Genomic DNA, 72,089 nt, shown 5'->3' with positions numbered 1-72,089 from the left:
AGCAAGCCATTCCACTGGTTAATTATTCTCACTGTCAGAAAATTTGGTTTACTTCTATGTTGGTTCTCTCCTTGGTTAGTTTCCATCCATTGCTTCTTGTCCTGCCTTCAGGTGCTTTGGAGAACAGCTTGACTCCCTGTTCTTTGGGGCAACTCCTGAGATATTGGAACACTGCTATCATGTCCCCCCCCTGTCCTTCTCTTCATTAGATTAGACATACCCAAGTCCTCTAGCGTTCTTCATATGTTTTAGTCTCCAGGCCTCTAATCATGTTGTTGCTCTTTTCTGCACTGTTTCTAGAGACTCAACATCATTTTTATAATATGGGGATGGTCATCATATTATGGCTGTTCTATGTGTGGTCTCACTAAGACTTTATATGCTTCATCTGATCTGGATTGATCTTGATGATAGGAAGGCCCAAATGTTTAAAGGGTTCCAAGCTGAAAATAGAATAGAATAGAATAGAATAGAATAGAATAGAATAGAATAGAATAGAATAGAATAGAATAGAATAGAATAGAATAGAATAGAATAGAATAGAATAGAATAGATCTGGAAGGGACCTTGGCGGTCTTCTAGTCGAGCCCACTGCTCAAGGAGGAGAACCTATACCATCTTAGACAAGCGACTGTCTAGTGCCTCTTCTTAAAAATCTCCAGTGATGGAGCGCCCACGATTTCTGGGGGTAAGCTATTCCACTGGTTGATTGTCTTCACTGTCAGGAAGTTTCTCCTTAATTCCAGGTTGCTTCTCTCTTGATCAGCTTCCAACCATTCCTTCTCATCCTTCCCTCTGGTGCTTTGGTGAACAACCTGCCCCCCCCTCTGCCTCAGGGCAGCCCCTCAGATACTGGAACACCACTATCATGTCTCCCCTATTTCTTCTTTTCTTTAGACTAGCCAAACCCAAGTTCCGTAGCTGTTCCTCATATGTTTTAGTCTCTTTTTAGTCTTGTATGTTTTAGCAGCTCTGTATTAATACCAAGCTTCATGAAGCTTCTTCTACCCTTCCTTGGTGGTGATGGGAGGTTCGGTTCTCGTTTTGCAGGTTGCTTTTCCCAATTGTTCTCAACAGATTTCAAATATACTTTGTTTTGTTTTGTTTTCTGCTTGTCAAGGTTCCGACCGAGGAACTTTTCTCACCATCAAAAACAGACCTAGTTTGGGAAACAAGTTCTCTTACATCCTATCTCTCTCAAGGTGCCTTTTCAAAAAAACGTGGATTTCCTATCCTTTCAAAACTTGCATCCTTGACTTTTCAAGGCATCTACAGATAAACAAAGGGGAACCTTCACACGTCTCTTGAGTTTGCCTCACTGTCTGATGATAGTCATGAGAATAGAGGCTACACCAAATGGGTTCCATGCATCAGAGAGAAATCATTAATCAAGAAGGGGACAATGTGTCCCCCAGTAGTCATAGCTGCTTAAGAAAGGGTGAATAAATGAATCCCTGTTGTGATAAATATGCACAGTTGCCACAAGAGGGTGCACCCATGAGGAACACTGCGCTTATACTGTACAAAAATGGATTGAATACAATCTGCCTTCATCCCACCAAATTTGATTTTTCCCCAATCTCTACTACTTCCCTTAATCTCTCCCATATGTGAATATCCTTTCCAATTTTAAAAAAAATACGATAACAGTAATTGAGCCGAGTTCAAGGTTTCTTTTTTTGTGCTTTGTTTATTGTTCACAGCTTGATCTCTTGCTGTTTTGGGCCACACAGGGAAGGAACTTCTTCCTCCAATCTTTCTGGAAAGGGATGGTAAGGTTAACAAGTTTGTTTTCACATTCAGATGTATTTTATGGAGACTGATCATCTCCGGGGTGTGCTGATGTTAAAGAACAGCTCTTCTTCCCTCACTAAGATCTTGGTGGGGACCACCAGAACAGATTTTCTTGTGTGGGCTTTTTCTGGCTATAATTACTTCAAAAAACCCAGGAAAAGGCAGTGTCCTGGGTCTGCACACTGGAAACCAAAAATCAAATTCAAAGGGATCATGTCACAATCCTTCTCTCCCCCACCCTCCGCATTATGGGTTGGGGAGTGACGTTTCATGAAGACAATTATTTTGTAAGCAATTTCATAGACAGACAAGGCCATTAAAAAACAAAAAAACAAACTTCTTTTGCACACCCTTATCTTAAAGCTGGTAAATTTTCTGTTTCTGCTGTTCTTCTTGTTCTAGTTCTTTTAAAGAACAGGGGGAGAAATCGGATGTGATTCCTCCCTTCTTTAAACGAGACAAATGATCTGATGCTGGCCATGGTGATTAAAACATCTGGCTCCTATTTCTGTAGTAATAATGGATGCTTTGTGTGAATGTTGTGTTTATAGTGTGCCTGTGACTGACTTTACAGCACTTTGAGTTGGACAGGGTTGTTAATATAAGTGTGTGAGAGTGTGTGCATGTCCATGTGTGAAAGAAACAATCTGTGTCATCCTTCTCTAGAGCATGACTAGTTCCATCAATAGCACTAAGCTCTGGAGGAAACGGAAGAAGAGAAAAATAATTGCTTCTCAATATGGTCCATAAAGCAGTATCAGAAAGCAGCAATGGAACTTTGGCTCAGTAGAAGATTTGACCATCTAATTATGGTCAACAGCAAACACTGTTGTTATAAATATTAGAACACAGAATAACAGGGTTGTTAGGGATCTTGGAGGTCTTCTAGTCCAACCCCTGCTCAAACAGAAGGTCCTATACTATTCTGGACAAATGGTTGTCTAATCTCTTCTTGAAAACCTCTAATGATGGAGCACCTACAATTCCTGGAGACCAGCCATTCCACTGATTACTTGTTCTCCCTATCTGAAAATAGTTCTAACCTTAGTTCTAGGTTGGATCTCCCTTTAATGATCTTCCACCCATTACTTCTTGTCCTGCCCCTTGGAGAGCAGGTCGATCTCCTCTTCTCTGTGACAGACTCTCAAGTACCGCAAGATACTTCCTATCCCCACTTTCAATAACTGTGTTCCCACTGGACATGCAATTAGTATTAGAGAATATTGCAAATGCATTCCAGGGCACAACTGGAGGTATACAACATGTTGTTGTTGTTGTTAGCTGTGAAGTCATGTCCAACCCACTGCGACCACATGGACAATGTTCCTCCAGGCCTTCCTGTTTTCTACCATCTTCTGGAGTCCCTTTAGGCTCATGCCTACTGCTTCTGTGACTCCATCCAGCCACCTCATTCTCTGTCATCCCCTTCTTCTCTTGCCCTCAACCTTTCCCAGCGTTAGGCTGTTCTTCAGCAAGTCCTTCCTTCTCGTTAGGTGGCCAACGTATTTGAGTTTCAACTTCAGGATCTGGCCTTCTAAAGAACAGTCAGGGTTGATCTCCTCTAGGACTGACCGGTTTGATCACCTTGCAGTCCAAAGGACTCACAGGAGTCTTCTCCAGCACCATGGTTCAAAGACCTTGATTCTTTGATGCTCAGCCTTTCTTATGGTCCAACTTTCACAGCCATACATTGCAACTGGGAAGACCATAGCCTTGACTATACGCACTTATGTTGACAGGGTGATGTCTCTGCTTTTTAGCGTGCTGTCTAGATTTTCCATGGCTTTCCTCCCCAGGAACAAGCGTCTTTTAATTTCTTGGCTACAGTCCCCATCTGCAGTGATCTTGGAGCCCAGGAAAATAAAATCTGTCACTACCTCCATTTCTTCCCTATGGTATACAACATTGTTGTTGTTAGCTGCGAAGTCGTGTCCGACCCATCGCGACCCTATGGACAACATTCCTCCAGGCCTTCCTGTCCTCTACCATCTTCTGGAGTCCATTTAAGCTCACGCCTACTGCTTCAGTGACTCCATCCAGCCACCTCATTCTCTGTCGTCCCCTTCTTCTATTGCCCTCGATCTTTCCCAGCATTAGGCTCTTCTCCAGTGAGTCCTTCCTTCTCATTAGGTGGCCAAAGTACTTGAGTTTTAGCTTCAGGATCTGGCCTTCTAAAGAGCAGTCAGGATTGATCTCCTCTAGGACTGACCGGTTTGATGGTATACAACATAGTACATCGTAATTACCCTTACTTACTTTCCCTGCTCATTGAGAGAGAAAATAGTGTACACACTACTAAAGCAAGGATAATTCTTCATCAGTTAAAAACAAGGCCCAGTAAATTTTGCAGGTGCTTCCTACCACCACAATATTCCAAAGAACTGTCTCTTCTAACTAAGCAATCCAATACACCAGAATTCTCAGCATTTTGATGAAGAAAAGGTAGAAGGGAAAGCAACTCTGAATGCATGATGGCTGGAAAATGGTAAGAAGAGATTGAGAAAGTTTTGCCAAATCTTACGGAGGTTTCAAGACTGTTCAACCTACTTCTGTTGGCAGCCTGTATTAGTGCCTTCATTAGATAATGGCTAATGACTTCCTTCTTGGGCTCTAAGATCACTGCAGATGGTAATTACTGCCATGAAATTAAAACATGCTTGTTCCTTGGGAGGAAAGTTATGGCAAACCTAGATAGCATATTAAAAAGAAGATATTACTTTGCCGACAAAGGTCCATATAGTCAATGCTATGGTTTTCCTAGTAATAATGTATATCTGGGAGGGCTGGACCATGAGGAAGGCAGAGCATCGAAGAACTGATGCTTTCACATTGTGATGTTAGAGAAGACTCTTGAAATTTCCTTGGACTGCAAGGAGATCCCATCAGTCAATCCTAAAGGTAAGCAACTTTGACTATTCTTTGGAAGGACAGATACCAAAGGTGAAGCTCAAAATACTTCGGCCACCAAGTAAGATGAGAGGACTTACTGGAAAAGGACCTGATGTTGGGAAAGATGGAAGGCGAAAGGAGATGTGGTGGCAGAGGAGGAGATGCTTAGATAGTGTCATCGGTGCAATGAAAATGAATTTGGGCAAACTCAGGCGGGACAGTAGAGGATTGAGTAGCTTGGTGTGCTATGGTCCATGGGGTTGCAAAGAGTAGGATATGACTTAGCAACTGAACAACAACAATGACTTCATTCAACATTAATTATCATTTACTTTTCATCCTTCTTTGCCAGCACTCCAATGCAGTATGGACCTCTACATTTCTTGAATCTCTTTTGGTGATGACTTTTGTTGCAGAAACTGCGAAGCTTTGGGGATTTGATTGGTTGATTATGTGTCATCAATAGCAACCACATATCTTGTAGATAAATTTCCTCTAGGATGATCTGTCTCAAACCCAGTCCTTCAGGTCCTTCAGTGAGATACCCATCACTTGCTGTTGGTTGTCCTTGTCTTTCCTTCCACCTTTCTGACCATTACAGCCTTTTCCAGATCTTCTTACAATGTGTCCGAAATCTCTATGGAGATTCTCAATCATCCAAGCCATGGTTGTCGCAAAGGTGCTTTTCAAAAAGCAACTGGACTTTCTTAGGGGTTTTTTTTCCCCTTGAAAACATTTTGCTTCTCATCCAAGAAGCTTATTCAATTCTGAACTGAGGTTCTTGGATGAGAAGCAAAACATTTTCAAGGAAAAAAACAAACAAGAAAGTCAGTTTGCCTTTTGGAAAAGCAACTTTGGATGTCTGAAGTAGGGTAATTTAAACCTGGTCATTTGAGTGAGAACTCTGATCTAATGGATTGTGCCTTTCTTCAAAATGTGCCTGTCTTCAAATTTGGGATCATTAAATACTTCCACACAAAAGCAATGTGAATGAGATATTTATTGCAGAAAAGCATGCCCGATGCTGCAAGTTCTCAGCAATAGCAACCCACAAATGTGAACCGTTTATTTGGTTCCCAGGGTTTCCTTTTGGTATAACGGGTTTTAGAACAGATTTTTTTGTCACTTTGCACCCTGTTGAGTATATTTATATCCATAATACGTATCACAAAATCTGTGAGAACAGTTACAGCTTGTTCCAAGAGAATCTTTATGAAATTCAGCTGAGTAATGTCTCCAGATACAACGTTCCAAGCTCTTGAGGTCTCCTTCAAATCATCCAGGATCACTGTGAAACTTGTAAAATTCTGTAGTGACATGTATAAACTCATTTAAATAGGACACTCTTCTGTCACGTATATTGTGGTAAAATCTGGGCCATTTTATGACCTTACCTTCTCTGGATCAAAGGGGAAAAATGCTAAAAAATAACACCTTAATCACATAACATACTGAACCATTAGGCCAGGTCCTTCCATAGGAACCTAATTTTCATGCTTAAACTTGAAGATCAGCTGTATCATATTTTAAATGGGATGAATTCTAGCTGTAGGGTATGTGAATTCTCTCACCTTGATCATTTATTATAAATTCTGCTAAAACAGATTAATATTCTAGGATCTGAAACTGGCTATATTTTCCAGTGGGAAAATGCATTGTAAAATCTCTCCTGTGAAATAATAAAACACATTTTCATTTAAGTGGGGGGGGGGGAAAGAAAGAGAGAGAGAGAGAGAGAGAGAGAGAATCATTATATCAGAATAGTAATTTACTTTATATGACCTTCAATTGATTACCCTGTGCCTGCTACACAAATATTACTGGTGCCATTGATTGTAAAACCAACCAAATAGATCTCTAATAGCTTTTACGGAGAGGGGAAAAATAATTATTCTAGCACAGTGGTCAAACATACATAAACCAGTGTGGAAGTATTAATGTGTTGTATGATTACTTATCTGTCTGAAAGACTAAGGCACTCGAAGGCAACATAGCATCTAAAGGTGCATTTGTGGGAGATTGTTCTTAAGAATGCATTGTTGTAAGTAAGAGCACTATTGAAGGGTTGCTTAATAAAAGAGAAGTCCTAGGAGCTTGGTATGATATCAACAATGTCAAACCCATGAGTGGCCTTCAACAGATTTTGAATCATCCCATCCTCCTGGATTAAGAGAAGTCCATTTTTCTCGGAGTGACCTGATTCTTAATGGAACTGATGGAAAGCAAGAAAGAGAGAAAAAGAGATTAAAAGAGAGCCATCAGTAATGGAGAAATTTTAACCTTATCTAGTGTAGTGCTTCCAATGATGGCTTAATCTGCATATGTTGACTTCTCGGTCTACTTCATTTGTGATAGACATTGTATAGTCTCTCTTTTGTTTCCTGAATTGCTATTGAAAGCTTCGGAATTAAAGAATGTAGTGATTAAACAATGGACTTTCAAGAGGGAAGCAAGTGCTCCTGGATTAGTTATGGTTTATCCACTGTTGGCTAATATATGTACTTTACAGACCTAAAGTATGAGACTTGGAACAGAAACGTGGGTCACACCACTTTACAAATAAAGCTGAACTGAATGGCATTGGGTTTCCTGCTCGGGGGTGGGGGGTGGGAGGTTTGGAGAATAACTTGGCCATTGAAGATAACTGAAGAATAAAATTGAAGCCCAGGAGAAATAAAATAATAATAATAATAATAATAATAATAATAATAATAATAATAATAATAATAATAACAACAACAACAACAACAACAACAACAACAACAACAACAACAACAGGTCAATCAATCAATCAGAATAGAGCTGGAAGGGACCTTGGAGGTCTTCTAGTCCAACCCCCCACTCAAGCAAGAGACCCTATATAATTTCAGACTAGTGGCTGTCCAGTGTCTTCTTAAAAACCTCCAGTGATGGAGCGCCCACAGCGTCTGAAGGCAAGCTGTTCCACTTGCTAATTGTTCTCACTGTCAAGAAATTTCTGCTTAGTTCTATGTTGGTTCTCTCCTAAATTAGTTTCCATCCATAGCTTCTTGTCTTGCCTTCTGGTGCTTTGGAAAATAAGCTGACCCCCTCTTCTTTATGGCAACCCTTCAAACATTGAAGCACTGCTATTATGTCCCCCCTAGTCCTTCTTTCCTTTAGGCTAGCCATACCCAATTTCTGCAACTATCCTTCATACATTTTAGTCTCCAGGTCCTAAATTGTTTTAATTGCTCTTCTTTGCACTTTTTCCAAAGTCTCAACATCTTTTTTGTAACGTAGTCACCAAAACTGGATGCAGTCTTTCAGGTGTGGTCTTACTAAGGTTTTATAAAGTGGTACTAATCCTTCACTTGATTTTTGATTCTATGGCTCTGTTTATACAACCAAGGATTTTATGTGTTTATACATCCCAGGGTCCTAGGGATGGAGTTGATAGGTGGATAAAAATGACAAATGCAGTCTAAACATCTGGCTGATCGTATGACCAACCATAATAATAATGCAAGATCTGAATTAGAGAGTTATATTAGTCAGACAGCAGGCCTGGAAGTGCCAAATTTCTCCCAGCCTTTCAGGAACAATAGGGTTCAAATGTTAATTTTTTTTCCTTCCCCTTTGGTTTTAACAGTTGAGGTTGTTAAGAGTGTAACACTCAAAAGTCAGAGTCACTGCTATCTTACAGCTTGATTTATGATTTGCAGGCAAGAGATAAGCATTTTTCTTGCTAAAAAGGGAGAGCTTTTTCTTGCCTCCAACTTCTTAAAGAAACAGACCCAGAATTGCTGTCTAAAAAAGAGAAAGGAGTACCAGAATGCAAGCACCGACTCTTAGCAGCTGAAATTTTAGCTTTCAGTCCATCGGGGAGAAAGGAGCAATAGAATGACAAAATAACAATATAATGTCAGTAGTCCTCTTCTCAGTGGGAATCTCTAGCACCAACAGCATCTTTAAAAGGTATCTAGATGAAAGCCTAATAGGTGATCCAAGCTCACCATGGAACTGCCATGGAAGCTCCCTGTTCTTCCTTTTCTCCTGCCCCATATTTTTCACGTAGAGAATAGAATAGAATAGAATAGAATAGAATAGAATAGAATAGAATAGAATAGAATAGAATAGAATAGAATAGAATAGAATAGAATAGAATAGAATAGAATAGGAATATCTTTATTGTCATTGTGTAATTCACAACGAATAGAATAGAATAGAGTAGAGTAGAGTAGAGTAGAGTAGAGTAGAGTAGAGTAGAGTAGAGTAGAGTAGAGTAGAGTAGAGTAGAATAGAATAGGAATATCTTTATTGTCATTGTGTAATTCACAATGAATAGAATAGAAATATCTTTATTGTCATTGTGTAATTCACAATGAATAGAATAGAATAGAATAGAATAGAATAGAATAGAATAGAATAGAATAGAATAGAATAGAATAGAATAGAATAGAATAGAATAGAATAGAATAGAATAGAATAGAATAGAATATATAGGATGGAATGGAATGGAATGGAATGGAATGGAAGGGAAGGGAAGAGAAGAGAAGAGAAGAGAAGAGAAGAGAAGAGAAGAGAAGAGAAGAGAAGAGAAGAGAAGAGAAGAGAAGAGAAGAGAAGAGAAGAGAAGAGAAGAGAAGAGAAGAGAAGAGAAGAGAATTCTTTATTGGACACACAAGGAATTTGTCTCTGGTGCATAAGCTCCCAGTGTACATACAAACAACAAAGTAATAGGTCCTTAGTAATAGGTCTTCCCAGCCTTTCAGGAACAATAGGGTTCAAACCATCATTGATCATGGTTACAATCATTAATCATAAGATCCAACAACAAGTGATAAATCATAGTTACCAATAGGAGAAGGTATTAGGAACAATAGGGTTCAAACCATCATTGATCATGGTTACAATCATTAATCATAAGATCCAACAACAAGTGATAAATCATAGTTACCAATAGGAGAAGGTATTAGGAACAATAGGGTTCAAACCATCATTGATCATGGTTACAATCATTAATCATAAGATCCAACAACAAGTGATAAATCATAGTTACCAATAGGAGAAGGTATTAGGAAAGATGAGAAGAGGAGAAAGATGAGAAGAGGAGAAGGATAATATCAATACAGTCTGCTATATGGGTAAATATATGTAGGCCTAAGATAGGGTTGTGGGAAATAGGTGTTGAGCACAGTGATGTCATAGGGGAAAAAACTTTGTGTCTAATTGTTTTGACATGCAGTGTCCTATAGCGGTGTCCAGAGGGGAAAAGCTGAAACAGAAATATTGTACTGTAGAAGAGAATATATGTAGTTGAGGGTTGAACTTTGAGATTGTTTTTTTTTTCTTGCAGATATTTCATTACCCAACTAGGTAACATCATCTGTGCTAGAAAGGAGTGGGTTTTGCTTCTTTACATATTGCACTGCCATTGTTAGTGGGAGTGTACTTGGTGGTTCCTTGATTAGGCTGTAACTCTTTGATTGTCTGAGTTGGTAGTTCCTTGTAGTGTTGTTTACTGTTTGATTGTTGGTCTAGCATTAATCATGGTGTTAATCTCTGCTGATCTGGATGTTGATTGGTGAGAGGTGTTTGGATATTTTTGTTTCTTTTTTTAACTTTGTGACTGTCTCTTTTGAATGGCATGAAGTTGTTGCTTATCTCTATGTGCTTGTTGATGGCTGATTTGTTTGATTGTCAGGCTTTTCTTTCTAGCACTGATGATGTTTATCTAGTTGTGTAATAAAGTGTCTGCAAAAACAAACAAACAACCAAGGTCAGAGAGCCCCAAGGACCACACACTCCACGCTATCTTGAGCTCCTGAAAGAAAAGTGAGATAGAAGTATGATAAATAAATATATGCTTCTTTGGCAGAAAATTCCACAATCTTCTCCTTTCTTGAAACCCGTTTTTTTTCTAACTTTGGTGATCTGACACGCTTGAAGCAAGAACACATTTATTTTTTTTAAAAAAAAAAGGTTCAGGAAGGTCCATATTGGGGGAAAAAAGTTTTTCCTTAAATAGTTGGAGACTCCAGGCATTGAACAATTGTACGCAGGAAATAACCAGGAGTCTCTGTAGGCCGTGTAGAATGAGGATATGATGTTTTCAGTCGTTCGTACAAATTAGCAATGGCTATCAGTAAACATCTATCCCCGGATCTGAAATATTTAGACTGCAAGTCACAGCTATAGCCTACTCATTTTGGAGCATTCAGGCTGCTGAAGCGTATTCACAGCAGCTTCATCTGTTTGCAAGGGCACCGTGACATAAATGGTGTTATTCTTCCAGTGCTATGCAATTGGAAAGGAAGGGAGCACAGTGGTATTGGGGTCAAGGGGCAGGGCTTTGCCAGCAGGTTGGAATCCCACCTGTGCTCACTGATTGGCTGAGCCAGCTGTCAGAGTCATTGAGCACTCGGCAGGAGGATAGGGGAATGATTAATTACCCTGTCTGGTGAGTGGAGAGTTCCGAGCAGCAGGATACTCCCGCATATGTAAATATAAGTGGTCTCTGTGCTATAATGGGGACCAAATGAAATGAATAAAGAGACTTGACAAAAGGACTTGACTTGGAATGTTTAGGTTTTGAAGATTAGTTTCTATTATGTCCCAGTGGGGGCAAAGAATATCCAATGTGGGAAAGAGATATAGCTTAGTGTTCCTCAAAATGGAATTGTCCTGCTTCAACAAATCAGAGGAGAGAGAGAGAGAGAGAGAGAGAGAGAGAGAGAGAGAGAGAGAGAGAGAGAGAGAGAGAGAGAGAGAGAGAGAGAGAGAGAGAGAGAGAGAGAGAGAGAGAGAGAGAGAGAGAGAGAGAGAGAGAGAGAGTCTTTTCACCACCGGAATGATGGCGAATAAGCCCCAAATCTCATCCTCCAATTAGTTTTGATTCAAAACAGAACTAAGTTGATTCTTAATGGTTATTTGAGTTATAAGGTATAAGAAGGTGCTGAGATGAAGAACTGAGAATGCAGTTAAGCTGTTAGATTCAATCCAGAGTGATCGGGGGGGGGGGGGGTTCCATTGTTTCCCTGAAAATAAGACCTAGCATGTTTTTTCCCCAGGATGCTCATAATATAAGCCCTACTCCAAAAATAAGCCCCAGTAAAGATCAACAGCCAGATGGATGGATTTAGTAGTGTATTTTCCCCAAAATAAGAAGACCTAACTGGAAAATAAGCCGTAACACATCTTTTGGAGCAAAAATTATTATAAGACCCGGTCTTATTTTCGGGGAAACATGGTAGAATTATGGTATGTGTTTTTGTAATTGGGCATGAATGAAAGATTTGGGAGAGCAGTGAGAAACTATCCATTTATCACTAGATGAATTTGGACTGTGAATTTGATAAGTTGGTGCAAATCGCCACCTACTACAGCTAGCAATTCATGATAATTTTTTTGATATTTTTAAATGGAGGAATCTGACTTTGGAGTTTGTTAACATGTGGTAATTAGAATCCTGTTCTACATTGATCTTATAGATTGAAAGACAATTCTTTTGGATATTTAATTTGAGGGACATTTTACCTTTATTTTATTACAATCCTTTCAAATTACAGTTATTTGACTTGCAAGATAACTAATAATAATAATAATAATAATAATAATAATAATAATAATAATAATAATAATAATAATAATTTGGAAGGGACCTTGGAGGTCATCTAGTCCAACCCCCTGCTCAGGCAGGAAACCTTATACCATTTCAGGCAAATGGCTGTCCAGTCTCTTCTTAAAAACTTCCAGTGTTGGAGCATTCACCACCTCTGGAGGCAGGTTGTTCCACTGGTTAATTGTTCTAACTGTCAGGAAGTTTCTCCTTAGTTCTAGGTTGCTTTTCTCCTTGACTAGTTTCCATCCGTTGCTTCTTGTCCTGCCTTCAGGTGCTTCGGAGAATAGCTTGACTCCCTCTTCTTTGTGGCAGCCCCTTAGATATTGGAACACTGCTATCGTGTCCCCCCCCATCTTTCTCTTCATTAAACTACACATACCCAATTCCAGCAACCGTTCCCTATATGTTTTAGCCTCCAGCCCCCTAATCATCTTTGTTGCTCTTCTCTGTACCCTTTCTAGAGTCTCGACATCTTTTTTACATCATGGTGACCAAAACTGGACGCAGTATTCCAGGATGTGGCATTACCAAGGCATTGTAAAGTGGTATTAGTACTTCACTTGATCTTGATTCTATCCCTCTGTTAATGCAGCCTAGCACTGTGTTGGCTTTTTTGGCAGCTGCAGCACACTGCTGGCTCATATTGAAGTGATTGTCTACTAGGACTCCGAGATCCCTGTCACAGTTATTACTATCGAGCAAGGTACCACCTATACTATACCTGTGCATTTGGTTTTTCCTGCCTAAATGTAGAACCTTACTTTTTTCACCATTGAATTTCATTTTGTTAGATAGTGCCCAGTGTTCGAGTCTGTCCAGATCCTTCTGTATCTTAAGCCTATCTTCTGGAGTATTGGCTATTCCTGCCAGCTTGGTGTCGTCTGCAAATTTGATGAGTTCCCCATCTATCCCCTCATCCAAATCGTTAATGATTACCAACTATATTGTAAACCCTTATTACAACATTTAGAGAAATGCAAAATCTCATGGCCAGCTTGGTTCTGATTGGTGCATTATTGCAAGATTTGCAGATTTAGTTCATTTTACATGGAGGTTTGCAAAGCTTAAATGCATCAAGCTTTATTTACATTAGGATTGTGTGTTACAAAGCTCTTGAGAAATTTCACGAGCCTTCACGAACCTCTCTTATTTTTCCTTGAACTCCTCAGTCACTATTTCCCAAGTAGAACTAAAGAATTCTTTCCAGTGTTTTCTCAACATTATTTAGTCTTCAAAAAAAATAATGATGTATCGACTTCTTACAAATGCTTTTAAAATAAAAAGAAAGAAAGTCATTGAATTTTATTTACTACAGATTTCACTTGGCTAAATTCCAAGGACAATTCAAGCACAGACTGCAGCAAATTGTGGCTGGATTTGTGTTCTAGAGACAGATTTAGAGTACGCGTGGTGCATGACCATAATTTCAACACATTTCAGTGTTTCCATCAAAAGCAAGTTGATACATTCTCCCTCTTGATCGTATTTCAGGACTTGTCATTAAAACAGAGATTCTCAGCGTGTTTTGTTCACTTTCATATATTGTCTCTCCACTTTTCTGGAAAGATTAAACCAAGCAGCTTCAGGCTACTTAATGCTAGTTCATGTAAGTAGGTCTTCTATCACCTTACAATGTCCTTCAGTTGTGTTCCCCAATGTTCTGAGCCACACAAGTGGAGAATGAAAGGAATTTCAGCCTGCATGGAGAAAGGCTTTGGAAAGCATTAAATCACAGGGGCCAATTAAATCCATTCTTGGAAATCTTCCTATTTTAAACATTGCCTTAATTTACATCTGCTATTTGAGACTATTAATTCGCAACTTCTTCTTTTTTTTCCTATTTGGCACCATGTGTTACATATCGTAAGTTATTTTAGGTAAGATTTTGCTCGCCTTTATTTGTGAATGTATTTAGAGGCATATGTATTTATCTGCTTGCTCATGTGAAATATTTATATTCTGCTTTTCTCTCGAAGAAATAGATGGGTCACATTGCAGACATGACCTTATTAATATAAGAAAAAAGGAATGGATGAAACAATGCAATGAGATTTTATTCTAGAGTTTCATTTGAAGTAGTCTTGGATAAGATAGTAACTCTTTTCTTCCATTTTTTTTAAAAAAAATCAAAGCACTTTGAATAGCAATTTGGCAACACAATGGACCTCCTTCAGATTGAGTCTGCCAATCAATTGGCAGGACATGGATTCTCTTCTAGTGACATCATTTTTAAAAGTCATTTGCAATCTATCAATTCTGAACAGTGTTGATCCTAAGATTTTCCTGTAGATTCCAAAGAGATCCAAAATTGATTGGTTAATCCAAAATAGGAGACAGACAAATATTTTCACTCATCCCAAAGTGTCCTTCAGCATCTGTACTGTACTGAAATGGGCCTGGTGAATAAAATCCTATTGCTCCCCAAGACATTTTGAGGGTGCTTAAACATCTATCATGGTGAAGATATTTCTTCAACTGTTCCATCAAACTGTATTACTCTTCAATTAAATAATTCATTTGGTAAATTTATTTAACTGCCCATCTCACATACATGACTCTGAACAGGGTACAAAGTCAACCCCCCCCCCAGACAGCTCTATTCTAGTTCTCTAGAGCAACTAAAAATGTCATTGTGTTTATATTCCATCTTAAAGCCATTGCATTGTGTTGCATTCCATTGTACTGTGTTCCATTCCATTCCATCAACTCCACAATCCTATTATTATTTGTGCATACCCATCCAGGATTCAATGACATGCATTTGTGAAAAGAGGACAATTCAGCCCTTACTGTCACCCTTGGTTTTGATATAGCACTTCACCCCTATTTCCCTAAACTGCAGTAGAGCGGTTTTTTTTTTTTAAAAAAAAAACAACTTCCCATTTTCTCACACCTTTGGCAAGAATTCCAGTGCCTAGTAAATAAAGCAGTCCCTCTTAGCAAAAGCCATATATCTGCTCAGAGTTGTGATTTGCGCTGTTTATATCCTTTGCCCTTGAACTCTGCTTATTAATGCAATGTTTCTCCAAATGATGCCATATAAGTCTGTTGCAAGCGTCTTCAGGGTGCACACAAAAGCAACTATAGGAGGCCGCAGCAAAGAGGGAAAAGGTGGAGAGGGGCAAGGGGACAGGAAGGAAGGATGGAGGAAATTGAAGGATGGTGTAAAAGAAAAAGAGAGAGAGAATGAGAGAGGGAGGGAGGGAGGGAGGGAGGCAGGAAGGGAGGGAGGAAGGAAAGACATTGAAAGATGCTGTAAAAAGTGAAAAAATGGAACGAGGGTGGGAGGGAGGGAAGAAGGGAGGGTGGGAGGGAGAAAAGGAAGGAAGGAAGGAAGGAAGGAAGGAAGGAAAGAAATTGAAAGATGGTGTAAAATAGAGAGAGGGAGGGAGGGAAGGTGGGAGGGAGGAGGGAGGAAGAAAAGAAGGAAGGAAAGAAATTGAAAGATGGTGTAAAAGAAAAGAGGGAGGAAGGAAGGAAGGAAGGAAGGAAGGAAGGAAGGAAGGAAGGAAGGAAGGAAGGAAGGGTCAAGGTATAAATCACCTTAGTAGAGGGCGAAGGAGCGTGCTTCAGAGGATGCATGATGTGCATGAAGGAAGGAAATAAAACACGATGCATAATCTTACTAAATACCTTTTTAATTACAAAAATATAAAAACTATATATATAAAAGAGAGCTAGCTGACTACATCCTAACGTAACAGACAGTAACAGCAAAGTGAAAGACAATGAAAGAATGTGAGAAACTTTTTCTAGACATGTGCACAAAACAGTCTGAAACCATAACATAACTGATCATATGGGATTCACTATGGTTACCAGATAAGTTATCACAACAGGTGTAGAAAGCAGGGGAAATGTACAGTTAGAAACAAACTTTTCTGACGAACAAAAAAAACACCATGCAGTGACAGGAAGGAAGGAAGGAAGGAAGGAAGGAAGGAAGGAAGGAAGGAAGGAAGGAAGGAAGGAAGGAAAGAAGGAAAGGGAAAGGAAAAGAAACAATAATCAAGTTTCATGCAGTGCAGATGGTTTGCTGATATACACAGAAGATTTTTAAGCCACTCTCTCCAATTGTTTCAATAAGCTGCGAACTGCACGTCAGACTCTCTCTCTCTCTCTCTCTTTTTCTTGATGCATGACTTTCAAAGGAAAGAGAATGTTAATGCTAAGTTGATCTTCCCAACTATCTTGTAAACCTGGGCAGTAATATCATCCCTGTATTGGACACGTTTTATTGCGTGGGAATGTACTCAAGGGATTGAGGATGGCTTGTCTATTAGGGCTATGAAGATTTGGAAATGATTCCAGGGTGACTCTGTCATTACTCCACCATTCGTTAAAGAAGCCATGCCTTTTTTTAAAGATCACAGTGAAGGAGTAAAAAAAAAGAAAGAAAGAAAAATGTCTATTTTAGAAGTCACACTGAAAATGTGTTGCTTTAATGATTTGATACATTAAAGCCACAGCAGATAACTTTGGTCAGTTTTAAGGAGGAAAAAAAGCATGGTTGCTTTAATGCATGACAAACTGAAACACTTTTTCTGAATAATTTCTGCATCAGTAAAGGAGAATATTTGTAGGCTCAAATGAGGGGACCATAATTTCTGCAGCCTTATGGTCTGGTCAGTCCTTGGCTAAGTGAGAACTTAGCCACTTTCCTTGTTCATAGTCTTTGTTTCCTTTCTGTGTTCAAAGCTGACTTACAAAAGGTCCTTGAAGGGTTACATCCCTTGTTGTGAAGGTGTTTGTTTTTCTCCTTAATACTTTTTCAAGATACAGGCTGAGCTGCATCCGCAGAGGGATAGTATCAAGATCATGAGAAGTGATAGGAACCATTTTATACCACACTGGTGAGACCACAGCAGTCCAGTTCTGGTCGCCGGGACACAAAAGACACTGTTGAGATCCTAGAAAGAACCCAGAGAAGAGCAACAAAGATGATCAAGGTTTTGGAGGTTAAATCCTATGATGAACAATTGAAGCAACTAGATGTGTCTAGACTATCCATGAGTAAGTTTAGCGGGGACATGATAATGGTCTTCCAGTACTTGAGGGGCTGTCAAAGGGCAGAGGGGGATTGTACTGGAGAGCAGAACAAGAAGGAAGGAATCTTGTTAAGGAGAGATCCAACTTAGAAATAACGATAAATTTTCTGACTATGGGAACAATTAATCAATGGAACAGCTCGCCCCCTCCCCCAGAATTGCAGGTCTTCCATCGATGGAGGTTTTCAAGAAAAGATTGGATAACCATTTAGGATAATATAAGGCTCCTGCCTTGAGCAGGTGGTTGGACAGAAGACTTCTGAGGTCCCTTCCAACACTATGATTCTATGTTCTATACTTTTTCAAACATTTACAGTTGTGACCTACCAAGATCTCTGTGGTTGTAGCTTCATTCTGCTCTAAAAATGTCATCCATGATGTCTTCCTCTAGGCAGACAATGTTGCAAGAAAAATCAGGAAGGCTGCAGAAAGAATCATCTGGAATGGAATAAGAATGGAATGGAATAGAATAGAATAGAATAGAATAGAATAGAATAGAATAGAATAGAATAGAATAGAATAGAATAGAATAGAATAGAATAGAATAGAATAGAATAGAATAGAATAGAATAGAATAGAATAGAATAGAATAGAATATATGGAATGGAATGGAATGGAATAGAATGGAATAGAATAGAATAGAATAGAATAGAATAGAATAGAATAGAATAGAATAGAATAGAATAGAATAGAATAGAATAGAATAGAATAGAATAGAATAGAATAGAATAGAATAGAATAGAATACCCAATTGGTTGTCCAATCTCTTCTTAAAAATCTCCAATGATGGAGCACCCACAATTTAAGAACGGAAGTTGTTCCACAAGTTAATTGTTCTCATTGTTAGGAAGTTTCTCCTTAATTCCAGGTTGCTCCTCCAGGTAGGTAGGTAGGTAATTAGGTAGAAGTAGGTATGAATGACAGGACACCTGCATGCCTTGCTTGGGTGCATTATCCATATGCTAGGGTATGCTGAAAAACCCTGCACACTCCTATGAGTATTTCACTGTGTTTTATTCTCCTAAGAAGAAGGCAATTTGCATCAAACAGAACATGAATTATGGTGTTTTTTTTTTAATTTTATTTTTTAAAAGGAGATTTCAGTAGATTACATATCTCACCAGGGGCAACTTGTTTTATTTCCAAATACCCTTTGAGGTTGCTAGTTCAAGAGAGAGGCATCTGTTTGTGCCAGCTCAATCAATGGTTGTTTGTCCTAATTGAATGCTCAAGATCCTTTTATTCTGAGCTGAAGCATCCATCAATTTTACCCTGTTAGCCCTTTATTTCTCACATTGTGGAGGAGCTCCATGAGGTCATCAGCTCTCTGAAATTAAGACATTAAAACTGACCATTGCCTCTTTCAATAGGAAATCAATAAGTCCTCCACAGGGGCAAGCGAAGCTGGAAGTCACAAAAATCACAGGCCAGCAACCATAGATGCCTTTACACATAGCCCTCAACTGAGAACCACAATAGAAAAAAAAATAAAAATAAAAAAATGGGGGGGGGATGGGGAAGGAAGGCAGTTAACTAGTTTTGCCCCATTTTATGATCTTTTTTTGCTACTGTTGTTAAGCTAATCACTGCAATTGTGAAGAAAATCTGTTTTTTCCCCATCACCCAACTCATCTGGGAAGATTAAAAATGGTGGTCACATGGCCCTGGGACAGCGCAACTGTCATCGATGCATGCTAGTTGCCTAGTGGCCGAATTTTGATCACGTGACCTTGGGGGATGCTGCCATGGTCGGAAAAGTGAAAACCGGTCATAAGTCACTTTTTTCAGTGCTGTTGTAATTTTGAATGATTGCTAAATGGATGGCTGTACGTCAAGGACCACCTGTAGTTTGAGAGAGCCTGCCCTATCATAGGATGATACCCTAGTGATTTAATGTGGAAGGGCAGGAGATTTTGGAGATATGATAGCAGTGTTCCAATATCTCAGGGGCTGCCCCAAAGAAGAGGGAGTCAAGCTATTCTCCAAAGCACCTGAAAGCAGGAGAAGAAACAACGGATGGAAACTCATCAAGGAGAGAAGCAACCTAGAACTAAGGAGAAATTTCCTGACAGAACAATTAATCAGTGGAACAACCTGCCTCCAGAGGTTGTGGGTGCTCCACTGGAGGTTTTTAAGAGACTGGACAGCCACTTGTCCGAAATAGTACAGGGTCTCCTGCCTGAGCAGGGAATTTGACTAGATGACCTCCAAGGTCCCAACGCTGTTATTCTGCTAATCAAAGAGAGAAGCAACCTAACATTAAGAAGAAACTTCCTGACAGTGAGAACAATCAACCAGTGGAATGGCTCGCCTTCAGAAGTTGTGGGTGCTCCATCACTGGAGGCTTTTAAGAGAGTGGACAGTGACTTATCTGAAATAGAATAGGGTCTCCTGTTTGAGCAGGGAATTTGACTAGAAGACCTCCAAGGTCCCTTCCAACTCTGTTATTCTATGTTATTTTCACAATCCTGGCTCTGCAATCTGATGGTTACACTATTCTTCTCCTATAAATCTCCTTGTAGAATTATTTACTACTGAAGATATACAAGGAAAGAGTAAATCTACTTTTCCTTTCTCTGTTCCCTCTGAGTTTCATGAAAATAAATGGACTTTTCAGATGGCTTTAACAGTTTTGATGATTTTTTTTTGTCAAGGGAGACTTTCTTGGCAGTTACTTGGCAATCAGGTTATGGAGTAGGTGAGACTGTCCTGTTGTTCTTTCGTAAGCTCTCCTTTTGAGGAAAATTTGAATATATTCCTCCTTTTCCTGAAGAAATGTGAAGAAGTCATCATCCTCAAAATTGCTGTGCCTACAAATTTGGTTAAAATAATACTGCAAGGATATTTGTATCCAATCCTGTGTCAGTCAGTTTCAAGAATTACTTTTGTTAAGTGATTAATTATTTAGCTCCCTAATCAGGCATTTATATTATTATTATTTTTGCTGTACTTAAAGTATTGCTTACTCATGTGGTGGTGTTTGTCTGAAATGCTTTTTTGCTTTGTATTTTAATTACAGTTTTTTTAAAAATGATCTCTAAGGGATGTTTTTAGTACAAATAAAAGAACAGATAATGTCTTCCTCACGCTGAGCTTGATTCCTGCTGACTGGAGGGGGGTTGCTGGCTGAAAATAACAAGGAGGTAGCGGGCCTTAGTCTTCTTCACAAATTTATTACAAATTAATAATAAATAACGTAGTTTAGTTATGTATGTCAGGGGAAATGATGCTATTAATAAGAGATTCTGATGTAGTTTTGTTGCATCATGATACGATAGTATCACACTATAATGATACCACGAAATGTGAGATTTTCCAAAGAGAAAGTATGGATGAGAAGAGGGAGGGAGGGAGGGAGGGAGGGAGGGAAGGAAGGAAGGAAGAAGGAAGGAAGGAAGGAAGGAAGGAAGGAAGGAAGGAAGGAAGGAGGGAGGGAGGGAAGGAGGGAGGGAAGGAAGGAAGGAAGGAAGGAAGGAAGGAAGGAAGGAAGGAAGGAAGGAAGGGGAGGGGAGGGAGAAGAGGAGCAATGGGAGGGAGGGAGGGAGGGAGGGAGGGAAGGAAGGAAGGAAGAAAGGAAGGAAGAAAGGAGGGAGGGAGGGAGGAAGGAAGGAAGGAAGGAGGGAGGGAGGGAGGGAGGGAAGGAAGGAAGGAAGGAAGGAAGGAAGGAGGGAGGGAGGGAGGGAAGGAAGGAAGGAAGGAAGGAGGGAGGGAGGAAGGGAGGGAGGGAGGGAAGGAAGGAAGGAAGGAAGGAAGGAAGGAGGGAGGGAGGGAAGGAAGGAAGGAAGGAAGGAAGGAAGGAAGGAAGGAAGGAAGGAAGGAAGGAAGGGGAGGGGAGGGAGAAGAGGAGCAATGGGGTTAAGATGGTCTTTGGGAGATGGTGGTTCAGAAAAACTCAATCCACTCTAGGAAAAGAGAGTTAACATGCACTTAACCTAGGATAAAATGAAAACGAATGCCATGTTACATCAGCCAGGAGAGGTAATGGTTTTCTCCCCCATGCTTTGGAGGTGGTCACATTTTCAGCCAGCTTTCAGAAGAACATCAGCTTTGTCCTTCTTTTCTTGTGCAGTTATTTACCAGCACAATGATAAGGTTGATGGTACGCTGCATATGCTGATTAAGGAGATATGGCAAATGTCCATTCACAAGAGAGCAATTTTCCTCCCCAGACAGAAGGAGTTGGAAAAGATAAGGGGAGACAAAAGACCAAAGGGTTTTTTTCCCCCTTCTGAACTCCCTACGGTTGATTATTCTACTTCCTGCTGCTTACCCATGTGTGGTTTGTTTATTTCATATTTTCTGAGTTTTTTGGATGAGTAGAAGCGTGGCTGATATCTAAAATGCAAACCATAGCTGCTGCTGCTGCTGCTGGTGCTGCACAATGCCATTAATATGAATTGGATGAATTTCTGCTATTAATAATCTTTTAGAGGATTTTAATTCCAATCAGATAATTCTTATTGGCTTGTCTCCATTTTGGGCAACAGGAATTTGAAAGCTTGTTTATGCATCGTTGTGAAATTAGCAGGAGAATCAATGTAGAGGAGGCAGAGTTACAGGAAAGGACTACAGTAAATCCACTCTGGTTTTGGGGGTCCATTTGACCTGGAAGGCACTTGGAGTAAATCCATCCAGCATTTTGCTACAAGAAACCTTGTGCAGAATTATATTGGAGATTCTTTTAAGCTGAGCTGGGATAGGCTAAAAAAAAACCCCACAAGTCTGTTACTGCAATAATTTGGGTATTTTGCTTCCAAATGATGTATGGCAGAACGAATACTGTACATCAGAGTTGTTTCAGCTAAAAGAAAAACCTGCAGTGAGATTAGATGGAAGTTGCATTGAACTTCTATTGCTTGGAAAGACGTAAATTCTCTTCCATCTTTGTTCACATTTCCTTTGCCCTTCCTCTGGAATGCAACACTGCAACATTGTGCATGCACAATGCTGTAGTATTATGTAATAGTGGGTGATTATATGGTCATTCCTGGAAATGCTGGAGAAGAAAGAACTGTCTTTCCAAAATGTCCATGGCACCATGGCAAGAGAGAAAAGGGAAGGGAAGGGAAGGGAAGGGAAAGAAAAGAAGGAAGGAAGGAAGGAAGGAAGGAAGGAAGGAAGGAAGGAAGGAAGGAAGGAAGGAAGGAAGGAAGGAAAGAAAGAAAGACATTGAAAGATGCTGTAAAAAGTGAGGAAATGGAATGAGGGTTGGAGGGAGGGAAGAAGGGAGGGAGGGAGGGAGAAAAGAAAGAAGAAAAGAAGAAAGGAAGGAAGGAAGGAAGGAAGGAAGGAAAGGAAAGGAAAGGAAGGGAAAGGAAAGGAAAGGAAAGGAAAGGAAAGGAAAGGAAAGGAAAGGAAAGGAAAGGAAAGGAAAGGAAAGGAAAGGAAAGGAAAGGAAAGGAAAGGAAAGGAAAGGAAAAGAAAAGAAAAAGATAGGAAGACAGGAAAGAAAGCAGAGAGAGAGGGAAGAAAGAAGGATATTTTAATAGAATCATTAGAAGGGTTCCCTCAACTAAAATTAATTGCCACCATCAAACAAACCAATGGAGCAGCTCTATGTTGGTAGGATAGAAAGTTGATTGCCCTTTTGACTTCTGCATCAGGTGTAAAAGTGCTACTTAAGCTGTGCAATGGAGAGAAAATTTATGAAAATATCCAATGAGCAACCTTGATTCATGGAACCATTTGCAGTTGTAATGTCAAATAATTCCCTACTGTGGGGGGGAGGGGGTTTGCCATAATATCAGCAAAAAATCCACCTCTATGGGGGAAGTCTGAAACAAATAACCACAAACTAAGATACCTTCACAATTTCTGATGTGACAATCAGAGCCGCATCTTGAAGATTCCTCAGATGGCAGCCACATTTCGGGGTGGGGGGGTAAGGTTGGAAGGATGAGACGAACAATCACTGTGAAGTGTGGTAAGAAGGTATGAAAGGAAACTGACAAAAGGGGAAAATGAAGACATAACATGGTTGAGGGGGGAAAAAGTGGGAAGCAGCAGTAGTTATGTGGGAAAGTTCCAAAGCTAAAATCAAGGAAACGTTTATCGGGAGGTCTAATTTTAAAAGAAAAAGGTAACACCACAGATGTAGATGGTACATTGGGAAATGGATGGAAAATGAATAATAAATAAAATAGAGATACTGTACAACTACAACAAACCAAGAGTGGTTTGTTTTTGACATGATTGTTAAAGTGATAGAGCAGTTTGCATTTCACAAAAAAATAACACTTTCAGAATGCCCGCAGAGCAAACATAATCCATTAAGAGTGTCAGGTGCAAGAAGACAGGAACCAGGATAGACTTCAAAAGTACTACAAACGATGGAAACTAGTCAAGGAAAGAAGCAGCCTAGAACTAAGGAGAAACTTTCTGTCAGTAAGAACAATCAAATAGTGGAACGGCTTGCCTTCAGAAGCTGTGGGTGCTCCAATACTGGAGGCTTTTAAGAAGAGGCTGAACAGCCATTTGTCTGAAATGGTATAGGGTTTCCTGCTTGAGCAGGGGGTTGGACTAGAAGATCTCCAAGATCCCTTCCAACTCTATTATTTCATAGTTCACAGTCTTGTGTATATGTATACGGATTGGAGGACCTCTGGGGTCCCTTCCAACTCATTCTGTTATTCCTTCTATGATCATGTGTAGCCATCCCATCAAGCCCAAAGAAAGTCCAGAATGGTGTAGGATCTCCTGTCATGGGCATGGGATTGGACTTGAAGGTCTCCAAGGTCCATTCCAGCCCTATTTTTCTATGTTCTAAAGCAGGGGTGTCAAACTGCTGGCCCGTGGGCCGAATGCGTGACGCAGAAACCGCATCCACCCCAGCTCCAGCAAGGGGGAAAAAGTCACGTGAGGTGTCGGGTTTGACACCCCTGTTCTAAGGTCATTTCATGCTAGATATACACAAGACTCTGAACTACTAACAGTCAAGGAGACTTGGCATCATATAAGAGTTAATGGATCTGAGGATGCATTTGACCCCAACCTCAGACTCAGCCTGGTCTTCTCCTACTTCAAGGGGGGGGGGGGGGAAAGGATATTTGTGAAATATCAAAGCAGCATTTTGGGAGTAATTTGTTTATGGAATTCACTGCCCTCTAGGCATGACCACCAGTTGACTCAATTTGATTTTACAACTTGTATTGATTAAGAAAATGGGTCCGATTCAATTTGGATATTCTAATCAAACCTAGTTGATTTGATTAGGATTTGCAAATCGATGTGTAGAAACCCTGTTTCTGTGAATGTCAGAACCATCAAAAAAATAATAATAATAGTCCAACCCCATTCAGACACATTGTCAGAGGTCAACCTTCCACTTTCAAAAAGTCACTCTTGGTAATGAAATCTGTAAATCAAACACCAAATCACAAAACAGCTCCACATTCTGGTTATTTTAGGTGACTAAACTTCTACAACCATCAATGATTCCAAATTACTTTTAATTTGTTATCACATCAAAGGGAAATTTCCTTTCCTGTTTCTTTTCAATCCACTCCCTTTGATAATATAATTGGTACTTCCCCTATTTTTCTGGGGATTCTTTCCTCTCTCATTCTTTTTGTTTAACTTTATCTGCCACTTTCTACCAACCCTGAAATCTCAGTTTCTCTTCCAAAGCTTGTTAGGAAGCATCTGATGACTTTATCTCATATCATCCTGTCTCCCCTGTCTGAACTAAATGCATAATTTAAAGAGCTCTTAATCTGTCATTCCCATTTGGTCGGAGGCAGCTCTCGCTTTAACTTTTCCAGCAAAGGGCAACAACTTTTTTCTCTCTTTTTTCTTTTCTTTTTTCTTTCCTCCCCAAGGATGCACTGCATGTAAACCATTTATTCAAGACGTTTTGACATCTTAGCATAACAACTGGGTGACAATGGATAACCTTCATCCCTCCACACTCTCTGGGAGGAGAACACTCCGATGGAAGGGAACGGATCCAAACAGGGCCACACAAAAGATTGTTGGAAGACGGAAAGAAGGAAGGAAGGAAGGAAGTGAAAGCAAGTTTGTCATTTTTTTTTCTCCCTCTCCTGACACTTTCAAATTTATACTACTCACAGTCCATTCAATTAAAAGAACATTAATAAAAAGCTCTTCGGTGGACAGGCTTATAATCCTAGGAAGGGTGGTGCCACAGGAGAAGTTATTTCAGGCTCACTATATTTTCTTTTGCCATCTGAAAAATTTCCTAAACTTGTTGCCTTGCAAATTTAACATCTCTTCCTCATCTCTCTCTCTCACTCATCTCTCTCTCTCTCTTCCTCGTCTCTCTCTCTCTCTCTCTCTCTCTCTCTTACTCATCTCTCTCTCTCTCTCACTCATCTCTCTCTCTTTTATTCGTCTCTCTCTCTCTCTTCCTCATCTCTCTCTCTCTTACTCCTCTCTCTCTCTCTCTTCCTTGTCTGTCTCTCACACTCATCTCTCTCTTATTCCTCTCTCTCTCTCTCACTCATCTCTCTCTCTCTTATTCCTCTCTCTCTCTCTTACTCCTCTCTCTCTCTCTCTTCCTCATCTCTCTCTCTCACTCATCTCTCTCTCTCTTATTTGTCTCTCTCTCTCTTCCTCATCTCTCTCTCACTCATCTCTCTCTTATTCTATCTCTCTCTTCCTCATCTCTCTCTCTCTCTTTCTTACTCATCTCTCTCTCACTCATCTCTCTCTCTTTCTTATTCATCTCTCTCTCTCTTCCTCATCTCTCTCTCTCTCATCTCTCTCTCTTATTCGTCTCTCTCTCTCATCTCTCTCTCTTATTCGTCTCTCTCTCTCTCTTCCTCATCTCTCTCTCTCTCTCTTATTCATCTCTCTCTCTCTCTTTTACTCGTCTCTCTCTCTCTTACTCATAACTCTCTCTCTCACTCATCTCTCTCTCTCTCTCTTACTCGTCTCTCTCTCTTACTCGTCTCTCTCTCTTACTCATCTCTCTCTCTCTCTCTTACTTGTCTCTCTCTCTCACTCGTCTCTCTCTTTTACTCATCTCTCTCTCTCTCTCTCTCTCTCTCTCTCTCTCTCTCTCTCTCTGTGTGTGTGTGTGTGTGTGTTTGTGTTTTTGGTGGCAGTGGGTAGCTTTAATTGAGTTTAGGTTGATAATTCAAAGTTAACTCCATGGAAAATTCAAAGACAATTCTAGGAGGAAAAAAACTAAGGCATTAGTCCCTATCAAAATGACCAGATAGTACTAAATTGTAATTTTAGTGTGGGCAAAGAGGGAAATTTATTAAAAAAACAGAAGATGCAATAACAAATTTGACTTAAATAGAATTAAATGTGTGTCTGTGTGGGAGTGCATCATGGGTATACGGGTATTCCTCGACTTACAATAATTGAACCCATTTCTGTTGCTAAGTGAGACGTTTGTTAGATGAGTTTCTCCCCGTTTGATGACCTTTCTCATCACAGTTGAAGTGAATCATCGGAAGTTGTTAAATTAGAAAACATGGTTGTTAAGTGAATCTGGCTTCCCCATTGACTTTCCTGGTCAGAAAGTCTCAAAAAGTGATCACGTGATCCTGGGACGCTGCGACCGTCATAACTACGAACCAGTTGCTAAGCATCTGAATTTTGATCACGTGACCGTGGGGATGCTGCAATGGTCATAAAGGCGAAAAACAGTTATAAGTCATTTTTTTCAGTGCCGTTGTAACTTCAAATGGTCACTAAATGAACTGCTATAAGCTAAAGACTACATATATATGGGCCAGAGCCTCTTTCTCAGCCTGATCCACCTCACAGAGTTGATGTTGTGAGAAAAATAGGAGATGAAAGATGTGTTGGATATGTTCACTGCCTTGAGTCATTTGTAAAAATAATAAAGGTGTGACATATATAAAATAAATACATATTTATCTCTTGCCCTAGAATAGAATAGAATAGAATAGAATAGAATAGAATAGAATAGAATAGAATAGAATAGAATAGAATAGAATAGAATAGAATAATGAAATGGAAAATAGAATAGAATAGAATAGAATAGAATAGAATAGAATAGAATAGAATAGAATAGAATAGAATAGAATAGAATAGAACAGAATAGAATAAAGTTACGAAAGAATGGAATGGAATGGAATGGAATGGAATGGAATGGAATGGAATAGAATAGAATAGAATAGAATAGAATAGAATAGAATAGAATAGAATAGAATAGAATAGAATAGAATAGAATAGAATAATGAAATGGAAAATAGAATAGAATAGAATAGAATAGAATAGAATAGAATAGAATAGAATAGAATAGAATAGAATAGAATAGAATAGAATAGAATAGAATAGAAGAATAGAATAGAATAGAATAGAATAGAATAGAATAGAATAGAATAGAATAGAATAGAATAGAATAGAATAGAATAGAATAGAATAGAATAGAATAGAATAATGAAATGGAAAATAGAATAGAATAGAATAGAATAGAATAGAATAGAATAGAATAGAATAGAATAGAATAGAATAGAATAGAATAGAATAGAATAGAATAGAATAGAATAGAATAGGAGTTACAAAAGAATAGAATAGAATAGAGAATAGAATAGAATAGAATAGAATAGAATAGAATAGAATAGAATAGAATAGAATAGAATAGAATAGAATAGAATAGAATAGAATAGAATAGAATAGAATAGAATAGAATAGAATAGAATAGAATAACAGAGTGGGAAGGGATCTCAGAGGTCTTCTAGTCCTGCTCAAAAAGGAGAACCTATACCATCTCAGACAGGTGAATGTCCAGCCTCTTCTTAAAAACCTCCAGTGATGGAGCGCCCAGGATTTCTGGAGGGAAGCTGTTCCGCTGGTCAATTGTCCTCACTGTCAGGAAGTTTCTCCTTAATTCCAGGTTGCTTCTCTCCTTGATCAGTTTCCAACTGTTGTTTCTTGTCCTGCCCTCTGGTGCTTTGGAGAATAATTTGACCCCCCTCTTCTTTGTGGCAGCCCCTCAAATATTGGAGGAATAGAATAGAATAGAATAGAGCTGGAAGGGACCTTGGAGGTCTTCTAGTCCAGCCCCCTGCTTGAGCAGGAGACCCTATACCAGGGGTAGGCAACCTTGGCTCTTTCATGACTCGTGGACTTCAACTCCCAGAATTCCTGAGGCAGCATGAGCTGGCTCAGGAATTCTGGGAATTGAGGTCCACAGGTCATAAAAGAGCCGAGGTTGCCTACCCCTGCCCTATACCATTTGAGACAAGTGGCTGTCCAGTCTCTTCTTAAAAACCTCCAGTGATGGAGCCATTCTACTGGTTGATTGTCCTCACTGTCAGGAAGTTTCTCCTTAATTCCAGGTTGCTTCTCTCCTTGATCAGTTTCCAACCATAGTTCTACCTTTTTTAATCTTCCTGCCTTCCCTCCCACCTAAAAAAATCAAGAACAGTCCTCAACCCAGTAAAGCTGTGTGTCCTTGTGTTAGAAAATGAAGACCGAAAAGGCAATTCTTCAAAATCTGTCCAATTACTACCAGCATGATGGTTTAATAAGAGCAAAGATGGAAGAGGTACACCATGGGATCACAGCCACAGTAGGCTCCAGAGTATCTGGTTACTGTAGGCTGTATAAAAAATAATTGTTACTGTTATTATTTCAGCAGGAAAAGCAAGAGTGGTATTACTAGCCACAGCTTGAAACCAATGCAGCCCAATATTATATATCTTTTTTTAAAAAAGCTCTATTACTATTGTGGGAAAGGATTTCTTTTTTTAAAAAAATAAAATAAAATAAGTGTGGACGCAGCTGTTAGTTTTCCTTCTTCCCATCTTTTACTCTTTTTTTAAAAAAAAGAGCCTATTTATCCATCATTTATAAAGAGCTTTGAGATATTGGGAAGTTAATATCCAAACATTTCACTAAGAAAGGGAACGAGATTCTAACAAGATTCTCACAATCTGGGCCAGCTGAATTCAATAGTAGATTGAATTGAATAGAACCAGTGCTTTTTTTGTAAAAGAAAAAGGTGCCGGAACTCACACATGTCATACAACCCACCTTGCCTACCCTACAAGGTTCCATCCAAAAAAGGTGCCGGAACTCCGTTCTGAGCGTTCAATGAGAAAAAAAGCCCTGAATAGAACTATCATTGTTCACTGTCTTGCTGAACATGTCTGCTGTGTGAAGTAAGGGTGGAAAAAAAAAGATTTGAGAATTCTTCTTCAGTACCATAAAATATTTCTTTTGAGTAACTGGGTTTTTGAAATGACCTAAGCATTCTTAGATCTTGATCTGCTTAAAGGTTGAATTTCACCGTTTGTTTCCATTTCCACTTGATTTAAAACCAACCACCTCAGGATTTTATTTTCCTGCTACGTCTGAAGAAATCTACATTTTTGTTAAGAAAAGAATGGAACTACAGCCTTGTTCATCCCTCATTTTCTTACATAGAAAAAAAAATCAGACTTTTCCACTTAGAAGTTGGCAGTTGGCAAGATACAATCTTTGGAGTAGAGCTTATTCTAAATGGACTTTGTGTAGCCTACGATGTTTCAGTTCAAAGGTCCACGTAGCCCCATCTTATATGTTGATCTGTCTCTCTTTTATTTTTTATTTATTTATTTTAATTCCATTTATATCCCGCCCTTCTCCGAAGACTCAGGGCAGCTTACAAGCTTAGCAGTAGCCTTCATTCTATGTATATGCCTGCTTATTAGGGCTTTCACACACACACCCCAAGCGGCATTATTACAAAGTCAGCTTATTGCCCCCAACAATCTGGGTCCTCATTTTACCTACCTTGGAAGGATGGAAGGCTGAGTCAACCTTGAACCTGGTGGGATGCGAACCTGCACTAATTGCAGGCAGCTGGTGTTACTTAAGGAGGCATTAGCCCACTGCGCCACCAAGGTTCATGAATGGCCTCTGATACCTTCTGCAGATTGTCTTGCAAAAATTTGTCACAGTTCATCATAAAATAATTCTCTATCAAATAATTCTTCATGGTTCTTAAAATTCATCACCAAAAGCATCTTGCATTCAACAGACAAATATATCAAAAAGTGCAACTTGTTTCCACAGCAAATGCAATTACCTCATACAGGGAGAGTGTGAGCGCTTACGCGGATGCCTGTTTTTATCAAAGGACACATTCAAATGACAAAAGAGAAGCTGTGGTAGAATTGAAGGATCTGCAAGTTCAAATGCCCAACCTCAGACTCATTTTATGCAAAAGTACAGAACGGCGTTGAGCTGAAGGTCACGTCAGGGTCATGGTTTTAAGTGGATTTCAGGCTTGAAATTGCCATAAACGAAGACAATAGGAAGTCCCTGGTGAAGCTGAGGAATAATATTTAGATAATTGTGAGATCCTTCATCCGGGATTCAGAAGAAGTTCAACTCAGCAGGAAGTCAGAGTTGTGTTTGAAGAGGCCTCCTTGCCTTCAGAGAGTTTGCCGGTAGAGAGAGAGACCAGCAAAGCATTGAGTATCTTCTCGACCTTGGTTCTGGAGGAAAATCGATAAAGGAAATCAAACAATAAATAACACAAATTATATTTTTAACGGCTGTGGCAACCCACATACAGTATTGGCCCAGAGAAGGAAAGGAGGATGTTTTCACCGTCATAACAACTTGAGGCCCTTTAATTTCTGTCTTTGCCAAAACATGCTTAGCGGACGCCTCTTCTGGGCACATGTGCATTTAATTCAGTTGCTGTAATAAACACACACACACACACACACACACACACACACACACATATATATATATATATATATATATATATATATATATATATATATATATATATATATATATATATATATATATATATATATATATATATATATATATATATATATATCCCCTCCCCCACAAGAGGACAGAGCTGTGGCTATATAAAAGGATATAAAATGACACATATTCCATCTTCCAGCAAATAAAAAAGCTATCAGCTCATAACAAGGCGGTGATAAAAGGTGCTGAGGCCAGTAAGATTAAGACTTTGTAATAAGGTTCGGGCGCCAAAACTGACAGCCATTTTCTTTTATATTTATCATGTCTTCACATAGGGGTGAGAAGCCATGGCTCTCTCCCATTGCCAGCCAGAATTTATGGCAGCACCATTATTAGGAGATTGAGCCAAAATGGGATTGAGGTCCATTTTTTTTACCCTCCCTTTCTTTCTTTCTTTCTGTCTGTGGGACACCACAATAGCCTCTTCCATTATGAAGCTGACAGCTTTGTCAGTGCTTAGCATGGAGTCTTGTCGAGTACTTTAATATCATTAGCACTATTTTCTTAATGTGTCTGCTGTTTCCAACAGCCTGAAAAATATCATAGATCATCCCAAAGGGGGGGGGGAGACGTTATCTCACCCCCACAACCCTGTTTTGAAGTCCTCTAGTCAAGTGAGTCTTCAGACCAGAGTGGATTTCTTCTTCCATTATTTTATTACCATATCTGGGGAGCGGGGGGGGGGGAGGAGCATTTTAATCAAAATAATGGGGCCATTCCTCTTTATTGATTAACAAGTAAATATGTATAAATATGTAGTTAGGCTGGGTGACCATTTTAAGGGGATGTCAGAAACAATATCAGTAATAGCTCCATGGGCAACATTAGCGGGTGTTTGTCTTGATGCTGTACCTCCCTCGTATTTTTTAAAATTTTTTTTACTGATGTTGCCAAGGTGTGTGCATGTTATATACATGGAGTCAAAGATCATAGAGAATGAATTCCCTTCTCATTTGCTGTGCACCCTGTCCATTCAACCTTATCGCCTCAAAGGTATGTAAATGTGCCCTGAGTCTTCGGAGAAGGGCGGGATATAAATGGAATTTTAAAAAAATGCCACTGTGGTAACAGTCAATTATAATAAAAACGATATTAGAAGAATCATACATTTCTGAACATCACTGGTGGACCCATTAGGATATACACTGCTCAAAAAAATAAAGGGAACACAAGATAAGACATCCTACTATTAAATACAGTACATTGTGTTGTTTAAGTGTTCCCTTTATTTTTTTGAGCAGTATACTTAATTCTAGGGAGTGTACTCCATCCATAACTCTTCACTCTTAGTACAATTGCTCCTATTCTATGTTTAATATTGTTAATATTGGTTTATAATTGTTGAGGAGGGAGGGAGGGAGGGAAGGAGAAAATAGAAGCAGAAAAAGGGAGAAGTAATTATGATATTTGATTGGGGAACTTCCAGTGAGGGCAAATGGAGAGAAGCTCCATGACAGGGAAGGAATAACATTTGTCAAGATGGGAGCCAAACAATGAAATCAACCCACCCCCTTTCACATATGTCGCAACACACCCCAAAACGGAGTGGGCTTTGATCATGGGCATCCTGACTCATGGACATCCTGGATCCATGATATATTTTGGAAGCCTCACATTGGAAAAAAGGGAAATTGCCTATACTGTATGTAATATGTACAATTATTAGTATTATGCAAAATGCAGAAATCAGTTACATTAAGAGGGAGGGTAGAAAATTTATTTATATATAATACTTGACAATAACTATATGCAATATGAAGCAATTCATTTTATCGGTATTTTTCTTCAGGTTGTAATTATTACTTATCCACTAAGTGATGTTTTGAGCTTTGTGTCACGCAAAGGATTGTGAAAACAATGTTGTGTGACCCAACTACAAATGTGAATCAGTTCACAACTTGGGTAGTGGTGGTCGATACACTCATTTCCCCCATGTCTGTTTATGGATCTGATGTGACTTCCCCAAAGTCTTCCACATTGTTAGGCAACACCATCTCTCATTCTGAAACATGCATATAGAGGAAATTCCAGCACCAGGCTGAAACAAGAGCAGTCTAAACTTTCCTGGTTATCCTTACAGTATATCTGCTGAGAAAGGGGGCATCTTTAGGGTGAGGGTGGAAGAATCAGGATGGTAGACATGCCTATGCAAATGAAACCTCACCTACTGTCAGGCACAAAGAATCAGGACCATTTGGGAGGCTGCAGCAGAGAAGATTTTTTTCAAGCCTATGCACAAGAATCTGATCAACTAAAGTTCACCACAAAATTGGCACCAGCTAATGGTCAATGGAATTCAGGAGGGGTTGGACTTGAAATGCTTGTGGGAATGCAAGAATTCTAAACTGATGACCTGTTTAACTCCACCCTCCCAGCTCTGCCTGCTGTTCTACTCCAATTATTTGTACATGCAATGCCCATAAAAAAGAGGTGGGGCTTTGATTATGTGGTCATGACTTTCTGGATTCCCCTCATGGAGACCTCTGGCCTACAATGAGCTTTCTCTCTTATAAATCAAGGGCCTTTATTTAGTTTTTACTCATCAAAGCTTGAAATGAAAGGGGTCTGCTTGGCTTGAATGCCAGGCAACACATCTGCCACAAGAGCCCTGGTTAATTTCATGACATCCCCAAAGGATTTAATTAAGTAACCCTTCTATGAAGGGTGAATTCACCCTTGGCTTCCTTCCCAAAGAGAGAGCAGAGGCATGTGCTGGTTTTCTTAAAGTTCCTTTTCATGTGCCATACCGACGTTCGCAACATTATTGCTTCCATAATCACCCACGCTGCATTCTTGCCTAGAAAAATAATCTCCTATATCCATCACACTTCTTACCTTCACTCCAGAAACCAAACAAGTGCCAACAGAAGATGTTCATATTTGGAATTGACCCTGGGCTGTGTTTGCATTATAAAGGAGATTTAATGGACATTCTGATCCTTATGTTTGGACTATCACAGCCCAGTGTTTGGTTCAGATGGATATCTGCTGATGCCTTGACTTTACGTTAGGCAAAGGCTTATTTATTTATCCTTTTGTTTCCAAAGTGTCTCATATGCTCTTGAGCAAAAGAAGAGACCCTTAAGGTGGGCTTCAAGAAATGTTAGGTTATTATGTGATGCTTTTTTCCCCTCCCCCGTTCCTTTTTTCTCTCGCCCAACATTAAGGATGCTTAAGGTACTTCTTTTCCAATAGTGTTTGAATGCCACTTATATAGTTATTATTTGTTTTTGTTATTTACAATTTGAGAAGTTTTCTTATTATTGATAGGTCTTGTTAGCAGAATGACAGAGTTGGAAGGGACCTTGGAGGCCTTCTAGTCCAGACAAAAGGTTGTCAATCTCTTCTTAAAAACATCCAGTGATTGAGTTGTTCCGGGATGGAGTGTTGATGTTTTCCATTCCCCAAACGGAATCAAAGATTGGATGCCCTTTCTATCTATGGAGGTTGTGTGGATGCTCAGAGGGATGTGTGTTTGTCTTTGCTTTGAAGAAGGCTTGAGAAAATGTGCTTCCCCAAGACCGTTTTGTGAAATAGGAATAGCAAAACGATAGCTTCTAGGGCCAATGCAAAGAGGCTTCATCGCCTATTCTGACTGCCTTGGATGGCCCTTATAATAGCCAGAAGAGCATTGTATCCATGGATAGCATTTTCCTCCAAAATTCTAGTCAATTGCTGGAAATGTCCAAAGAGAGTTTTGCAGAGGACCCTTCTGACTTATTCAAGTGCCGGTTGAGCCTGCCAGTCAATGTTAAACTATCTCATGAAGATTTACCTATTTTTTAAAAGAATATTCCACCAACTTTTTCCCTGTTTTTTTTTTCATCAGGCATTTTGGTGTCTTGCTGGTGTGATAAAGGACTTTTAACTATACTGTATCTTTATTTTGCTCAATTAAGATGTAATTGTCAGTGCAGATGGAGATGCCATACCCAATTGCAAGCAAAGGTGTCTATTATAAAAAAGACATTGACGCTATGAAAAGAGTGCAGAGAAGAGCAACACAGATGATTATAGGCTAAAACATATGAAGAACCGTTGCAGGAATTTGGTTTGTCTAGTTGAGTGAAGAGAAAGACCAAAGGTGACATGATAGCAGTGTTCCAATATTTGAGGTGCTGCCGTAAGAAAAGCACCTGAAGGCAGGAGAAGAAATAATGGATGGAAACAAATCAAGGAGAGAAGCAACTTAGAACTAAGGAGAAATTTCCTAACAGTGAGAACAATCAATCAGTGGAACAAATTGCCTTCAGAAGTTGTGGGGGCCCCATCATTGGGGACTTTTAAGAAGGGACTGGACAGCCACTTGTCTGGAATGGTATAGGGTCTCCCGCTTGAGAAAGGGGTTGGACTAGAAGACCTCCAAGGTCCATTCCAACTGTGTGATTCTGCTCTTTAAAAACCACAGCACAAATCAAAGCTTCATCTTGCAAATGGAAAAGACTTTGGCTGCATTTTTCTTTCCTTAAAAACATCCAGTGATTGAGTTGTTCCGGGATGGAGTGTTGATGTTTTCCATTCCCCAAATGGAATCAAAGATTGGATGCCCTTTCTATCTATGGGGGTTGTGTGGATGCTCAGAGGGATGTGTTAAACCCAGATTGGAAAGGCGGACAGGCTGCACGCAGAATACCTCTTATGAGAAACCTGGAGGCCTTGAATTAGTGAAGACGCCAACCATTATTTGATTGCTCAGGATTTAGGCTGTCATGCAACTCTACCAGCGAAAAGCAAGTCTCCTGTAATACAAGAACCGGATGCTTCGGTTGTATTGACTTTTATGTCATGTTTGTTTCAGCAGCTCAGTCAAAACAACCTCGGCAAATTTTCCTCACTGTCCTACATGTCCAGGCAGCCTTATGAAAATGAAGCTGTCTTGTTTTCTACTTCATAAATCACTGTCAAGCCAAAGGAAGATGAGAGAAATGAGTGCAGATTTCCGAGATTATGACTCCTGGAAATGACGCTATTAACTCTACAGAGAACCACTTGATTTTCATAAGCCCCGTTGACTTAACAGAAATGAGACCTTGCTGAGTATTAGTAGAGGGAGACAGTAATTGGAAATCAACATGCAAATCTCTTCACCTTTCCAGTCCTCCCCACTTGTGTTCCTCTTTTATCATTTTTTTTTTTTTGCATTTGCAACCCAAGACATTTGTACACTCATGAAAATCCCCAACGTAGAGCCACAATCACCACCCTTACGGACCTTCTTCTGCCCAGGAATTTCGTGATTTGTTATAGATTAGTCTTGTCACAAAGGTGACAAGACTAAAGAATGTAGGAAAAAACTACAAGCCTTCTTCAACTAGAGATAGGGGGATTCCTAATCCAACATCTGCAGTTATAAAGGAGTGGTAGTCCAATACATCTAGAGGACATTAAGCTAAGGAAGAATATTTTTGAAGAAAACTTTCTGTTCCCAAGTTCAACAATTTCAGGCCTGACATGATTCTAGAGGTTCTTTTGAAAATATTTATATCTTCAAATTAAATCATAACTTTCATTGGAATTGGCAGCTCAAATTGGGCATCTTGCTAAGCACATTGGTTTGTGCTTAAATTGTAAGCCGCCCTGAGTCTTTGGAGAAGGGCGGGATATAAATGTGATTAAAATAAAATAAATAAATAAATCTTCATGTCAGTTTAATGATTTGATAGATGGGAAAAGAGCACTCAGATGGTGAAATCAGATGGATCATAGGCAACAATTCCAAGTTCAAAATTTGAGTCAAACCAGTTGGAGGATTTGAATAAATAAAAATTCAAAGAATCAATTCAAACCAAGGCTGCCATACAGATGATACTATTTACCCAAGACCAAATATTTCAGAGAAATTAGTAAGATTAATATAAATAGTATGTTTAACAGATGCTATGGATGACCCTCACTTTGACGGTTGTTTTATTGTTTGAATTTTCTGTGCTGCATTGGTCATCTTCCAGAAGACGGTAGAAACTTTTTTATAGATGAGGACATTAACATGCCACGAATGTTATTTATTTTCAGTTCTAACAGCCTGTGCCTATGAAGAAAAGAAAACAAATAAGCAGTTTTTGTTATCATATAAAGGTAAAGGTAAAGGTTCCCCCGCACATGCGTGCTAGTCGTTTCCGACTCTAGGGGCCGGTGCTCATCTCCGTTTCAAAGCTGAAGAGCCAGCGCTTGTCCGAGGACGTCTTCCGTGGTCATGTGGCCGGCATGACTAAACGCCAAAGGCGCACGGAACGCTGTTACCTTCCCACCGTAGTGGTCCCTATTTTTCTACTTGCATTTTTTACGTGCTTTCGAACTGCTAGGTTGGCAGAAGCTGGGACGAGTAACAGGCGCTCACTCTGTTATCATATATAATTTCCCAAATATGCATATTTTTAACATACTTTTCTCTATTGTGCAGAGTTTTTCAAACAATTCTCTCTGCTGTTCATTGGGGATATTGAACTCTCCCCATTTTTAACACCCATTTTCCTAGCACATTTTTTCTTCATACGAACATTGTCCAGCTGTAGAATTTTTGCAGGCCCTCCTCAAATATTTATGCCTTAAGATGCAAAACCTGAAATCCAAGAATTATTTTGAGATGTTACTTGCAACTTCTGGGACTTTTCAGCTTGTTTAACTGACTCTTCTGGGAAGAAATAATTGTGGAAAAGTCCCTCAACATGACTCATTTAGCTCAATAGCAATGCAAAGTTTTCTATCATGAAAGTCATACGTTGTGTTTATGCCAAAGTACAGAGAAGAAAAATATCAAATTGGTTTCCTCAAAGGCTAGTGAACACTTAGAACTTCCTATGTCTCTACCCCGTAGAGCAGGGGTCTTCAAACTTGGCCCTTTTATGACTTGTGGACTCCCACTCCCAGCGTGCCTGGTTGAGGAATTCTGGGAGTTGAAGTCCACAAGTCATAAAAAGGCCAGGTTTGAAGACCCATGACCTAGAGGGACAAAATTACAAGTCTTTCTAGTTCCCTTTTCCCCCTCCTGCATTTGTGTTGTTAAAGTTGTGATTAACCCAGGAGAGATCAGAATATCCCTAGTTAAGCAATCCTTTAGGCCTGGTGTCCTCTGATATTTCTTCTCTTGCCAGAGGTCTTCTGGATGAACTAAAATCTCCCCAGATGCTATGGACTCTTAAGAAAAGAAAAGTCTAATCTTTAGAATCTTATTTGTTCTAATCTGTAAACCACCCAACATCACGTGAGATGAGCAGTGTATAAATTTGAGAAATGAATTTTTTTTAAAAAAGTCTGAAAAAAGATAATTGGAAGGAAAGAACGACAGAGTTTTCCAACAGAGTGGACAAAAGTAGGCTGTTGAAGAGGAGAAAACTCCTAGATGAAATATTAGGGAACATTGGCCAGATTCCCATTAATCTTGTCCTGGAAATCAATGTCCATCTTGCACAGTTTTTAAAAGTAGCTCTCAGAGGAAAGTTCAAACTGCTATAGGTCTTTACCCGCTTTTAGCTGAGATGGGAGAGGAATTGTCAGGATGTCCCATTACAGATGATTTAACGAGCACCACAGACCCCAACTTTTCTGTTGCTGAGAGCTTTGTTAAGTGAGTTTTACCCATTTGGCAACCTTTCTTGCTACAGTTGTTAAGTGAAACCCTGCAGTTATTAAGTTAATAACCCGATGTCAACGCTGCTAACATTGGAGGTTCTTGCTTTGACAATCTATGAAGATGCAGCCATTTCCCCCTTAACTTGTGTGTTACTTTTAGAATCAGAATTAGATGATGCTGGGGGGTGGAGGAGGAGAAAGAATGTGTATGGGATTTAGTTAGACATAACAACAAACATCGTAGTAGAGCAGGGATGTCAAACTCAATTTCATTGAGGGCCGCATCAGCATTGTGGTTGCCCTCAGGGGGCCGGGTGGGTATGGCCAGGGTGGGCGTGGCTAGAGTGCGTATGGCCTACTGGGTGGGCGTGGCCAGCTCTACATCGTTCGCATCAAGGGTGCCTATGGGGGCCTGGGCAGGAGTGGGACAGATCTGAGGGTCTCTGGCAGAAGGAGGGTCTCTGGGCCAGGGCCAAGGCAGTGGGGGCCGTTCCCTCACTGTTTCCAGGATGGCTTCGCGGGCCATATGAAACCACTTCACGGGCCCCCAGGCCTTGTGTTTGACATGTCTGTAGTAGAGTGTTTTTCAAGGTTGTTTGAAATAAGAGATGATAAGAAATGGCGGGTTGGAGAACTGGAGGGAAGGTCTGCATTTCAAACAAATTGGAGAATGTGCTTTATGACTGTTAATTAGAGGAGGGAATTGTGCTTTGATACTATGTGCTCAGGGAGGGAAATTCAGATTTTGGCTTCGACCATGTATGTGCCGATGCCATGCTACTTGAATAAAGATTCTTTAAGGTAAACAATGCTTCAAAGTTCTTTGAAGAGTTTCATCGGTCAGAGCCATGACACCCGGTTGTGAAGTGAATCTGGCTTCCCCCTTGACTTTGCTCGTCAGAAGGTCTCAAAACGGGATCACCTGACCCTGGGGACACAGCAACCATCATATATAGGGGTCAGTTGCCAAGGGTCTGAATTTTTTTATATAATATTTTATTGATTTCCTCATTTTACAATTGGATATTTAAAAAGCAACGCGGTGACTGGGTTAATCAATAGTTCAATAGCGCGCATAAATCTTTAGTATAAATCTCATGTTACAACATCAAATATTTCCTCCCTTTTTCCATTAATATCTGTTATCTCCTTTTGGGCTAGTACAATCCTTATTGTTATCAACTAAATGAAAACATCTTTGTTACAGTTATCAATAATTTTTAGCTTACACATATCTTAATTGCGCTCGCACTTAATCCTTGTGTACAATCAATGTCCTGTTATTGGGGTATTTTTTCCCCCAGACCTTAATTTGCCATCAATATTCAAAGTAACGCCAAGGGTCCGGATTTTGATCACGTGATCATGGAGACCCTGCAATGGTCATCAGTGTGACAAATGGCTGCAAGCCACTTTGTTTTTCAGGGCCGTGATAACTTTGAATGGTCCCTATACAACCGGTTGTAAGTCGAGCACTACCTGCATACCCAAAAGGTGACGTAAGACGGTTACAGAAAGATGCCTGCAGAACATAGCTTGGATACCATACCAGGATCTCCACGTGGTGCTTCTGACCTTGTTTGTGGGAAGCTGCATTGATGTCCTTCATTGCAAATGTCCCCTACTTTTCACCCTTCCTCCTCCTCTCCCAACAGCTTAACAATGCGAACAATAGATGTTAACCTTTGTCACTTTCCTTTTTGGTGGTTGTTATTTTATTATTCGTCTCTGCTTCCACTACCAACTCAGCACAGAGGGCTTTGAGCTAATTATGTTCCGTGTGCCGGAGCCAAGACTCAGTTGCTTCATGCTGACATTCAGATACATCTGGGCCTGCTAACAATTACAAATGCTCTGAGCAAACATTAAAGAAAAAAAGGAAAAGAGCTTACGTTTTCAATGTGAAACAGCATGCTTTATGGCTCATATAATGGTCAGATAAATACAATGGACTCGGATCTCTTTGAGGGTTTCCCCTCCCCTTGGAAACATTTGGCAAAGATTCCTTTAGATCAGGAGACCATCAAACCGAGAGAGAAGACAGAAACATGTTTGCTTATTTGTTGGTTTTGCAAAGAATTGCCAGATTTAGCCAAGATATCTTAGCCAAGGCCTATATAAAGAAATAAGGCTGGACTTCATTCCCCTTGCTGGTCCTATTAGGATAACAACTTTCTGCCAATAAAGAGTAACAGAGTTGGAAGGGACCTTGGAGGTCTTCTAGTCCAACCCCCCCTGGTCAGGCAGGAAACCATGTACCATTTGAGACAGGTGGTTGTCCAATATTTTTTTTTTAAAAAAAATGTCTAGTGTTGGACTTTAAAAAAAAAAGGTTTTTCAACACCTTTAAAATACTGTGCTTGCCTTCGCAGGTTGTGGGTGCTCCATCACTGGAGGTTTTTAAGAAAAGATTAGACAGCCATTTGCCCAGCATGGTATAAGGTCTCCTGCATGTGCAGGGGGATAGACTAGAAGACCTCCAAGGTCCCTTCCACCTCCGCTATTCTGTTATTCTATTCTGATTTTAAACGAGGCGGAAGTGGAGAAAATAAAAAGGGGCAAGGTGTGTTGGAAGTGTCCATTCCCTTGAGCTATGTATAAAAAAAACAATAATGGTGGGATATAAATAAGGAAATAAAAAGATAAAAAAAATTGGATAGAGGGAGACAACCACCACCCCCATGCAAATTCATTTCTAATTTCCATTTTCTGCATTCCCCCCCCCCTTCCAAAATCTTGGATTAGGGTAGAAGCTGCTAGGCTAGGAAATAACTGAGTTAATGTTACTCACTTAGAAAAACGGAATAATAGAGCTGGGGGTCTTCTAGTCCAAATCCCTTCTCAAGCAGGAGACTCTACATATTATTTCAGACAAGTGGCTGTCCAGTCTCTTCTTAAAAGCCTCCAGTGATGGAGCACCCACAACTTTTGGAGGCAAGCCGTTCCACTGATGAATTGTTCTAACTGGCAGAAAATTTCTCCTTAGTTCTAGATTGCTTCTCTCCTTGATTACTTTCCATCTGTTGTTTCTTGTCTTGCCTTCCGGTGCTTTGGAAAATAGGCTGGCATCCCCCCCCCTCTTCTTTGTGGCAGCCCCTCAAATATTGGAATCACACTATCATGTCACTCCTCATCCTTCTTTTCACTAGGCTAGTCTTATTTGTATAGCATACATGTTGGCTGTCACGGTTCCGATTAATGAGACAGATAAAACAAAATTCATTGACATTGGCTACGTATTCCAAGCAAAGGTAGTCTATAGCGATTAAGTGTTCTCCAGACAAAGGGTTTCTGTTTGTTTCTTTTATTTTCTACCATTGTGGATAGAAATTCTACTGGGTTTTTCCCAGTGGTGGGATTCAAATACTGGTGCAAACCAGCTGAATCCCACCACTGGTTCTTCCCCCGCCCCGCACTAATTCACACGATTTAATAAAAGAAAAATTGCTTTTGAAGATTCTAGCAAGGGGGAAGAGAATTTGGAAGAAAGCAAATGCTCTCCATGCTTCTCGGATCCTCAAAGATGTTTCCTGTGGAATGTCCCTGATTGGAATATCCCAGATTTCATTGCAAAAATCCTCTCTGCCATGGTCTACACCAGGGGTTCGCAAACAGGAGTGCTGGCACCCCCTGGGGGTGCGAGACAATATTCCAAGGGGTGGAAAAACTTGGGTTTTTCAAAATTATAGTGTATATGCATAATTCGTTGCCGTTATTTCAAACTTCTGTAAGGGGTGTGAGAATATATCAGAAGCGTTTTAGGGGCGCAGGGTATAGAAAAGTTTGGGAGCCACTGGTCTACACCCTCTCTAGCTTCTCCTACTTGAATGGAATGTGAAACATTTCCAACTGATTATTTTAATTTTGGCCATATACTTGGCCAGATCTTCTGTGAATAAGATTGCCAACAGCATCAGACCAACTCAGGATAAATATCTAGATGTTTACCACATGATCATAAGTCATAGTTGAGATAGCAGTCATTTTGTGAGCTCAAGGAAATCTTATAAAAAGGCTGGTTTGTTATAAAATTATGTTGACCTTGATACAAAAGCAGTTCTTTGAATAATCCAATATCTGAGCTTGTGTGTCTAATATAAGGTTTTTTTTAATAATATCCAGTATCTGAAGACATTAGAAACAGAAGGGTTAGTAGTTGAAAAGCTGCAACTGGATCATTGAAAATGCTAAATTTTAATAATTTTTTCCCCAAAGATCTTGGTTTTAGGAACTTAATGGTGCAACTTTATATTTAAGTCCTGATGAAATGTCTCCAGATCCTCTGCTTTAGTAATCTTCTAGTTAAATCCTGCACTTTTAGTTCGATTTGCAAGAAAAGAGATGGAGAGAAAGGGCAGAATAATGCATTGCAAGAAATTTTAGCACACCAGGGCTCTTTCCTAGATTCCGTACGAAAAATAACAGGCCGATAAATTTTGGTCTCTGTGGTTTAAGTATAAGTATGTACATATGCATTTAAGGATGCATGTATATATGTATTCTACATTCTACTGAAATTCTAAAGAATTTCAGAATTCTGACATTATACAATGGGGGATTATGATTGGAGTTTATTATAAAAGAAGGAATTAATCATTTTGACCTCGTAGAGTTCTGCTGTAAAGTTCCTCTTTCACTAGATTGCTCCAATTGGCCATTTCATAAAACTTATGTATTCTCTCTGTGTTATCATTATCAGCAGACATACATCTTTCCTTAGTAAACAGTTACTGGGTCATAAAACTGAGTGGCATGGATAGATTTAACCTGGCAAGTTTCCCTGAATTTCATGTTTACATCTCCTGAAGTTTTTGTCATATGGCTGCAAGGCTGTTTCACAATCTCCAATTTCTTTGGCAGGACAACAGACACTTTTGCTATCATGTTTGCAAATACGTAACCCCACTAGTTGTCATTCCTTTTGCTTTCGTTTGAAGTGAAAAATCTTTATTCCAACTTGTGCACAGAGTTAATTCTCCATCTCGGTACTATTGGGTCTCCTCTTCTGAAATGCGTTGAAGAAGGGAGACGCGGGTTTTCAGGAAACATCTACAAAGATATTTTTTTTGGGTCATTTATGTGGGAGAATTAATTGTGCGGGTATACTTGCCTGAAGGATGGGATAGAATTTTGTTTGGTTTGCAAATGGAGAAGAAGTTAGTGGATTTGCACTTCCTACCTTAGTATACCCACTGAAATTGTCATCTTTCCGTATTCATGCTTCTCAGAAATTTGCAGCACAATGTTCTCAACAGGCCAAAAACAGCTTACTAAACAATGTTTTTTTTCTCTTTTTCCTTTTTTTTTTGTAAAGGCATTTTACAATAGGAAGCTGCAAATCATAAAATGTGGTGAAAAATGTTTATTTTTGGAGGAAGACACATGAAATCTACCTGAATTTTGATGCAAAAATTGTAAATGTCTCAAGCAGATGTAGAAACAGGGTGAAATGCATTTTTAAGATTGGGAAATTTGAAACTGAGAGAGACATACTGAGTCTCCTGTGTTTGTGCACATGTGCTCACACAGAGAGAGAGAGAGAGAGAGAGAGAGAGAGAGAGAGAGAGAGAGAGAGAGAGAGAGAGAGAGAGAGAGAGAGAATGTAAGTTCTGTCCCCCCCCCCAGCTTTTTTTTTCCTTCTCTTTTCTTTTCTGGAAACCTAGCTTCCTGCATTCTCAGGGGTTATAAAAATGGGAATCATTTTTATTGGCAATCCACTGGAATAGTGCTGAGACAAATGGAAACTTGAAGATAAGGATCCTCAGAGGTGAAAACATGCAGCTGTTGGGAATTGCCAGAGATTCTGACCAATAAAGGAAGTTGATGTTTTTCCAGGCCTGAAGTGAATTATTGGCCAAGACGGGTGTTGTATATTTATGCAAGGGTGCAACAAGGGAGTTTCAACGCCCGTATATTGCTGAAAGAGCATCATTCAGATCCATGCTAAGACAAAAGGTGGAAATGAAGCCATGTCCTGAGTGAAGAAAGGCTCATGACAGTATAATAACATTTCAAAGAGGGGGGTGGTGGTGTGCTCGGCGGTGGGTAGGCCTCCGAATGAGGAAATGATCAAGATGCCTTGTCAAGCTTTTTTGAAAGAGAGGGGGGGGAGAGAGAGGGAGAGGGGAAGGGGAAGAGAAACGAAGTCCAGATAAACACAGACTCCCCTTCACTAAGGTGGCCTCAGCAAGAGTCCTTGGGAAGAATGGCGATTTATCTTTCTGAGAAATGCATACACAATTACTCGTAAACTTCATCAGCAGAGTAGTAAGCCAGAGATCGGTCTGCCAAAAATCTTAAGAAATACATACATCACGCTGTGTATCATAATTTTGATTCTGAGGCACTACTGTATTTATCAGTCCAAGGCAATCTCCAAAGCTGATTGCATCCACCGGAAAGAGTTTGAAGTCCAAGAACTATCCAGATTTTGAAAGCAGTTGTGATTTTAGGAAGATACGTAGTACAAAACATTAAAAAAATGTTGCTTCATTATGGCTTCCTTAAAGTCCTCACCTCCGACTCCTATTATTGTTATTATTTTCATGGCCCCGTAGTTATCTTCCTGCAAATAACAGTCAACAGACAGAAGTAGAAAAAAGGAGAGAAATCACTCTAAGAGCATTAAACTATCCTTGATGAATCCAAAAAAATCCTGCATCCCGCAGCAGCTCAGAGACAGGATGTGAATACATTTGCCAATTACCTGCTGCAAAGATAATATTTTCTACCCTGCAGGAAAAAAAAAGTCAGTCGTTTGTATGGTATTTTCCCTTTAAATTCTCGTTCTTTCAAAGGAGAAGAGACTTTTGAGAAATTCTCATAAAAGAAGGGTGGTCTGAGTGAAGTTCTTTGTTGACAGAATGGCCAAAAGAGATATGCAAAAGTTGTTCCCCAGTGCAAGATGTTCTTTTGGTGATCTCACATCCCTTGGCTTCTTAGATTGAAACATACACACATAAACACATCCCAACTCCAAAGTGGGGGGGGGGGGAGAAATCAAGGAAAAATAATCAGGAAGGAAATCCTGTTAGGGACTTTTTCAGATTAAGAACTGTAGTCAGTGAAGGAGATGCTGAAAGGCAATAAAATATGTTACAGAAAATGCAGTGCTCAGAGAGCAATTGCTTGAATCATTTGGGTTTGAATGATGTCCTTCAATTTTCAGTTCTACCAAATATGAGGGGGATATGATTTTTGCCTACAAAAGAAGGCTATATCTCAAACCACTGGTTTCCAAATTCAGAATAACAGAGTTGGAAGGGACCTTGGAGGTCATCTAGTCCAACCCCCTGCTCAAGCAGGAGACCCTATACCATTCCAGACAAGTGGCTGTTCAGTCTCTTCTTCAAAGTGCCCAGTGATGGAGCACCCACAACTTATGTTCCATTGGTTAATTGTTCTCACTGTTAGGAAATTTCTTCTTAGTTCTAGATTGCTTCTCTTCTTGGTTAGTTTCCATACATTGTCTCTTGTCTGCTTTCAGGTGAAAAATAGATTGGAAAATAGATTGACCCCTTCTTCTCTGGGGCAGCCTCTCCAATATTGGAACATATTATTCAGTGCCATTCAATGCAATTTTGATCTATAGTTGTCCATAAGGTAGTCCTGGCAATTCCTGGTTTTTAAAGATATAAATTCATATCCTAAACTATGCTCCAAATCTTTTGTTAATTTCCCATTTCAACTTCCAAAAAAATTTGGTTTTCTTATATGAAATTGTTCCATTGTTTCACAATTGTTCAAATTGTGGAAAATATGTTGCCATTTTAGCCATTAATGGCTAAAGAAATGTTGAATTAATTTTGGAATCCTGTAGACACCTTCTAATTTGGGACAATGTATGATTGAACCTGACTTCATTGATAGTTTTCAGAAGCTGTACATCAGAGGTCTTCAAACGTGGCCCTTTTATGACTTGTGGACTTCAACTCCCACGCCTGGCTGAGGAATTCTGGGAGTTGAAGTCCACAAGTCATAAAAGGGCCAAGTTTGAAGACCCCTGCTGTATATGATGCTGTAATAGTCCCCATAATTAATTTTGGGGCTTGCTGACTTAAACCAAGTTATACCCAGTCTGTTCAGGATTTTGCTATTTGTCATTTGTCAATGATTCTTCTTATTAAAATAGCATACACAGTATTTTAGGGAAGCTAATTACATATGCATGGATATTAATATGGTCCATTCTCTCTAGTATATTATCTGTTTAATTCATTTCATTATCTGTTAGCTTTTGAACAATCCCAGGACTGTGTTTTTAAAGTGAGAGGCAGAATCACTGTTGCTGCTATTATTTTTCTGTGTGTTCTATTTTAGGTCATAGTTTTATGCTTTCATAGTTATAATATTTTGCATCTTATAGTTATGAGATGGCTTGAGAAGGATAATCTGAAAAGTATTCTACAAAAATAGTAATTGTACAAATAAAACTGAGCACACATAGGCTTTGTAGTTGGATTCTCAATTGTACAAGTAATATCCACAATACCGACTGCAACAATAAATATTCATTAACATATACTTAGCCAATAATCAGAATGCCTTTATTAATAAAAGAAGTTTTTTAAAAAAATATTCACAGAACAAAAGCCAATTAAAAAAGTGTTTATCTTTCTGTTTTTTTTCTAAATGTCAAAATAATACTTTTTGGAACCTTTGTCTGTATTATGTACACAATTTTCCACTGATAATTGTATGACTGAAAATACATAGAATTTCCCACTAATATATGAATTGCCAGGAATAAAAACATTGATAAGTTAATGCGGAAGCTTTCTACAAAATGCAATTTTTAAAGATTCATTGTGATGAAATACAGCTATTCTATGCATGCATAAAAGGGAATAAACTTTTTTTCGAAAACTTGGAATTTACTTTAGAGTAAACATGGCTTGAACTATGTGCAGACATATCATTGTTGCTCACGATGGACATCTGTTCATAAAGAAAAAAATGAACAAAAGCTCTAAGACAAATAAAAATATTAAAGTTTAAAAAGAAAAAACTCTGCAGCTTGCATTCAGGATCTAGAGCAAATTTATCTGAAGCGTTAGAAACTTCCTTTTTACCTTGTCTCTTGGATAAACAGATTCAACTTCCAATAATAATAATAATAAGTCAATATCAAGATAATGCCCAACGCATCCCAAATAATTTTAGAAGACCTGTTTTCCTTTTCCCAATTCCGGGATCTGAATTTTTTTGCTCAGCAATTTCTCCAACATGCAGAGCTGAAAGCCAAAGTATTTTTCTGAACGGATGGATGAATCAGTTCCCTTTTTACTTAACTTACCAAAATTATTACCCTTTATACATTTAAAAAAGGCAGGTAAGGGAAAAGGGGGGGGGAACGGGAGGCAAAGTTCTTGCATTAGTCCTTTTAGTTGCAAGGAAATTACAAAATGCTTCCTTGCCGACTAAGCAATTTCTGCAGTCTGCTGGGACATCCATCTTTGTAATGAGTCTTGTTTATAACCCGACACCACATTCCAGTCACCTACCCTGTTTACGTCTTTGGCCCCTTTAATTAAGAGAAGAACCAGTTAAAAGAAAAGTAAGAAGAAATATTAATACGATCTGATTAATTCAGCTAGCAGGAGGTTAGGGGGGACCAAGGTTATTATAACTTATAAAGGCAGCACAAGTAAAGCTACGTTCATTTGTAATTTTATTAGGCGGAGCAAATTAGCGAGTTTGTATGGCAGTGACAAAAGAGTCTTCTCTATTCGCACTTACCCCCTGCTGAAAGGGCCAGGAGCCGAAAGTTAGGCCCAATATTAAGCAAATGAGAACTGATAAATCTCAGCCACGCATCTAATGAGGCCCTCCAGATACAGAACTGTGCTAATTTGAAAAGATTAGCTGGACTTTCTCTTCTCCCTCCCTCCTAGCTTATCCAAGAAGTCCGGTGAACTCAAAAGCAACAATTCCAGAAAGAAAAGGAGATTTGGGGACAAAAAGCTCATGTTTGGGAAAGAACACTAGTTTAGGGAAATTAGAAAACATGACAACAAAATAGACAGCACAATGATTGGGTGATTCCCAGGGTGGTATTTGCTTCATTGAGAGGAAGAGGAGGAGAAGGACTTTTTCCCCCCAGATGTGGCATTTTTTTGCTTATTAGCTCTAGTTTGCAAATTATAATTGATTCGGCTCAAATACAACAGCCAACCAATGAATTCATCTTCAGTGTGGAAATTTGTTCAGCTTGCAAATGTCTATACGAATATACACTCTTCATATTCCACGAATGTGTAGCTGAAGCGGAATGATGTACTATGTGTAATGTAAAAGTGTGCAGAGACACACACGTTTTAAAGAGGGTTATGCACAACCTATCAACATCAGGAGAAAGTACGGGAAAAAAATAATGGATTAGTGAAAGTGTTTCACACGCAAATGTGCATATTGAAAGACACACATGAGCATGTACACATATTTTCATGCAGTCTTTGTTGGAAAAGCATGCAGACCAGTTCACTGAACTGATTTAAGGCTGGAACAAAATAATAATAGGTGGATTCTTCTGATACTCACAGAAAGGTAAGATCTGAAAGTCAATTCTTGAATCCCTGGTGCAATAATGTTATTTATTTTATCAGATTTCTCTAACTTAGCACCTTTCGTGACTATTGAGTCTACCAGTCTCAGAATTCTTCAGGCAACAAGGGAGTTATGAGTATTACAAGTCCAGGATATCTGGAAGGAACCACTTTGGAGAAAGTTGTGTTAAGCTCTTTTTTATTATTATTATTAAATCTCTCCCATGCCACAGTTCATGAGAAGTTCAGATGCTAAGAGAATAACATGAATTCAGCATGAACTATGATCTACAGTTCAACTGGTGGCCTTGCTCTTCATTAATTGTTTATATATTTCAAGGTTAAAATGTTTAATTGATTGTTCAATAAATTATCACTTTACAGATCTGGCTGGTCTCTTGAACAACACTCTACTCATTGTGTTAACGTGGAGATATAAATGATGTCTTCTCAATAGGATAAATGCTATTCCCAAAGTATGGTAGGTGTGGCAATTAGGTTATTGATTTTAGGTAAATGTCTTGTTAATTATGCAACAGACTTCATGTCTTCTGTTAATTAACTTACTCCTTCAAAAAATCAATAAGGAATAGTCCACGAGGAGAAAAAACATTGACTTCATGGAGAGCAGGCCAGAGGGAGAAAAAGGCTTGCTTGTCTCTATTGAAATGGGCATCTTTCCCACTTTAAGAAGATAAATGGCAACAGATTATAACAGATCTTGATACAACTATATACCAAGCAAAGTTGAATGCACATGTTTCTAAGCTAAGGGAAGTTACGTCTCATGTGCATTAATGGCTATCCAAGTTCCTCAAATAATTGAAAAGTAAATTCATTACTATTACTACATGGTAAAGAGAAAACAGAAGACCTTGGAGGTCTTCTAGTCCAACCCCCTGCTCAAGCAGGAGATCCTATACCATTCAAGACAAGTGACTGTCAGGTCTCTTCTTAAAAGCAACCAGTGATGGAGCCCCCACAACTTCTGAAGGCAAGCAGTTCCACTGGTTGATTGTTCCGACTGTTAGGAAGTTTCTCCTTAGTTGTAGGTTTCACTTCTCCTAGATTAATTTCCATCCATTGCTTTTTGCCTTGCCTTCTAGTCCTTGGAAAATGGAAAATTCTTTGTGGCAGCCCCTCATATATTGGAAAACTGTTAGCATGTCATCCCTACTCCTTCTTTTGACTAGACTAGACCCACCCAATTCCTGCAAGAGTTCTTCATATACTTTAGCTCTTTGTGTTCTTCTCTGCACTCTTTCCAAAGTCTCAACCTTTGTGGTGACCAAAACTGGATGCAGTATTCCAGGTGTGGTCTTACTAAGGGGTTTCATAAAGCCTTAGTAAGGAATGAAAAATAATATCTGGATTCCCATACTGGACAGGGAGCAGGAAAACTTGAGTTCTAGCCTCCCTTAGCCAACCATCTGAGTGACTTTAGGTCAGTCATTTTTTGAGTGAAGAAAATGCAGGATCAGCTATTTCCAAAAATGTTGTTAAAATAAATCCACGGGCTTGTCCATGTAATTGCCAGGAGTCAGGGTTGACCTGAAGGACAGTGACAACAAGACATTCATAGATCTGACTAAATAAATATCTAACCCAATGCAAAAAACGGTATTTTCTTTGGTATCTGTTTTAAATGGATTTTGCATTCTGTTTTTAATTCAGTGCAAATCCAATTGTGTTGTAGAGATTCAACTGTGGTTTTGAACAGCTTGTATTGTTACAATAAGTTTTAGAGATTTTTTTTTGCCTCAGAAAGTGAAACAAAAATATATCATCCCTATGTTTCAACTGTCATCTTAAACTGCTTATACTGAACATCGCATTTTACAGTTTTTATCATGCTGCTTTGTCTTATTTCAGAAAGTGATATGAAATATTTTATCCCTAAATGATGAATGGGAACAATGTATAATCTATAGAAATCTATGCAAATAAATGTAGTAGTATTGAGGTAAGGAGATTGCAAATATATTTTAAAAAATCGATATTTTAAAACATTGATTCCTGTTACTTTCACACAGAAAAACACAGATCTGAATTTAAAGTAAAATAAAGCTTTTTTATATATCACTTCAGGAATATATGACAACCTTCAGCTCATCTAGTCAGCTTCTTTATTCTAGTTTATTCTTTATTGAGAATATTTTATTTTAGAATAAAATTGTTTATTCTAGTAGAGCCCCATTGTTTGAATCAAACCAACTCTATTCACACAAAGCAATTGTAAAAATCAAATCCAATCTTTATTATGGTCATAAACCAGTGTATAAATCCAAACAGAATTAATTATGGGTAAAAAGGTATAGTCCCAATCCTGAAGCTAAGCAAACAAATGGATATCAAAAGGAAAATTACTTTTCAAATTCAGGAACGAAAAGCAAAAGGAAAAATAAAGAAATGAAGTGCCAAAAGAAAGCATAAAAATATATATATTTTGAGATTCCTAAAGTATGTTTTGTATGAACTGCAAAGTAACAGCAGTGCAAAAGTGTTGGCAGAGCAAAAAAGGCAATGAAAAAAACACACCAGCTTCTTAAAGCCAATCCTGATTAAACATGAGACAGTTTCCATGTCTCTGATGTCTAATCAATTGCATATACAAATCTGGGAGTCTGAAATTCTAAAATAGAGACGTCCAGTTGGAGGCCTCCAAATGTTTTGTCTTGCATTTCCCATCATCCCCACCAAAGAAGGACTAGCAGTGTTCCACTATTTGAGGGGCTGCCACAAAGAAGAGGGGGTGAAACTATTCTCTAAAGCACCTGAAGGCAGGACAACAGACAATGGATGGAAACTAATCAAGGAGAGAAGCATTTCCTAACAGTTAGAACAATCAATCAGTGGAAAGGCTTGCCTCCAGAAGTTGTGGGTGCTTGATCACTGGAGGTTTTTAAGAAGAGACTGGACATCCATTTGTCTGAAATGGTATATAAGGTCTCCTGCTCCAGCAGATGGTTGAACTAAAAGACTTCCAAGGTCCCTTCCAATTCTGTTATTCTAGGTATAGTCCTGCTGGTTTCATCTGGGCAGTGTATGGTCTCAAAGGCCTTCTAAAGCGTTTTAACAGCAAAAGCCTCAATCTTTTTACTGAAAGCCATTCAAGTGACCTTGCTCATTATAGACACTTGATGTCTTTTTTACTAGGGGATGATTTGAGCATTAGCCATAATCATGGAGCGAAGTATGGGAAGGAAAAGTGCAAAAGACTTTCCTCTTTTCACCTTTTTTTTTAAAAGGAGAAGGCACACCCCTCTAATAAAATAGTACGAGTTGGAGTGTGGTTCCATACTGATGTTTACACGAGAGCCTGTTATACATAATTCTCCGAAGCTGTTCTCAATCATGCAAATTATTTTTTTTTCTTTTTGCAATATGCTAATGCAATCTGATTTATTTCAGTTGTAAAAGTTAATTACAATGTGTTTGTGAGTCCCTAAAGATGATGTATTAAATGTTTATAACCAGGATTATTAAAATGTCCTGTCTCGATTACAGTGCTTTCTTTCAAACACTAGAACTAATTGTAGCCTTAAATCACAACAACCTCACTATTAAAATTAACACAAGGGCAACATTGCATAATTTTAATTAATTTTAATTTGGCCAAAGCAAATTAATTTTTGCTTTCTGGAAGGACCACTAAACTCTCCTACAGCCATCTTCCTGATTGAATATTGAGTTCAAAATTCCTCCTGTTTTGTCCAGCCATCTAATTTTTAAAAAAAAACACAAAAAAACTTTTTTTTCATTATCCTATATATTTATGTTTGGGTTTTTCATGTAACTTTAGTTATGCTTCACTTATTCTTTTCCTGCTGTGTAGAACAAAACATTTCTTATTTAGTTCCTGTAGACTCATTCATTATGGTGGCAATATTATTAGTATTTTATCAAAATGAATAAAAAATATGTTGGAAGAGGCTTAGCTTTCAAAAATTATTTTCAAGAAGAAAAAAATCTCAGTGGAATATTTCTCTGTGGTGTGATGTTCTTGGACTTAGGTAGCTAAGAAGCATATGAATGGCCTTTCCATCACTGTATCGTCATCCAGCCAGAGAGGCCATTAGACACGGAAGCTTAAGGTTAAGGTTAAGGTTTATTAAATTTATATGCTGCCCTTCTCCCTGAGGACTCAGGGCGGCTCACAACAATAAAAGTTAAAAGATATAAATACAAAAATTAAAAGAGGATTAAACAATATAAGAAATAAGAACAATTTAAACCAATAAAAAACCAAATTTAAAAACTATGATCAGTCCAGGCCCGCTTGTTGGAATAACCAGGTCTTTAGGTCACGGCGGAAGAACCGAAGGTCAGGGGTCATCCGCAGCTCCGTGGGCAGTTCGTTCCAGAGGGGCAGTGCGCCCACAGAGAAGGCTCTCCCCCTGGGGGTCGCCAGCCGGCATTGCCTGGCCGATGGCACCCTGAGGAGGCCGACTCTGTGAGAGCAAACCGGGCGATGGGAGGTTGACATTGGCAGCAGGGAAGGGACCTTAAAGGTCACCTAGTCCAACCGCCTATTAGGTATATGATCCACTAGCATCTCCTCTTCAATCAAAGGGAAAACATCAGGAGAGAATTGCTATTTTTTGTTTAAAAAAATCCTTTGATTTGTTAAGTGAGAGCAACCAGGGAGAATATACAGTAGAAGTACGGAAAAATCATATCACAGAAAATAACACCTACAGGAGTAGCCTCTTCTTCCCCCAAGAGAAATTAAAATGGAACTCTTAAATTCTTTGAGAATAAGATAGGAAAAATAGAAAGCTGTTTTACAAGGAAAGAAACCGGCAGGCACAATTTTTTGCTGGATATCAAGTAAACCATTTTCTCTTACTTTTGAATTCCCGTTAGAGGAACGCTCCAACCGATGGCTCATTCCTAGTCTAGTCTAGAGAAGAGAAGGACTAGGGGGTAACATGACAGGAGTATTCCAATATTTCTGGGGTTGCCACAAAGAGGAGGGGGCCATCTTATTTTCCAAAGCGCCTGAAAGCAAGGCAAGAAACAATGGATAGAAACCAATCAAGGAGAGAAGCAACCTAGAAAAAAGGAGAAATTTCCTGACAGTGAGAACAATTAACCAGTGGAACGGCTTCCCTCCAGAAGTTATGGCTGCTCCAACACTGGAGGTTTTTAAGAAGAGATTGGGCAACTATTTCTCTGAAATGGTAGAGGGTCTTCTGCTTGAGCAGGGGGATGGACTAGAACAGGGGTGTCAAACTCAATTTCATTGAGGGCCGCATCAGCATTGTGGTTGCCCTCAGGGGGCCGGGTGGGTGTGGCCTAGGTGGGCGTGGCCTACTGGGAGGGCGTGGCTAGAGTGCATATGGCCTACTGGGTGGGCGTGGCCAGCTCTACATCGTTGGCATCAAGGGTGCCTATGGGGGCCTGGGCAGGAGTGGGACAGATCTGAAGGTCTCTGGCAGAAGGAGGGTCTCTGGGCCAGGGCCAAGGCAGAGTGGGCCGTTCCCCACTGTTTCCAGAATGGCTTCGCAGGCCGCATGAAACCACTTCGCGGGCCGGATCCGGCCCCCAGGCCTTGTGTTTGACATGTCTGGACTAGAAGGTCCCTTCCAACTATGTTATTCTGTTCTGTTCTGTTAATACTTTTTGAAGCACTTGCTGAATGAACCAGGCACTAATCTGAGCTCCCCTGGTCCTTCCAGGAAGACCTTTAAGAGAAATTATATCTGCATTGAGCACTGTCATAAACATGTGGAGGATTTTTCCCCCCAGTAAGAGTTTTAAAAAATAAGTGATTCCCCCCTCCCCCAAAAAACCCTTTACATTTCTTTTTTTCAAAACTATGTAGCCACCTCTCCAATTTTCCCTTAATGCCTATCTATCTATTCCACATAGCCAGCTATCAACAGAACATGTTTACACTAATTGGCACATCCCAGATGTGTGTGGGGGGGTTTATGTGTTGCAGCCTTAATCACTACCATTGATTCCGAATGTGACCTCACTCCACACACTTCCCCTTCCACAGGACTCTCATTCAACAGGAAGTGGAGAAGATTAATGAAGCTGCAGCTTGGAGTGGAATCCCAATGACTAAGATGATAAATCTCACTCTAGACAAGCTTGCCAATAAGTAGACTGGCATCTTCTAGTTCTATTGGATTGCAACTTCAATAGTCCGCCATTGAGGTGACTGCATTACTGCTATTGGATGGAGGGGACAAAAAAAATGACCCAAGTGATTGATACTCCCTCTTGGCTCTCTGAAAACTCATTTATATTTCTTGGAGATCATGGTCGGGTGTAGAAATCAACTCTGGCACAATCTGAGTCAGAGTGTGTGTCAGCCACCAACAAAAAGCCAATATGATTCTAGGTTGCATTAAACCTAGAATCAAGTTCAGGTGAAGCATTATACCGCTTTAGCAAGACCACACTTGGAATACTGCATCCAGTTTTGGTCACCATATTATAAGAAAGGTGTTGAGACTCTGGGGGGGGGAAGTGCAGAAAAGAGCAACAAAGATGATTAGGGGGCTGGATGCTAAAATATATGAAGAATTATTGCAGGAATTGGGTATGTCTAGCCTAGGGACGCGGTGGCTCAGTGGGTTAGGATGCTGAGCTTGTCGATCAGAAGGTCGGCAGTTTGGCGAGTCAAATCCCGAGTGCCACATAGCAGAGTGAGCGCCTGTTACTCGTCCCAGCTTCTGCCAATCTAGCAGTTCGAAAGCACGTAAAAATGCAAGTAGAAAAATAGGGACCACTCCGGTGGGAAGGTAACAGCATTCCATGCGCCTTTGGTGTCTAGTCATGCCGGCCACATGACCACGGAGACGTCCTCGGACAAGCGCTGCCTCTTCGGCTTTGAAACAGAGATGAGCATCGGCCCCTAGAGTCGGAAACGACTAGCACGCGTGTGCGGGGGAACCTTTACCTTTACCTTTTAGCCTAGGGAAAAGAAAGACCAGGGAATGACATGACACCAATGTTCCAGTATTTGAAAGAAGTTGCCACAAAGCAGCTGAAAGCAGGACAAGAAGCAATGGATGGGAACTAATAAAGGAGAGAAGCAACCTAGATCTAAGGAGAATTTTCCTAACAGTAAGAATAGTTAGCTAATGGAATAGCTTGCCATCACTGGAGGCTTTTATGAAGTGACCAGACAGCCACTTGTCTGAAATGGTGTAGGATCTCCTGCTTGACTAGAGGGTTGGACTAGGAAACCTCCAAGGTCCTATCCAACTCTTTTATTCTGTTAGAGTATATTTTCTGCTTCTGAGGTCTGAATTGTTTAGCAGCTATTAGGAATGTACAGATCTTAATGTGAAATCTTCAGAGCAAAGCAAATTGCATCTCAACACTGAAACCGATCTGGCTTGAATCTTCTTGCTTTTGAACTTAACTCTAAAGTGAGTCATGCCATATTTGAATCTGAAATTTGGGTATTATGGTAGGCTCAGACACCCCTACTAAATGTTCTTGGCCCAAATAGATGGACGTAATGAAGAATCAAGCAATGGTCAACATGGAAGCTCATTAAAGAGTGACCCAAAACCAAGGGTTAAGGATAAATTTGCTGACAGTAAGAACAATTAATTAGTGGAACACTTTATCACCCAGAACTTGTGGATGCTCCGGTTTCATTTCAAGAAGAATCTGGAAAACCATTTTTCTAGAATGGAATAGAGTCTCTTTCTTGAGCAGGGGGTTGGTTTAGGAGACCTCCAAGGCTCCTTCCAACCCTGTTATTCTATAGTCTATGACCGCTTGACAGAGTTGCAGATATTTGGATGCTTAAGGTAGATCATCATCATCATCATCATCATCATCATCATCATCATCATCATCATCACCACCACCACCACCACCATCATCAAAAAATAACCATAACAGAGAGGCAAATTGGTCTAGTGCAGGGGTAGGCAACCTTGGCTCTTTTATGACTGGTGGACTTCACCTCCCAGAATTCCTGAGCCAGCATGGCTCAGCTTGGAAACCTCTCCCTTTTCCCTCAGCATGGCTGGCTCAGGAACTCTGGGAGTTGAAGTCCACCAGTCATAAAAGAGCCAAGGTTGCCTATCCCTGGTCTAGTGGTTAAGGCATCTGGCTAGAAAGCGGGAATCTGAGAGTTCTAGTCCTGCCTCAGTCATGTAAGCCAGCTGGGTGACCTTGGGCGAGTTAATCTCTCTCAGCCCAACTCAATCTCAGTGGGTTGTTGTTGTGGGGAAAATAGGAGGAGAGATAGGCTGTTTGAGTTATTTGTAAAAACAATAAAGTTGGGACACAAACAAACACATAACAAAGAATGATGCCCTTTGATGCTATTCTCCCCCATCCATGAACTGACTCCAACTCATCCTCTAGAGAAGATGCTGCTCAAACTCCTTCTGACATCTTATGAATGGAACGCCTATATTTAGCTTCTTACCAGGGGAACTTTGACCTCCATTTAAATTTCAATCTTCAAATGATCTATGTTTTCCTCCCCTTTGGATTACAACAATGTCTGCATTTGCCTGGCAGACTTAGCATGTGGCTCCATTGGAAGCAGCTGCCCCATTTTTATCCACTTTTGATAGAGGAAGTAAAAGTGCAATTAAAAACAGCATTGTTCTCCGATAGGCAGTCACGCTGAAGGAGGAAAAAATGTAATCAGCGGCTTTCCTTTTCAGCCGAAGGTGCGTGTGACCAGGAAGACCTTTTCAAATAAGGTTGTAAAAAGTAATGTGATATTAGATAAGACTTATTCTTTTATTCCTTAGGAGGAGATAAGCAAAAGAAGGAGAAGATAAGACATCTTGCTAGTGAGACTCGTGTTTTTAGACAAACATATCTGGTGCTGAGCTTGATTTGGAGCACAGAATTCTCTTCCTGCATTTCTTTGGTAAGAATGGATGTTGCCCTGGGCACCAGGTTAAAGCTGGAAGCCAGACTTCAAGGGGTGAACTTTTAGTCATCCTCCTTCCACAAGTTATGGGTGCCTGACCTCCAAAGGTTATCAAGGATGTAAATGAAATTTTCCCTCCTCAGATGTGGCTGGGAATTCAAAGAAAGAATATTAGGAAAAGAGACAATAATGTACGGAAAAGCCCCAGAATAGTCCTGTCGCAATTTGCAAAGCCCATATTTTAATGGGTTTCTCATAGGAAAATCTTTTCCTGGAGTAGAATGGAAGAAGTAGGGAGAAAATGCCATGGGCTCTTCCTGAAAATGGTCTCTATCTCAATCAATCAATCAGATACAAGCTGGAAGGGACCTCGGAGGTCTTTCTAGTCCAATCTTCTCAAGCAGGAGATCCTATACAATTTGAGACAAGTGGTTGTCCAGTCTCTTCCTAAAAACCTCCAGTGATGAAGCATCCACAACTTCTGAAGGCAAGTTGTTCGTTGGTTAATTATTCTCACTGTTAGGAAGTTTCTCCTTAATTCTCTCCCTGATTAGTTTCCATCCATGGTTTCCTGTTTTGCCTTCTCATGCTTTTGAAAATAAGTTGACCCCCTCCTTTTTGTGGCAGCCTCTCAAATACTGGAATACTGCTATCATGTCACCCCTAATCTTTCTTTTCTCTAGACTAGCCAAACCCAGTTCTCTCTCTCTCTGTCCCTGTCCTGTTCCTCAAGGAATGTTTAGTGCAGGGAAAGTAGCAGGCTTCCCAGACAAGATGAATCACATTTTTTTTAGAATTTCCACATCATGGGGGTTGAGGACATGTTCTCCTAGAAGAAGCCAAATGGGTGTTCTCAAAAAGAGCAATCGAGAGTAATCGGCTTCCCCAGACTGCCAGTTCATGGCCAGGCTGACCCTCCTCCTTTTTTCCCTCCATCACTCCCATTTCTGGTTTGTGTCTTGTCACCTAAAATATAAACAAAGCTGGGGAGTTCAACAAGAATAATGAGAGGGGTACTGGTCCTTGGGGGAGGGCGAGATGCCATTTCCTGCTTTTTCTTCCCACTATCTGCTCTGAATGGGAACATTCCAGTCGCACAGACTTTCAGGCAGATAGAGTCCATGTCACTTGGCATCCCTCAAGAGGGATGGCTGCAAATAGAGATTCTGCAGGGCTTTACTTCCTTCACCCCCCACCCACCCTCCCCTCCCACCAACTAGCAAAATACTCATTTGTTTGATGTGTTCTTCCCTTAGAGGGGAATATGTTTTGCATCCAGTGGATGCAAAGGAGGAACCTCCATTGGCTTCCTAGGTGTCTGCAAGAGGCTTTGAGAAGTTTCAAATGAGGACAACTCTAAATAGTGACTAAGAGAGACATCCAAGGTGCCCCCAGCTATAAGGGTATCTCCATCTGAGAGTATAAACAAGAGCTCTGAAATCCAGAACTGACACAGTTTTAAAACTCGTTGTATAAACAGAGGCATAGAATCAAGAATCACACATAGTATTATTACTGCTTTACAAAACCCTAGTAAAATCAAACCTGGAATACTGTACAAAAAAGATGTTGAGAGTTTGGAAAAAAATGCAGAGAAGAGCAACAAAGATGATCAAAGGTCTGGACACTAAAATATACAAAGAAGGGCTGCAAGACTTGGGTTTGGCTAGTCTAAAGAAAAGAAGAAATAGTAGAGACATGATAGCAGGGGGGCAGGTTGTTCACCAAAGCACTAGATGGAAGGACGAGAAATAATGGTTGGAAACTGAACAAAGAGAGAAACAACCTGGAACTAAGGAGAAATTTCCTGACAGTGAGGACAATCAACCAGTGGAGCAGCTTACACCCAGAAACTGTGGGCACTCCATCACTGGAGATTTTCAAGAACAGACTAGACAGTCACTTGTCTGAAATGGTATAGGTTCTCCTGCTTGAGCAAGAGGCTGGACTAGAAGACCTCCATGGTTCCTTCCAGATTCTATTCTATTCTATTCTATTCTATTCTATTCTATTCTATTCTATTCTATTCTATTCTATTCTATTCTATTCTATTCTATTCTATTCTATTCTATTCCACTCTACTCTACTCCTATTCCTATTCCTATTCCTATTCCTATTCCTATTCTATTCTATTCCACTCTACTCTACTCCTATTCCTATTCCTATTCTATTCTATTCTATTCTATTCTATTCTATTCTATTCTATTCTATTCTATTCTATTCTATTCTATTCTATTCTATTCTATTCTATTCTATTCTATTCTATTCTATTCTATTCTATTCTATTCTATTCTATAACCTTTAAACCCATCTTGTCCAACTAGACCTCTGCATAAAATAGATGGGATTTCTAAGAATGCTATCTTGGAAGTCCTGTATTTTAATCTGCTACTAGCAGCCTAAATTTGGCTTCCAGGAATGGTCATTTACATTTGTCAATGTAATCTCTGGGTTAAGTTAGACTCTTTATTTTAATAATCACTTGGCTGGAAATTTGTCTTTAAATAGAACAGACCATCCCTGATTTTCTAATGCCAAGTTTGAGACTACTGTAGTATATCCCTTGATTGTTTGGAGTATTGTTTCCAAGTTGCATGGAGTAAGATAAGAGAATTGAAAATTCCAGCAAAAGTAACAGGAACATCAGAAATTATTAATGATAAAATACCAAAGCCCTTTTTAGGTATCCACATTAACTGCACCTCAACATCTTCTAAAAAGCATGAAAAAAATGAAATTTGTGGTTTTAATCATATTTTATAGTTCTTATGATTGCAGGATGGCAAAAATGGGTTTCCTATGAGTTATTTCAGAAATGCATGCATTGGATGCATGAAATATCCAGCTACATCATGTTTTTAAAACAAGAAACATCATGGAACAAGATAAAGCATTATGGTTTCAGAGTAGTCTGGATTCCAGAAACAATTTCATTACTTTCAACAGAATAACAGAGTTGGAAAGGACCATGAAGGTCTTCTAGTCCAACCCCTGGCCAAGTAGGAGACCCTATAACATTATGGACAAATGGCTTTCCAGTCTTTTAAAAGCCTCCAGGGATGGAGCACCCACATCTTCTGAAGGCAAGTTGTTCCACTGATCAACTGTTCTCACTCTTAATAAATTTCTCCTTAGTTCTAGGTTGCTTCTCTCCTTGATTTGTTTCCATCTATTGCTTCTTGTCTTGCCTTCTGGTGCTTGGGTGTGGCATCTTTACAATCACATTTTCTTCATTTTACATTGTCAAGCCATTTAGTTGCCTTCTGCATATTCTAAAGAATCACTTCATACATTCTCTGAACGTTTCTTTTACAATTCCTTGACCCTCTAAGCTCATTGCTCTTACATATTGAAATCCCTCAAGTTCCAGTTCAGGATTTAAGGAGAAAAAAATTCATCAAATTCTTCCTCTGAATATCTTCTACTGCTCTTTCCTAGCAATGTCCACTTGTGGAAGTCCTGTAGGTTTTTAGAAATTCTCTGGATCTTCATTTTCCACTATGCTAAATTTGCCTAATTCCAAATGCAGTATGGATGAGGAAATTTTATGGTGACACTACAAGTGTGTTAAGAACACAAACATTTATGCACATTTGTATATAGATGGTGGTGTGTGATTGAGAACCAGACTGATTTGCAATAACTATTAGTTTAATGCAACAAGGAGCAAGGATCTGAAGCTTGATAGATCAAAGAACAAGGGGATTGTGTTTGATAGAGGAAATGGACTGAATGTTTGACAAATGGTGAGGAACAAATGCATTAAATAAATGTGGTAGAACACTAAAGATGGGGAATAGATGGAGTCATTTTAAGTCAGGGAAATGCTGGTAGAAAGAAAGAGGGTAGCCTCTTATGAGGAATTATTGTGGAAAGAAGTGACGACGGTTGTGCATAAAAATATGTTTTTCCCCATATTTGATAAATGGCAGCAAGCACGGGGAAGCTTTCCTTAAGAAGCCCATGTGGTCAAAAAAAATTGAGATAGGATCAAGAATGAACATAGGTTTCAATGTTCTATATGTTTCAATATGTTTCAATTAGGTGTGACATGATAGCAGTGTTCCAGTATTTGAGGGGCTGACACAAAGACGAGTTGGTCAACCTATTCTCCAAAGCAACTGAAGGTAGGACAAGAAGCAATGGATGGAAACTAATCAAGGAGAGACACAACCTAAAACTAAGCAGAAACTTCCTGATAGTGGGAACAATCAACCAGTGGAATGGCTTGTTGGTGCTCCATCACTAGAGGTTTTTAAGAAGAGACTGGACAGCCACTTGTCTGAAATGGTATAGACAGACAGACAGACAGACAGATAGATAAAGATAGCAAGGTATCTCCTTGAGCAGATGGTTGGATTAAAAGACCTCCAAAGTCTCTTCTTACTCTGTTATTCTGTGTTCCTAATGTAGATGAAATACAAAAATGGTTTATTCGTTTGAATGAAGCACCCTGAGGTGGATTGGCCAAATAGGGAGAATTCCTCAGCCCCAAACCCCAAAACAAATCTGTGAATCAGGAGTGAATGGCTGGATAGACTTGGTATGTTTAAAGAATTTAAAAAGTGGAGAAGATGAAAGAAAGAAAAAAGTCAACGTAAGAAGCAGTGTAAGGATGAGATGCAAGCAAAGATGACTTGCCAGGATAGCAAAGTTAGAAAAGGTAGTGTGAACAGTATTTCTTTGAACTAGATTTGATTGATTATGTGCCCTCAGATAGGTGTCATCTCCTAGTGCCCACATACGTAGCTCGTCTCCAGGAAAATAGATTTAGATATATTTCTTTTCCTATTTCATATCCTTAATTTATTTGAATTACTACCTCAGAAGAGAAAAATATGATGAATTTGTATGTATGCATATCTAACTATCCATCTTAATTCATAATAGCAAGCCCCAATTTTTCTTTTTCTTTTCTTTTTTTCTTTCAGATTCTGGCTTTAGCACAGGAGAATTTTAGATTCTCTGACACTTAGATAACAGAATAGCAGACTTGGAAGGGACCTTGGAGGTCATCTAGTCCAACCCCCTGCTCAAGCAGGAGACCCTATACCATTCCAGACAAGTGGCTGGCCAGTCCCTTCTTAACAGCTTTCATTAATGGAACACCTACAACTCACAAGTCATTCCACTGCTTAATTGTTCTCACTGTTAGGAAATTTCTCCTGAGTTCTAGGTTGCTTCCTATATAAAGGTAAAGTTTCCCCTGCACATGCGTGCTAGTCGTTTCCAACTCTAGGGGCCGGTGCTCATCTCCGTTTCAAAGCCGAAGAGCCAGCGATTGTCCGAGGACGTCTCCGCTGTTACCTTCCCACCGTAGTGGTCCCTATTTTTCTATTTGCATTTTTACGTTCTTTAGAACTGCTAGGTTGGCAGAAGCTGGGACGAGTAACAGGCGCTCACTCTGTTACGCGGCACTCGGGATTCGACCCGCCAAACTGCCGACCTTCTGATCGACAAGCTCAGCATCCTAACCCACTGAGCCACTTCCTATATATTCATAGCATTTATAAAATGTCTGGGAATTCCTGTTTTTCTATTAAGACACAAAGCAGCCTGAAATTAGCCAGGCGATCAGCATACGAGAGGATCCTCCTCATTTAATAAGTGCTAACTTTTATTTTACTAATAGAGTTGGAAACCAATAACACCATGTCTGAGATATGATTTGATTAAATTGACCCAGACAGCTTGGGGAGCTTTAATATGATTAAGTGCCAGGATGCTCATTTTTCTGGAGCTGATGGATAAGATTCCTACTTTTCTATTCCCTTCAGAGACCACAGTTTGCAAGGTTGTTAACCAGTTCAGGAAACCAAATCACTCCAACCCCCTTTCAAGACCCGCAGTGTGTTCTTTGTTGGTCATTTAAACACAAGGTTGGATTATTCTAAATGTAATACTTTTACTATCACCAACAATGTCATAAGAAGAAGCCTGAGCACTGTGTCATTTCTCATTTCTGTAGAAAGCTGTGGAATGTTCAAGTGGGGAGGGCCTTGCCAACTTCTGTGGTACATATGTGTGTTTGTGCGTGTGTGTGTTTGTGTAGGTTGGTAAAAGGACAGGTGGCATGTTGGAATCTTTGGATTTGCACCAACATCACACATAAATTTGGTAAGGCTTTCATGGAGACACCGCGTCCAACATCTTGCCAATTTTCACACTGGAAAATTTCATACTGTAACAGTATAACAGAGTTGAAAGGGACATTGGAGGTCTTCTAGAATCTAGTCCAATCCCTTTCCAAGGAGAAGATCCTATACTATTTAAGACAAATCTCTTCTTGTCTGGAAATTTCTCCTAGGCTAGATCTCTTCTTGATTAGTTTCCATCCATTGCTTCTTTTTCTGCCCTCAAGTCAATCAAAGGTATTCAAAAAAGGTTCAGAAAAGTGAAGATAGCAACACATGATCAAACCTCTATGAGCAGAAGTATCTACAGGTGAAGGTCCAGATTCTAAAAAATTAAGATAGCTACCATCTTGATGTTTTTTAAACTCTGGCTTCCTTGCTGCTGATAGTTCATAAAAAAAAGTTCACCAGTGGGAAGTTGACAGGCCTGGATAGCTTTTTCTTAAATGATACCACCATGTTTATGGACCTGTCTTCCAAAGTACATCTGATCAACTCCCATTTTTTTCTTCAGTGGGACAATTATATTGAATTTGCTTATTTATCACTGAACATTTGGTCTGTGTGGGTGAATGGAAGTCCATTGAAGCTTATATTAATTTTAAAATACTTGGATATTTTCTGGAACATTTATATATACTGTGTGTTCCTTTCTCTGGAATAAGATTGGGTTGCTTCACCTTGTATGATAAGGACATTATTATGCCAATTCAAAAGGAAGATACTACTTAGCCTGCTTAAAAGAAAATTTCAGAAATGAGGCTTTAACATATCTATATATCTGTCTGTCTGTCTATCTCTCTATCATCTATATCTCTCTATCTGTCTATCTATCTATCTATCTATCTATCTATCTATCTATCTATCTATCTATCTATCATTTAACATCTATCTATCAAGGTTGACCCAGCCTTCCATGCTTCCAAGGTTGGTAAAAAGAGGACCCAGATTGTTGGGGGCAATATTCTGACTCTTAGAGAGGGCTGCAAAGCATTGTGAAGTAGTATATATGCCTAAGTGCTAAGTGCTATTGCTATCTTTATCTATCTGTCTGTCTGTCTGTCTATGTCTATGTCTATCTATCTCTATCTATCTCTATCTCTCTCCTATACCTATACCTATCTCTATCTCTCTCCTATACCTATACCTACACCTATACCTATCTATATCATCTATATCTATATCTATATCATCTCTCTCTCTCTTCATCTATCTTAGATGGCAGCATTTCACCTATCTCGAGCTCAGAAGTTGAGAAAGGTTCAGCTGAGGCTGGTTAGTGGCTGGTTGAGAAAATGCCTAACATTTCTGGACTACACAGGAAAATAAAAATATCCTTTGGCAAGGGATAATGATGCCCTACTTCTGAAATATTAGAACATATGTAAAACCAGGTTGGGGCTCTAAATGCATGGTCATTAGCTGCCCTCTTGAAGTTTTCAATACGCTACCACCATTCCCAAACTACCACTGTCCCAGCTCAGTTTCCAGGAGCAGTACAGGAGGCAGAATACATATATACATACACATACAGAAACATGCAAAGCGTACAATATCATCAAGAGAGTAAAAGAATTGAAATGGAAATGGGCTGTCACATAGCAAGAAGAACTGGTGGCAGGTGGACCGAAGCAGTCATAGAATGGAGTCCACGAAAGAGACACCAAACAAGATGGACATCAGCAAGTACGGCGGGTCCAATTGGCAAAAAAAAAAAACAAACTCAGGACCGTATGGGTTGGAAACATGCAGAAGTGGAGAGACAAAGGCTAGACTGATGACACAAACATGCATGGACACATAGACCCAAGTCCATTTATAGCCAGCTGAGAAATATCCCAGATAAATAAATATATCTTATATAAATACTGAACAATTTCTAGAGGTCATTGCCTCAAGACTGAGTAAGACCATGTCTTTTCCCCATTCCACTGCTACAGACTTTTGGATTATGTTACAATTTAAATACCACTCTCTCTAAGGGAACCTGATCCAGAAATTAAGCTCATTTGCCAGGACTTTGTCCAACCCAACACCCATCGTAAAGTCTGGAGACTGCTTGCTTGCATGCAACGTTCTACTCATTCCTGGGGTCTGAGGAGCGTCTTGTAAGTCTCCAGGCATTGAGTTGGCAAGGAGAACTGTCTCCTTGAGTAAACTTCAGAGGCTCGCCATTATCACACTATGGCACAAATGCTATGACAGCATTTCAAAACAGGCTCAAGTTTCTGGACTTGCTAATTCTCTTACTCAGAAAAGGCAACTAAAGATAGTGTATAAAATGCTGGCAAGACTTCTCTGTTGGTTTGACTCTGGCCAAACGGCTTGCTATTTGACCCCTTTGCCCTACAAAGCATTTAAACATTCCCTGGAACCTTCACATGGGATAAGGAGCCCAGTTGCAAAGAGGGAGCCACAGCTGAAATCAAAGTAGTGCAACTCTGATCCTTCCTTATGATCCATGCTCGCGGCTTTAAAATTTGTCCTAAAAAAAGACAGGTGCTCTCCTATCTTAAGAAACTCTCTTTCTTCTATATCCTTCAGTTTGTTGTTGTTGTTGGCGGCGGGGGAGGGGGAGGGGGGACAAAAAGACATATCCTGACATCAGAATGCAAATAGCACAAACTATGAAATTGGTTCTGAGTTTTGTGCAGTAAAACCTCATAAAGTGTTGGGATCTGCAGCTCCCTGAATTTCCGTAAGCTGTCCTTTTAGCAAAGGAATTCTGGGAATTGCAATCCCAACAGAGCCGGAGGAAGCTGGATTGGAGAAGAATGCTCTATAAGATATCATGACATCTACCCAGAAATTCTGAAAATAGTATTTTTATTGCTCTATGTCAAGAAAAAGAAGGAGGGGAATTCCCCCAAGCCCACCATGTTAACTGGAGCATTCTGGAAGCTGAATTGATGATGATATCTAGTTGGGTAATGTCCTGACCCAGTAAAGGGATCTAACTAAAGAGAAAAGCAGGATTGGCAATAATATTGCTGATAATAGTGGTAAGATCACACTTGGAATACTGGGTCCTGTACAAAAAAGACACTCTAAAAAAGAGTGCAGAGAAGAACAACAAAAAGAAGAGCAACAAAGATGATCAGGGGACTGGAGGCTAAAACATATATGTAAGGAACGGCTGCTGGAATTGGGGATGTCTAGTTTAATGAAGAGAATGATGAGGGATGACATGATAGCAGAGTTCCAATTTCTCAGGGGCTGCCCCAAAGAAGAGGGAGTCAAGCTATTCTCCAAAGCGCCCGAAGGCAGGAGAAGAAGCAAGGGATGGAACTCGTCAAGGAGAGAAGCAACCTAGAACTCACGAGAAACTTCCTGAAAGTGAGAACAATTAACCAGTGGAACAACCTGCCTCCAGAAGCTGTGAATGCTCCAACACTGGAGGTTTTTAAGAAGAGACTGGCCAACCATTTGTCTGAAATGGTATAGGGTTTCCTGCCTGAGCAGGGGGTTAGACTAGATGACCTCCAAGGTCCTTTCCAACTTTACTATTATGATTAAATGAGTAGGTGACTTAAATAAATGGTTTCAAAGAGAAGGACTAGAATTGATGTGATAGCAGTCTTCCAATACTTGAGAGGCTGTCACAGAGAAGAATAGGTTGACTTATTCCCCCAAACACCTGAAGGCAGGACAAGACGTCACGGGTAGAAAATCATTAAGAGAGAACCAACCTAGAACTAAGGAGAAATTTTCCAACAGTGACAATAATTGATCAGTGGAACAGCTTGCCTCCTGATGCTGTGGATTACTCCATCCCTGCAGGTTTTCAAGAACAGCCATTTGTCGAGAATGCCATAGGGTCTTCTGCTTGAGCAGGGCATTGGGCTAGAAAACCTCAAAGGCTCCTTTTCCAATTCTGTTATTTTTACCCTACGTATATATTAGCACTGCCTTATGCTTGCGGACGTAAGGGACGCGGTGGCTCAGTGGGTTAAGACGCTGAGCTTGTCAATCAGAAGGTCGGCAGTTTGGCGGGTCAAATCCCAAGTGCCGCGTAACAGAGTGAGCGCCTGTTAGTCGTCCCAGCTTCTGCCAACCTAGCAGTTTTAAAGCACATAAAAATGCAAGTAGAAAAATAGGGACCACTCCGGTGGGAAGGTAACAGCGTTCCGTGCGCCTTTGGCGTCTAGTCATGCCGGCCACATGACCACGGAGACGTCCTCGGAGAAGCACTGGCTCTTCGGCTTTGAAACGGAGATGAGCACCAGCCCCTAGAGTTGGAAACGACTAGCACGCATGTGCGGGGGAACCTTTACCTTTACCTTTACGCTTGCGGAAAAATAGGAGCAACATTACAGAAATAGGATAACCAGACTGAAAAACCAGAAGCCTCTTTGTGGGTGTCTTCACCAGCTTCAACGTAGCCTAAAATATTTCCTCTCTAGCTGAGCTTACTTAACATTCTCAAAAGACACAGTAGCTGCATTTGCAGAATATATTAAGCTTGGTCAATTTTGATTGTGGTGACAGTTATTTTCCTATGGCTTAGCACTGTGTATAGATCTATCTGTTTGAGCAGTTTCTGATCCACTACATTGTGGAAAGATAGAATATGGGCAATTTAAAAACTTGGTAAAGCATGTTGTATGAACACAACCAAATATGAAGCCAAAGATGGAAGAGAACCATCAGAATAAAATTGGGGACGGGGGAGGGAGAGATATAAAATGGGATGGAAAGCTAATTAGTGGAAAAGTTACATTTTGGATCAAAGAGCAGAGTCCTCAAATTCAACTCATTGCTTCATCTGTGAGTAGGCCAGTTCCCTGGAACTGGTTTCATCTCTACCTTAAATCTTTTCCCCTTAATCTTGTACAAAATTGTATTTGTTGACCTTTGATATTTTTAATATTATTACATTGTTTCTTCCCAGAAGAAAAAAAAGAGAAACAAATCCGACAAACCTTACCTTTTTACTACCCCTATAAGCCAGATTATTTATTATTACTATTATTATTTAACACCACATTTCATCTTATGATACCTTGGTGGTATATAAAAGATAATTAAAACATGTACATACATCAATAAGATTAGATCCTCAATCCGCTCCTGTGAAAATTGTTGGCAATAAAATAATACCTTTACTTTTTCACTGATTGGGGGGGGGGGGGAAGGAAAGAGAAATTCTAAGCTTTATCTTATGAATTGCTGTAGAAAACAAACTATGGCTTTGTAATTGCACACTGACTTCAGCAGATATCTGGTTTGGTATGGAACAATTTAAGAATCCCAGAGAAAAACTTTAAAGACAGATTGTTAGCTGGAAGGTACAAGCAGTCATGATTTTACTTTTTTTGGAAATTGCATCTTGTCCATTGGTTTAAACCCATTATTTCTCAAAGTTATCAAGCATAGGTACAATATTTAGGGAAGAAGGGCATTTATAGGTGATAGGGATGGTTGGATTAGACATGAGTTCCTTCCTAGTGGTAAACCCAAAAGTTAGTAATCACAAGGAATATCAGCCCATAGTCTTGAAATTGACCATGAAATTGACAACTATTTTTTTTGCAATTTGACACAAATCATACTCTGTTTATTGTGGTTCCTCCACAGTCATGCAAATAAAGATGTATCTCAACAGTGGGTGTGTAAAGGATTTGCTCAGGGGGATGGGTTGTGTAGAACAAAATGTAGCCTGTAGTTATTGGAAGTCTTTTCAGATGAGCTACTATTGCTCATTTTTTCCAGCTATGTCTGATAAAGTTTTTTAATGCTTTTTTGTACATAATTATATGAGATTGTACAAAGCCAGGACAATAGGTATATGCCATTCTCTATATACCTGCTGTGGTCATAGGTTTCCAAAACCTATATAGAATAGGGTAAGGTAGGGTAGGGTAGAGTAGAGTAGGATAGGGTAGACTAGGGTAGGGTAGGGTGAGGTAGGGTAGGATATTTATTGGCCCACTGTGATTGGACACACAAGGAATTTGTCTCCAATGCATAAACATTCTGTGTACATAGAACATAGAATGATAGAATTCAAAGGAACCTTGGAGGTCTTTTAGTCCAACCTCCTCCTTGAGCAGGAGATCTTATACCATTTCAGATAAATGGTTGTCCAGTCTCTTACAAACAACAAGGTAATACAATCAATGTACATACAAATGTACCAACACCATGTACATACAAACAAGGTAATATAATAATAATAAGATATTGATAGGAGAAGGTAATAGAAAAGATAAGAAGGGTAAGAGTAATACAGCCATACTACATCCAATATTACTATTTTTTAAGTTAAATAAGGGGACGCGGTGGCTCAGTGGGTTAGGACGCTGAGCTTGTCGATCAGAAGGTCGGCAGTTTGGTGGGTCGAATCCCGAGTGCTGCGTAGCAGAGTGAGCGCCTGTTACTCGTTCCAGCTTCTGCCAACCTAGCAGTTCGAAAGCACATAAAAAATGCAAGTAGAAAAATAGGGACCACTATGGTGGGAAGGTAACAGCGTTCCGTGCACCTTTGGTGTCTAGTCATTCTGGCCACATGACCACGGAGATGTCCTCAGACAAACACTGGCTCTTTGGGTTTGAAACGGAGATGAGCACCGGCCCCTAGAGTTGGAAATGACTAGCACGCATGTGCGGGGGAACCTTTACCTTTACCTTTAAGTTAAATCAGGTTCTAAATTGAGTAAAGAAGATCCCCTTGAAGGATAGAAGGAAGATCTACCACCAAGGCAATAATCAGATAAATTAGACTAGGCCAAGAAAGTTATTTTACAAAAAAGCCTTAGAAATCCATCTTCCCAATTGGAATGAAGATAAAGGAGGAAGGAAGAGAATCGCGTTCAGACTACTGAGGTAAGCCTTTGAAGGTAGACCAGACTAAGAAGCAGACATTGTGTAGACCTAAAGCTACTTTTATTAGAATAGCTATAGCAATGGAATCCATCAAGTCCAGAAATCTATATATATGGCACTCAATGGAAGGCCAGGATCTTTCAAGAAGACAGATCTGACTTCAAAACTTTTGAGAATGGCAAAATTTAAGACTTTTTGATGACTTCCCATCTAAATACAATGGGTCTTGCTTGCTTTGGATTTAATATGATGACTGAGCTCTACTATCCTGGCTTCACAATCACAATTTATGTCCCAGAATGAAAAGCTGGCTCAACTGATTGTACTTCATGTAGCAGATTATGTTTAAGCAAACCATGTCTTACTGCAGTGAGATACAGCATGGATGGGATGATGGAAAACAGGGTTCATTTTTGCTTTTGTATCTCTAATCAACAACTCTAAACCATAGGGAGACATTATAATGAGTTTGATAGTTTTAGTGCAACAGCCTTTAAGGACAATTATTTCCTCATCTGTAGTGGGTTTTTTTTTCCCTCTCACCCTACTCCATATCCCTGTTACTCATACATAGAAATAAATGAGCAAAATATTTATGTAATTTCTTTCCTTCCTTCCTTCCTTCCTTCCTTCCTTCCTTCCTTCCTTCCTTCCTTCCTTCCTTCCTTCCTTCCTTCCTTCCTTCCCCCACCCACACCTCTTCTTTATACAAGCCTATACATTTCCTTTCTCTTCCCCACTTCTTGTTAATTTTTACTCAGCCAGGATTCACTTAGCATTTGCTTTGGAGGAAAATTGACAGGCAAGATGACACCTATAGGAAAGAAAGCCATAAATCAGAAATAATTTCCAAAATTGGTTGAAGGGCTGAAGTGTTGAATAGGCAAATACAGGTAAAAATCTCTTTATTAGGCTTGACAGGAACAGCAAATGTCAGCAGAGGATTTTTCTCTTGTGCTGGATATTAATTTTCTGGGTCCTTCTTCTCACTGCTTTTGTGCTGGGTACATGACTGTTCTCTAACAAGTCTATCTGTGCCACTTGTTTAAGACAGGAAAGTAGGTTATTCATTTGTCCTTACTTGATGAGTAATTAGAGATATGCAGAAAAGGAAAAGCAT

The sequence above is a fragment of the Vipera berus genome, assembly GCF_964194415.1.
Source record: "Vipera berus genome assembly, chromosome: 12".
NCBI lineage: Eukaryota > Metazoa > Chordata > Lepidosauria > Squamata > Viperidae > Vipera > Vipera berus.
This window is presented reverse-complemented; position numbering follows the sequence as displayed.